Genomic DNA, 72,089 nt, shown 5'->3' with positions numbered 1-72,089 from the left:
GACATTTAGACCTGACTGTACTCTCTGCACTGGGGACCTGGGTGGAGGCCTGGCCTGGCCTGGCCTCTGTCTGGGAAACTCCATGCCTGCGTCTGAGCGTCAGTGCTCAGGGGTCTGGGCTCTGGGGCTGGGTGGGCTTCTCTGGGAACCGTGCTCTCCTCTGAGTGGGCTTTCTTGGCCCTCCTGGGGGTCAGTGCTGTGGTCGGGCTCCTAGTCTCTCCCCCGCCAGGTTCACCTCCCTGGGGCTCCTGGAGACCCCTCAGGTGGGCTATCTGATAATCATTCCAACGTTCCAGTACATTCAAGGTTGAGTAGGGAGGCAGGTTCACCTGGTGAATTCGTTCCAGGGCACAAGGATTGGCCAAAAAGTCAACGGGCAGCAGGTGAGGTTGCTGCTGTGATCTCTTCCAGTCGACTCTCTCCTCTAAAGAGAACGGAGCTGCCCCTCGTCTTTCAGCCCAGCTCTCCTGTTTTCTCAGCACCTCAGCGGGACAAGAAAGACAGCCTGCCAGAACCAAAGTAGAGTGTTCACCTCTAGCACGAGCTTTCAAACCAGCTAAAAAAATCACACAGAATGAAAGTACAAACAGGAGGGGCCTGACTGCTTAGGGAAAATTGTGGGGAGAGGAGACAGTCACTACACTTCTTTCTAGGATCCTAGAGGGTCTTAGAGATCTGGCTTGTTTACATATTGGGGGCCCTCTGACCACAGCCATGGTTTCCTTGTCCTGACTGAGGGGACATGTGACCCCAGGTGGGGGGACCATGTGAGTCTCACCCCATCTGCATGGGGCAGGATCATGTGTATGGGGAGACCACACACACACAAAGCTAATAAAAAGGGAAGAATACATGAGAGCTTCACTTGTGTGCGGGGAATAATACTTTATGATATTCACTTTATAAAGGCCTGTGCCTGTTTGCCTCTTTACCCCTGCGAGGTTCACCCTCCGTGGGGCTCCTGGGGCTCCCTCAGGTGGCCACCTGGTAATTACTCCAATTTTTCAGCACATTCAGGTTGAGTAGGGAGGCAGGTTCACCTGGTAAATTGATTGCAGGGCACATGGATCAGCAAAAAGCCAATGGGCAGCAGGTGAGGTTGCTGCTATGATTTCCCTCTAGTCGACCGTCCCTCCTGAGCAGAAAGCAGACCTAGCCCTCGTCTCCCAGCCCTCTGGTGTGTTTTCTCAATGCCTCGGTGGAACAAGAAAGGATGGAGCCTGCCAGAACCACGGTAGTGTGTTCAACATTATCATGACAGCTGTAAAAACAGTTACTATCACACAGAACCAAAGGGAGGAGACGAGGACTTCTCTGGGAAAAACATCGGGAGAGGAGATCGACCCCACACTTCTTTCTACCATCCTAGCAGTTTACAGGAACCCACTCATTTCCACCTTAGGATCCCAGCAGAGACCTGCTGTCCTAACCAAGGGTCGTGCGACCCCAGATGCAGGGTCTGGGGAGGTGGTGTCATCTTGGAGACTGTGGAAGTGTGTCCCCAGGTGCGGGCTTTGGGGATTGTGTGGGTCTCACCCCATCCACTTGGGTCAGGATCCTGTGTACACGGAGACCACATGTCTGCTCTTTACCTGCAGTGTGTCCTGTCCCCTCGGAGATTCCCAACACTGAATTGAGGGTGTTTCCCTGATTAACCTGTGGTTCTTTTCCTTCTCTTCATCTTGTCGCATTCACATGAGGTCAGGCGGGTTGCTGCTCTGTGTTCTGCTGAGTGAAAACCTTTGGTGGTGTCATATTAATATCAGCATATCCCGTACCTAATCATAGGGGTCACCACTGTCTGGTGTCTCCTGGACCAAGTTCAGGTAATTTAATTTGTAATTTAATTATTTTATATTGCAGCCTAGTTGATTTCCAGTGTTTTGTTTGTTTTAGGTACAGAAGGAATGAGGCTAAAGCTGAAACTTCTCATGCGAAGAGTTGACTCATTGGAAAAGACTCTGATGCTGGGAGGGATAGAGGGCAGGAGGAGAAGAGGACAACAGAGGATGAGATGGCTGGATGGCATCACGGACTCAATGGACGTGAGTCTGAGTGAACTCCGGGAGTTGGTGATGGACAGGGAGGCCTGGCGTGCTGTGATTCATGGGGTCGCAAAGAGTCGGACATGACTGAGCGACTGAACTGACTAACTGAACTTCATTCAGTTATACGTAGACATCTATCCTTTTACTGTTTTTCCCCTCATATAAGATATTACCATCTTTTTCAGTAGAGTTGCCTGTTCTATTCCATAGGTCCTTTTTCATTACCAACTTGTTACATATCGGTGTGTATACTTTCATTCCAAACTCTTAATTTATCCCTCCCTCTAACCTTGTTTTGATAATCGTAATTTGGTTTTCTCAGTCTATGAGTCTGTTTCTGTTTTGTTCATTAGTTTATTGGTATGAATTTAAAGATCCCACCTGTCTGTGATATCTTAGGGTAGTAGCCTTTCTCCCTGACTTACCTTACTTAGGGTGATAATTTCTTGGTACATCTGTGCTGCTGCCAATATCATTACTTTTTCTGTTTTTTTGACTGAGTAGTGTTCCAGTTTGTAGATGTACCACACAGTCTTCATTTTTCTGTCCCTGGACATTTTGGTGGGTTCCATGTCTTGGCTGTTGTGAATGGTGCTACCTTGGAAACTGGGGTGCACATGTCATTTCAAATGATGAATTTCTCCAGATCTAAGCCTGGAAAGGGACTGCAGGATCATATGATACCTCTCTGTTTAGTGTTTCCGGGAACCTCCGGGCTGTTTTCCGGAGTGGCTTTGCCATTTACATTCCCACCGAGACTGTAGGAGGATTCCCTTTTCTGCACATCCTCTGCAGTATTTATTCTTTGTAGACCTTTTCAATGATGGCCATTGTGACCAGTGTGACGTGATACCTCATTGTAGTTTGATTGGCATTGATTTAATAATTACTAATGTGGATATCTTCCCATGTGCTTTTATTATTTTATGCCTTATGAGTACAATTTACCTCTTGAAACTTGGCCCTGTTTGGAATTCTTTTCTAACTTTCCCCAGGACATTTCCTGAGAGGTGTCATTTCCAGCCTGTCTGACGTGTGACTATTAAGGGCCCTTTAGCACCTGCTTATGGCTTCCCAGGTGGCTCAGTGGTAAAATATGCGCCTGCAATGCAGGAGACATGGGTTCAGTCCCTGGGTCAGGAAGAACCCATGGAGCAGGAAGTGGCAACCCACTCCAGGATTCTTGCCTGGGAAATCCCGTGGACAGAGTAGCCTGATGGGCTACAGACCATGGGGTCACAAAGAGTTGGACACAGCTGAGTGACTAAACAACAACAGCAGCACCTGTTTTAAGGTGTATATATTGATCCAAACCAGCTAATTACTCCCTGCAACCCCCACCTTTCCCTTTTGGCAACCATAACTTTCTTTCCTAAGTCTGTGAATCTGTTTCCCTTTTGTAATGAAGTTCATTTGTATCCATTTTTAGACTCCACCAGAAGGGATATTCTATGATGTCTCTCTTTGCCTGTCTCACTTCACTTAGTATGATCATCTCTGGTTTCTTCCCTGTAACTGCAAACAGCATGTTTCATCCTTATACATGTCTGAGTAATACTGCACTGGGTATATGTGCCCCATTTCCTGTATCCATCCATCTGTCCTAGCATACTTAAGTTGCTTCCTTGTCCTGGCTATTGTACCTAGTGTGGCCATGATCTTTGCGGTGCAGATGTGTCTTTAAATTTTGATTTTCTCCATATCTAAGCCTCGGTATGAAATTGCTGCATCGCTTGGTACTTCTATATTTAGTTTTTTAAGACCCTCCATAATGTATTCCCTAGTGGGTGTACCATTTTATATTCCTACCACCAGGGTAGGAGGGTTTCCTTCTCTTCATACCCTCTACAGAATTTATTGCTGTAGGTTTTTTGATATGGCCATTCTGATCAGTGTTAAGTGACACCTCGTTGTACATTTGACTTGTTTTTCTCTAAGAACTCGTGATGCTGAGCATCTTTTTATGTGCTTTATGGCCGTCTCTATGACCTCTCTAGAGAAATGTGCATTTTGATCTTTGGGCATTTTTAATTGAGTTTTTTGTTGTTGTTTATTCTGGGCTGTACTTGTGATTTGTATGTATTTGTTTCAGATGTACAGGAACTTGGTTCAGTAATATTAATACATAATATATATCTATTCTTGTTTGGGTTCTTTTTTCATATAGGTGACTAGAGTGTGTTCAATAAACTTCCCTATGCTATTTCGTAGGTACTTGATGATCGTCTATTTGATGTATATTAATGTGTATATGTTAATTCCAATTCATTAAATTATCCCACCTGCATCTGGAGGACAACAGGTCACTTCAGATCCATCGTGGAGGCACACGGCCTGCTACATGCTCCCAGCTCTCTCAGCACCAGAACACTCCAGCCTTGGGACCCAAGCCAATCAGGCTCCAGGGATGTGACACCAGCCTTCTTTTAAAAAAATTTTGACCCTTTCCTACTTAAAGGTTTTTCTTTTTCTTAAATTTTTTTCTAATTAATTAATTTTAGTTGGAGAATAAGTACTTTACAATATTGTGATGGTTTTTGCCATACATCAACATGAATCTGAGTTGTCCCCGAGTACCAACTGGGTGCCCGCCTTCATGCATCGAACTTGTGCTGGTGGTCTGTTTTACATGTGCTAATGTACATGTATCAAGGCTATTCTCTCTCTCCAATCATCCCACACTTGCCTTCTCCCACTAAGTCCCAAAGTCTATTCTTTACATCGGTGTCTCTGATTAGAGTCAGCATTTCTTTTTTGTTTTTTTTTTTTTTCTGTTTTTTCCAATCATCTGAACTGGAGTATGTAGGTGAATTACTATCTTGTGGGTGTTTTTTTCCCTTCTACCACAACTTGTTTCATTTCTATTAATACATAAATGTGTATATATTTTCCCATATAGGTTATTAGAGTGCAGAATAAGTTTACTTGTATTATACAATGGGTCCTGGTCATTTATTTTATAAACAGTATTGGGCATATATTAGTCTGAAGTTATTCATTACTCCATACCCCACATCTTTATATCTTTGTGACTGGAAATTTCTAAGTCTATGAGGCAGTGTCTCCAGGCAAGAAATTAATTTTTATGCATCTTTAGATTCCACCTAGGAGCAATATCATAGGATACTCGTCTCTCCCTGCCTGCCTTCCCATGGCTGAACGTGGCATTATTTCCTACTTCTTTATTATTGAGAAATATTGTATTATGTATATGTACCCCATTGTCTGTATCCATTCATCTGTTCTTCTACAATTAACTTGATTCCCTGTCTTAGCTGTTGTATGGAGTGGGGCCAAAATCGCAGGGTTACCCATCTCTTTTAAAATTTTGGTTGTTTCCACCTAGCTTTCTCAATGCTATCCCAGTCCAGACATGAGACACAGCCTGCTCAGGCTCCAGGGATGGGATAGCAGCCCAAGAGAGGGAGGTTGCAGGGAATAAAGTAGGCATCTCTTTTTTCCTTTTCCTCATGACGATCCTATGTTGGAATATAGTCAGTTTGTAGTTTTGTGCTTACTGTCAGTGTAAAACACTTGGTTCAGTATTGACATATACATAGAGGATGTCTGTTCTTCTTTGGATTCTTTTTCCATGGAATTTGCAGAAGGTTGAGTGAAGTTCCATGTGCTTATATGTACCACATCTTCTTTAAGCTTTAATCTGTCAGTGCACATTTTGATGGTTGTGTGTCTCGGCTATTTTAAGTAGCGCTGCAGTGAACATTGGGGTGTGTGTGTCATTTTGAATGGTGGTTTTATCAGGATACCAGGCCCAGGTGTGGGAATGTCAGATCCTAGGCATAGTTCTCTTGAAAGTGTTCTGTTTTTGGCATGTGATGACTGTCCCTTTCTAGTGACTATTGCCAATGTCCCTTCCCACCAATGATGTAGGGAGGTTCCCTCTCCTCCTGGCCCTCTCCCCCATTTATTGTTTGTGGACTTCTGAGGGTGGTCATTTTGACTGGGATTTGATTTCTTGTTGTTGTTTTGATTGGCATTCCTCCTGTAATAATTCGGGATGCTTAGCATCTTGTGAATGTATGTTCTTTTACTTTTTTTTTTCTTCTTCATGGTTGTGTGGAAAATATACCTGTTGCAGTTGACGTTTTGATAGTGGATTATGTTTGTAATTTACTTCTGGAATATTCTCCCTAGGACCTTTCCTGAGGGTAACTGTCATTAACAGCCCCTGAGGTCTTGTGAATTGGAGGTGCCAGTAAGCACAGGTCTGGCTTGGCTCAGGTGGTAAAGAATCCGCCTGCAATGCAGGAGACCCAGGTTCAGTCCCTGGGTTGGGAAGGTCCCCTGGAGAAGGGAATGGCAACCTACTCCACCATTCTTGCCTGGAGAATCCCACGTTCAGGGTAAACTAGTGGGTAAGCACAGGTGGTCACGTTATAGTTACAGAAAATGTCCACATGGTGGCAGCAGTTTTCATTCCCAACTCTGGTCCTTGGGGCAACTAGAACCTAAGGACGAGTTGGTTTCCTAGGCTGTGAACTGGAGTGGAATGTGCCTGAGCAAACTCCCAAGGGCCTGTGTCTCACTACTTGTTCCCCCTAAAGCTTCACCCCTTTCCTCAGAGTCTTCCCAACCAGGGCCCCAGCACCCTGCTGAGGTGCTAGGAGGCTGCAGTCTCAAGAAGGAGGCTTAAGCTGTGAACCCCAGCCCCAGGAAAACTGAAAGCTAGGTGGCATTTCCAAGGTCCTTGAGGCCAGACGGTCGTCACATTGTTTGGGTGCGCTAAGGACTATGGTCCCTGTCAGAGCAAACCAGAAGGCACAAGTTTAAGAGGCGGCTCAATTAAGGGCACCCTGTCTGGTGGTTTCAACCCCACCCCAGTCCAGTCTTGGACCAAAGCCTGCTCAGGCTGCAGCAATGGGATAGCAGCCAGGACCAGAAAAGTTGACAGGAATAAACTAGGCAAGGTTTTTCTTTTTCCATCCTTTTCCTGAATTTCATGCCTATGGCATGCTAGAGCATAGCTGATGTGCAATGTTGAGCCTGTTGTCAGTATCCAGCTACCTGAATGAGTAATGTATGTAAAGCATATGTATTCTTTTTCAGATTCATCTGCTGTAAAAGTTATTGCAGAAGGTAGAGTAAGTTCTTTGTGCTGAATATCAGGTCCTTGTGGAGTATCTATTACCTATACACATTTCTGTGGATATGGTAGAGATATGGATTTCTGTGGAAGGAAAAAAAGGGAAGGAGATAATCCTTGTGGATTATCTATTACAGATATACATTTCTATGTATATGTTAGTCCGGACTTCCTAATTCATCTTTGGCCCTTTGGGTTTTTTAAGTTGTAATTGAATTCCTTTGTATCTCTTTTTTTCTTTTGCCTAGAAGGGATATCACTTGCTATAGTCTTCCTCTGTCTGTCTGACTTCACTTAGTGTTTGATCCTCCAAGATATATCCCTGTGGCTACCAGTGGCAAAATTTCATGATTTCAGTAGTAGTTTTTCGTGGTTGAGTAATAGTTCATTTTCATCATTCTTTTTTAAGCTTTAATCTGAAGGTGAACATTTTGCTGGGTCTGTGTTCAGGATATTTTAGTGCTGAAGTGAATGTTGGGGTGCATATGACTTCTTGAAAGATGGTTTTCTTGGGATATAGGTAAATGTATGGGAATGTCAGATGGTAGGCTTAGCTCGCATTTATTGTTTGTAGACTTTTGAGGATGGACAATCCGGTGAGATTTGGTTTCTTGTCATTTTGGTTGGCATTCCTCCTGCTATAATTAAGGATGCTCAGCATCTTGTCCTGCGGCAGTGAGTTTTTTTTTTTTTTTCTCCTTCATCATTGTGAAGAAAATTTACCTCTTGTAGTTGATTTTTTTAAAGTTAGTTGGATTTATAATTTTTTTCTGCCCCAGGACCTTTCGCGAAGGCATGTGGTGTGCCATTTGCTCAGTTGTGTCTGACACTTTGTGACCCCATGGACTGTAGCCTGCCAGGCTCCTCTGTCCATAGAATTCCCCAGGCAAGAATACTGGAGTGGGTTGCCATTCCCTTCTCCAGGGGATCTTCCCTACCCAGGGATTGAACCCAGGTCTCCTGCATTGCAGGCAGATTCTTTACCATCTGAGCCACCAGGGAAGCCTTCCTGAGGCAGCTGTCATTAACAGCCCCCGAGGTCTGTTAATGGAAACAGTAAGCACAGGTGGCCAAGTTGCAGTTACAGAAAGTGTCCAAAAGGTGGCAGCACTTTTCCACACCCAACTCAGACAACCAGAGCCTAAGTTTGGGCTTTGCTAGGCTGTGAATTAGAGTGGAATGTGCCTGAACATGGAACAACAGACTGGTTCCACATAGGAAAAGGAGTACGTCAAGGCTGTATATTGTCACCCTGCTTATTTAACTTCTATGCAGAGTACATCATGAGAAACACTGGGCTGGAAGAAGCACAGGCTGGAATCAAGATTGCCGGGAGAAATATCAATAACCTCAGATATGCAGATGACACCACCCTTATGGCAGAAAGTGAAGAGGAACTAAAAAGCCTCTTGATGAAATTGAAAGAGGAGAGTGAAAAAGTTGGCTTAAAGCTCAACATTCAGAAAATGAAGATCATGGCATCTGGTCCCATCACTTCATGGCAACTAGATGGGGATACAGTAGCTGACTTCATTTGGGGGGGCTCCAAAATCACCGCAGATGGTGATTGCAGCCATGAAATTAAAAGACTCTTACTCCTTGGAAGGAAAGTTATGACCAACCTAGACAGCATATTGAAAAGCAGAGACATTACTTTGTCAACAAAGGTCCGTCTAGTCAAGGCTACGGTTTTTCCAGTGGTCATGGATGGATGTGAGAGTTGGACTATAAAGAAAGCTGAGCACCAAAGAATTGACGCTTTTGAACTGTGGTGTTGCAGAAGACTCTTGAGAGTCCCTTGGACTGCAAGGAGATCCAACCAGTCCATCCTAAAGGAGATCAGTCCTGGCTGTTCATTGAAAGGACTGATGTTGAAGCTGAAACTCCAATACTTTGGCCACCTGATGCAAAGAGTTGACTCATCTGAAAAGACCCTGATGCTGGGAAAGATTGAGGGCAGGAGGAGAAGGGGACGACAGAGGATGAGATGGCTGGATGGCATCACCAACTCAATGGACATGAGTTTGGGTAAACTCTGGGAGCTGGTGATGGACAGGGAGGCTGGTGTGCTGCAGTTCATGGGGTTGCAAAGAGTCGGAGATGACTGAGCAACTGAACTGTGCTTGAACAAGGGCTTAGTCTCAATACTTCTTCCCCCTCAAGCTTCACTCCTTTCCTACAGACTAATCCCAGCCTGGACCACAGCACCCTGAGGAGCTGCGTAGGAGACAGCACTCTCCGGAAAGAGACTAACCTGGGGACCCCAGCACCAGGAGACGTGAAAGCTAGGTGACTTTTCCAAGGTCATTGAGGCCAAAGTGTCAGGACACCATCAATTGTGTGCCCTAGGGACTGTGGTCCCTGCCACATCAAACCTGAAAGTACAGATTTCAGAGGGGCCTTAATGAAGAGCAACCAGCCTGGTCGATTTGACCCCACCACAGTCCAGCCATGAAGACAACCTGCTGAGGCTCCAGGAATGGGATGGAAGCCGAAGTCAGGTGAATATTTCACATATGAAAATAGAATTTTCTGTATATCCTATATGAATGCATGAGTGCAAATTTAATGAATGAAAATACAAATTTCTACATTTCATATATGAAAATATATGTGCATACTTAATGTAAACATATAATTTTTTATTTATATGAAAATATGATACCTGCATGAATTTTCATGTATCAAAAGATGAGTGCACATTTCATGGATAAAAAGAATTTTTGATATTTCATATATGAAGAAATGGGTACATGTATTACAAATGAAATTATACTCTTCTATATTTTTTATATGAAAACATGGGTGCATAGTTATGGGTGAAAGGGAATTTTCCATGTTTCATATATAAAAACATGGGTATTTCAAAGATGAAAATAGGATTTTCTATACTTCATATGTAAATCATGGGTGCATATTTCAAGGATGAAAATAGAACTTTCTTGATGTCATGTATGAAAATATGGTGAGTATTTCATGGATGGAGATTGAATTTTTATTGTTTCATATATGTAAACATGGGTGCATAGTTCACAGATGAATATCGAATTTTCTATATTACATATATGAAAACATGGATGCATATTTCATATATGAAAACAACATTTTTGATAGTTCATATATGAAGCTATGGGTGCATATTTCATATGAAAATAGAATTTTTATATTTCATATATGAAGCTACAGGTACATATTTCATATGAAAATAGAAGTTTTTATATTTCATATATGACACTGTGGGTGCATATTTCATATATGAACATAGAATTTCCCATATTTCTCATATGAAAATATGGGTGCATGTCATACATAGAAATAGAATTTTTTAATTTCATAGATGAAAATATAAATGCATATTTCATATATGAAAATATTTTCTGTATTTCACAGATGAAAATATAAGTGCATATTTCATATATGAATAGAGAATTTTCTATATTTCACAAATATAAATATAAGTGCATATTTCAATGTGAAAGGGAATTTTTCTGTATTTCATAAATGAAAAGATAGGTACAAATTTCATGCATGAAAGTAGAATTTTCTATATTTTGTATAGGATAGTATAAGCCCAAATGTGGTAATGTCAGATCCTAGGCTTAGTGTCTTGATAGCTTTTATTCGGGCATGCCGTCATTGTCCTTTATTGTGGTGGTTGTCAGTGTACCTTCCCATCAACAGTGTGGGAGCTTTCCCTTTACTCCCAACTCATTCCTGCATTTATTGTTTGTAGACGTGAGTATGGCCATTCTGACTGGTGGGATTTGATTTTTCTTTGTCATTTTCATTGGCATTCCTCCTGTAATGATTAGGGATGCTGATCATCCTGTCCTAGGTGGAGGTATGGGGTTTGTTGGGTTTTTTTACCCTTTATGGGTGTGAGGAAAATAGACCTGTGGCAGCTGGCTTCCTGAAAGTCGTTTGTGTTTGGAATTTATCTTGCAGTACCCAGTACAAGACATTTCCTGAGTGCAGCCATCAAGAACCGTCCCCCAGCCCTGATGAATTAGAGGTGCCAGTAAGCACTGGTGGTCAGTTGTAGTTACAGGAAATATCCACAAGGCGGCAGCACTTTTGATGCCCACCTCTGGTTCTTGGGGCAAGCAGAGGCTTCGGGAAAGTCGGGGTCTCCGCCCATAAAACAGACTGGAATGTGCCTGAGCAACCACTGAAGGGTTTGTGTCTCACTGCTTTTTCCTCTTAAAGCATCACACACACATCCATCTTATAGCATCACTTTTTCCACCTTAGCCCTCTTGATAGCTTTTTTGTGAACAGAGACTGTCCACATACTGGCTGTAGTCAGTGTATATTTCCACCTACAGCTTAGGGGATTCTTTTCCTTCCATGCTGTCTCCCATAGTTCTAGTTTGTCAAGTTTTGACAGTGGCCTTTGTGAGTGGTGGGATCTGATTTCTCATTGTCGTTTTGATTGGCATTCCTGCAGCCATTAAGGATGCTGAGCATCTTGTCCTGTGGTGGAAGTTTGATTTTGTTTTGTGTTTGTTTTTTCTTTAAAGGGTGTGAAGACAATTTACCTTTGGCAGTTGGCTTCCTGACAGTTGGCTGGTTTGGGAATATATTTCTCCAACACCTGCTCCATGGCATTTCCTGAGAGCAGCTATCATTAAGAGAACCACAGTCCTTGTGAATTGAGGTGCCTGTGTGTGCCCATGATCAAGTTGTAGTTACAGAATATGTCCACAAGGCGACAGCACTTTCGCCTGCCCAGCATTGGTTCCTAGGGCAACCAGATCCTTAGGGTCCGTTGGCTTCCTGGGCTGTGAAATAGAGTGGAGTGTGCCTGAGCAAGAAGGAAAGGGCTTGAGAGTCACTACTTTTTCCCTCTAAAGCCTCACACAAGCTAATGTCCAGACTAATGTTTTCCAGGTCCAGAGCACAGTGCTGAGGGCACTTAGGTGCCTAGAAGGCTGCCCTCTCAGTAAAGAGGCTTGAGCTGGGAACCCCAGCACCAGGAGAGGTCGAGGCTAGCTGAATCTTGTCTTCTAATTCCCGGAGGCCTTCATGCCATGTGGGACTCTGGTCCCAGCCAGAACATAACAGATAGTAGTTCTTTAAAAATGGTTCAACAAAGGTCACCGTGCCAGGCTGTGTCCACCCCTCCCCAGTCCAAAGTGGGACCCAAGCTTGCTCAGCCTCCAGGGATGGGATAGCATCCCAAGTCAGGGAGGTCATTTATAATAGAGGAGGCCCTGCTTTCCTTTCCTTTAACATCTTGCCAATATTACATCACAGCATAGCCGAGTTACAATATTGTGGTTGTTGTCAGCGTACAGGTGCTTAATTCAGGTATTTCGTATCTATGGGGTATCTCTATTGTGTGTTTGGACTTTGTACAATAGCAAGTTGAGTGGAGTGCTTACCATCAGGTCCTTGTGAATACCCTCTATTTCCTGCAGCAAAAACATGAGCTCAGGTTCTCCTGCATGAAATACAGAATTCTCTGTATTGCCTTTTCCCTACATCTTCATCAGCAGCTAATTGTCTGTCGAGTTTCTGACGATAGCCATTCTGCCTTCTGTGAGGTGATACCTTTCTGGGGTTTCAATTTGCTTTTCTAATATTTAGCTATGTTGACCCCTTTTCATGTGATTTGTTTTCAAGGAAGAGTTCAACTAACCTCTCCAGATTGGCTTCTTCAAACTCAGACCTGTTTTAAATTTTTTCTGATGACCACCCCTAGGACATTTATGGAGATCAGCTGTTTTTTACCTTCAGACCCTCTGACTTTGAGAGTACTCAATGCCCAGCACAGCTTTTCGAGTTGTTGTATGGAAAATGGCCTCGAGATGGCAGCTATATTCAGCCCCACACATTTTATTTCCATGTAATTTCCATGTTATTTTATTTTAGAAAAGAGATGATTTCTGAATTTATATGTTTCAGGTGTACAGGAAATTGATTCATTAGTGTTTAGGCATCTACCTATTCTCTTTCAAGTTCTTGCTCCCATCTAGGTGATTACAGTGTGTTGAGTAAACTTCCTCTACTATTCAGTAGGTCATTTTCAATCATCTGTTTGATACATATGTTTGTCTACATTAATTCAAATCTCTTAATCCATTTTGCCTGTGTCTAAGGTTGGGGACTTGTGCAGAGGGCAAAGGGACTCCAGGAACATCGTGGGGTCACATTGCCTGCCACATCCTCCCAGGATCCTGAGCCCCACAACAATCCAGCCGTGGGCCCCCAAGCCTGCCCAGTCTCCAGAGATGTGAAACCAGCCAAGGTAACTATGGGATGAGGGGAATAGAGTCAGCATATGTTTCTATATTTTTTGTGTTTATCCAGTTATTTAAACTTGATATATGGGTTAATTACAGCATGGTGGGTGTCTTTTTTTTAATTCACAGCAACTTGATTCACTCATATATAGATGTATATTTGTTGTATTTTGTGTTCTTTTCCTGTATAGATTATTACAGAGAGTGGAGTATCATTCCTTTTGTGGGTCCTTGTGATTTATTTTCTAAATAGTAGTGTGCATATGTTAGTTCAAGTAGCTCTTTTCTATGGGTCCAATATGTTTCTTCTCTGCTAACAATAACTTCTTTTTTTTCTAAGTCTGTGAACTGTATATCTTTGCTCAAGGAGCTCACATGTTTCCATTGTTAGATTCCACCTAGAAGTGATATCATTATATTTGTTGCTCACTGTCTCTCTTACTTCAGTTGCTATGATCATCTCTACCTTCTTCCCTGTGCCTGAAGACCCCATTGTTTCACTGCTTTTTATGGCTGAGTACTATAGCATTGTGTGTGTGTATCCCATTTTCTTTGTTAATTTCTGTGTCCTTCCACACTTAGGTTGCAGCAGTGTCTTTGCTATGGAAACCAGTCCGGCCGGGATGGCATGTGTACCCTTGTCTTTGAAAATGTTGCTTCTCCCTGACTGTATGCCCAGGCATGTGACTGCTGTTTCTGAACACAATTCTATTTTTAGTTTTAAGGAACCTCCATATTGTTTTTTGCTAGTGGATGAACCATGAACATTTTTAATAATCTCCAGATTAATTTCTAGACAGGATCTTTATTTTTAAAACTTTCCCATTTCAATTTTACTGATGTTTCTTCTTGATTGTTTTCTGTGTCTGTAGCTATTATTTCTTTTCAAATTGAAGTACAGTTGATTAATATTACTAAGTTTACTGAACATAGCGATTCAGTATTTTAATGGAATACACTCCACTTAAGGATATTACAAAATCGTGGCTTTATTTTCATCTGCTGCATACTATATCCTATTCGTTTACTTACGTTATTCATAGTGTCTTTATCTCTCAACCTCTACCCCAGTCTGGCAGTTCCCACAAACAAACCCCCACAGGTATCCGTTCATGTCTATATTTGTGATTCTCCTGTTTTGTTGTTGCTGTTGTTCAGTCGTTCAGCCATATCTGACCCTTTGCGATCCCATGGACGGCAGCATGCCAGACTTCCCTGTCCTTCACCATCTCCTGGAGTTTGCCACCCAACCATCTCATCCTCTGTCCTTCCCTTCTCCTCCTGCCTTCAATCTTTCTCAGCATCAGGGTCTTTTCCGATGAGTTGTCTCTCTGCATCAGCTGCCCAATGTATTAGAGCTTCGGTAACAGTCCTTCCAATGAGTATTCAGGGTTGATCTCCTTTAGGATGGACTGGTTGGATCTCCTTGCAGTCCAAGGGACTCTCAAGAGTCTTCTCCAGCACCACAGGTCAAAGGCATCAATTCTTCAGTGCTCAGCCTTTTTTATTGTCTAGTTCTCATATCCATACATGATTACTGGAAAAACCATAGCTTTGACTATACAGACCTTTGTAGGTAAAGTAATGTCTGCTTTTTAATACGCTGTCTAGGTTTGTCATTGTTTTTCTTCCAAGGAGCAAGCGACTTTTAATTTCATGGTTGCAGTCACCATCCACAGTGATTTTGGTGCCCAAGGAAATAAAATCTGTTACTGTTTCCATTGTTTCCCCATCTGTTTGCCATGAAGTGATGGAACCAGATACCAAGATCTTCGTTTTTTGAATGTTGATTTTTTTCACTCTCCTCTTTCACCCTCATCAAGAGGCTCTTTAGTTCCTCTTCACTTTCTACCATAAGGGTGGTGTCATCTTCATATCTGAGGTTATTGATATTTCTCCTGGCATTTTGCATGATGTACTCGGCATAAAAGTTAAATAAGCAGGGTGACAATAAACAGCCTTGACGTACTCATTTCCCAATTTTGAACCAATCCATTGTTGCATCTCTGATTCTAACTGTTGCTTCTTGACCTGCATACAGGTTTCTCAGGAGGCAGGTAAGGTGCTTTGATATTCCCATCTCTTTCAAAGAATTTTCCACAGTTTGTTGTGACCCATACAATCAAAGGCTTTAATGCTTTGAAAGTTTTTAATTCTTGAAAGTTTTTCACTTTATGAAAGTTTTTAATTTTATTATTTAAAAATATATACCTGTATTTTACATATGACATATATACCTCTTTATATATGAGACATGTACCTATATTGTCATATAAGGGATATATACTGATATTTTCACAATACATATATACTTATATTGCCGTATATGAAATCTATACCTCTAGTTCCATATATGAAATATATATTGAATACTACTGAGCTAAATAGCAAATGAAAATTGGAAAGTTTTAAAAATGGATTCCATCAAGAAACTGATTTTGAGATTTTTAAAAGTCACATTAAGTAGTTTTACTCTTTTATGCTTTACAAAGAACTTATCGGTGAAGTCAAGGCAATTAATCTAAATACAGGATAATTTTCTTATTTTTACTTAAGATGCTTCTGTCAATGTTCTCTGACAAAACATTTTATTTTCATTATTTCTAATGCCTACATATTGATTTAAGTTTACAATGCCCTATAAATAGAAGTCATTTAGCAATCTAGTTTCAAATTAAGACTTTTGTATGTATAAAGATGTAAGCCTGTGTACTTAATTAGAAGGATTATCTTAAGTCTCTAAAAGCATTACTCAAAAGGCACAATGATTTTCATCATGGTCCATGGACTGGTATTTGCAAATCTACTAAATCAGAAGCTCTGGAACTGCCATCTGATAATTTTAGTTAATAAGCCCTCCAGGTGATTCTGAAGCACTGAAGTTTTAGAACTATAGCCCTCAAAGTCCCAGCAAAACTCACATTTTACCAAGCCCAAGTTGTACAAATTAGTATCATTATAAGTTACAGTAAAATTGTCATTCTTTTGGTTAAAGAACAATAGCAAATGAGTGCATTCTGCAAATATATATGTATATTTTCATATATGAAATACACACCTAGGTTTTCATATATGAAATATATGCTGAACACTAATCAGTCATAAAAAAGATTAAAATAATGGCATTTTCAGCAATGTAATCCTAGAGATTATCCTAAGTGATATAAGTCAGAAAGACAAAGGGAAATACCATATGATATCACTTATACGTGAAATCTAAAGTATAACACCAATGAACTTACCTGTGAAATGGAAACAGACTCACAGATATAGAGAATTAGTGTTTACCAGTGGGGATAGGTGGTGGGAGGGGCAAGATAGGTAGGGGATTAACAGATAGAAACTACTTTGTATAAAATCAATATGCTATAAGGATATATTATACAGCACAAGGAAATATAGTCTTTATTTGTAATACCTTTAAATGGAGCATAATCCATAAAAATAGTGAATCACTATGTTGTATACTCCAAACTAATATAGTATTGTAAATAAACTATACTTCAACTTAAAAAATTGTTGATGGCTATCTACACAATAAAGTAATCAAAAAGAATAAAAAATGAGCAAAATAAAAATGTGAAATTTTTAAAAATAGAAGGTTCCATCAAGAAACTAATTTGGATGAGAATTTTTAAAAATCACATAAAGTAGCTTCACTCTTGTCATTTTTGCTTTCCAAGAACTCATTAGTCAAGTCAAACCAACTAATCTAACCAGCATTAAACCTTACCAAGCTAAGGGCACTAAGCACATTTTGTGTCACCACATTTTTCCAAGATGCCTCTAGTTGGCAGAGGTTTTTTTAACTTTAACCTTTCTTATCACTATTTGTAGCTATTTCAGAACAGTATTGTTTTGGTAGCAATATCATGTGGTCTAACAGGTCCTAAGATCACATTGCCAAGGGTTTTCTTTTTAAATGAGCAATTTAAAAAAGAGTCATGCTGTACTTCATCTTGTCAATGTTAAATTCTCATTGGAGAGGAAGTCACTTGTGAAGCTGTTAGCCCCAAAGCCTTCTATTCTCAACCCAAGGTGCTCCTGTCTTGCATTATTAGGAATCTGAGAACTGCAAAGTGAAGAGATTATCATATTGAAGCAGCTGGGAAGTGACCAGTTTGAAATGGTCTCTCTTGGCAGGTGGCAGGGGCAGTATGATGTTCTGTTAAGATGATCAAGGAGGGCTCCATGCCAGATGATTTCTTCCAGGAGGCCCAGACCACAGATAGGTTTCTTCTGGGGAATCGTGGTTTAGCCCTCACCATGAGAGGACATTCATGATAACAGGTCTGTGTGTAACATCTGTAGGGCCTGAATCAAGAATCCACATATCATAGAATATATAATGGAATACTACTCAGTCATAAAAATGAAATAATGCCATTTCAGCAACATGATTGGATGTAGAGATTAACACATTAAGTGAACACACAGAAACACAAATATCATAGGATATCACTTATGTGTGGACTCTAAACTATGATGCACATGAATTTCTTGACGAAACAGTTTCAGACAGAAAACAAACAACCTTTCCAAAGGGGAAAGAGATGGGGGATTAATTAGGAATTTGGTATTAACAGATAGATAGATACTACTGTATATAAAATAGATAAGTCCCACCTGTATAGCACAGGGAGCTATATTCAATATTTGGAATCACCTAATAACCTGAAAGCATGTATGTGGGTATGTTTTTATATACATGTATTATATATGTTTATATATAATAAACATAATGTATATTATATACTATATACATTAACTGAATCCCTTTGGTATATGCCTGGAACTAACACAGCAATATGAAACAACTATTCTTCAATTTAAAATGTACCCATTTTTAATAGAAAAAATAGTCTACATATCACTGATACAAATATTTGAAGTTTAAATCAGTTTAAAACACCATTACAAAACGTACATCTTTAAAACTGCTTAAAGATGCATAACTGAGCTCATCGCCTTGAGTAACATGGTAACTCATGTCCCTGTAGTTAGACTAAGAAGAAAGGAAATAACTAAATATGTAATAAATCCTTATCTGTGAAAAAATTATCAAGTTGACATGTTAAACTTAATTTAGTTTACACATCTGAAAAGTAAAGAATTTATCCTATAATGCTCCTCATTGTTAATTATTTGAGAACTACAAATCAAAACTTCAATGAGGTACTACCTCACACTGGTAGGATGGCTATCATTTAAAAAATCTTCAAATAACAAGAGTTGCAGAGGGTGTGGAAAAAAGGGAACCCTCTGACACTGTTGGTGGGAATGTAAATTGGTGCAGTCACTCTAGAGAACAGTATGGCAGTTCCTCAAAAAACTAAAAATAGAGTTAGCACGTGATCCAGCAATCCCACTTCTAGCCATACATCCAGACAAAGCTATAGTTCAAAAAGATGCGTGCAGTATTCTAAAGAATGTGTGCATACCAGCTCCAGATCTGACAAGCCTTACTCTCACACCTGAGAGATGAAATTTGTTTTCACATATTGTCTACTATATTTAGATTCTTGGTTCATACTCCATGTAACCCCTTAGTGTCATAATTAAGCCCAATTTGAATTTTAGCTTTAATTTTCAGATGTGGTTTCCCTCCAGCAGCGTAGGAGTGCACTCCCTTTTCTCCAGGTCCTGTTTCCCTGGTATGACATTTCAGACCTCAAAAACTCTTACCTGCTGATATGAATATCAGTTTCATTTTAGCTTAGTTTGAACAGAAAAGCTAACTATCAGGGGCCTATCTTTTCTGTTTTCTTCATGGAGAAAAATGACACTATTAGAAAAAGTACCTGCAGCTCATGTACTCTTTGAGTCACTAATTGTTTGCAGGAATTTTATATATTAAGTGTGACCCTCATAGCTCAGTTGGTAAAGAATCGTCTGCAATGCAGGAGACCCAGGTTCGATTCCTGAGTTGGGAAGATCCTCTCAAGAAGGAAATGGCAACCCACTCCAGTATTCTTGCCTGGAAAGTCCCACGGACAAAGGAGCTTGTCTGGTTACAGTCCATGGGGTCACAAGAGTCAGACGGGACTTAGTGACTAAACCACCACTAAACCACTGTCATACAGCTAATTACAATTTTGTGGGTGGTTTGTTTTTTCCCTTTCCTTCGATCACAGCTTGTTTCACTTTTACATAGATGTATAAATGATTTATTGCGGTTTTTTTCTTTCTAGGTTATGACAGAGCATGCAGTAAGTTTCCTTGTGTTACACAGTGGGTCCTGGTCACTTACTTTATCAATAGTGAAAGTGAAAGTGAAGTCGCTCAGTTGTGTCCGACTCTTTGCGACCCCATGGACTGTAACCTATCAGGCTCCTCTGTCCATGGGATTTTCCAGGCAATAGCACTGGAGTGGATTGCCATTTTCTTCTCCAGAGGATCTTCCCGACCCAGGGATCGAACCCAGGTCTCCCACATTGTAGACAGACGCTTTACCGTCTGAGCCAAATAGTAGTGTGTATATATTAGTCTGAAGTAGCTCATTTCTCCATGCCCTCCATCTTTATATCTTGGTGACCGAAAGTTTCCTTTCTCAGTCTGTGAGGCCGTGTCTCAGGGAGTAAGCTCATTTGTATCCATCTTCAGTTTATACCTAGAAGTGATACCATAGGTTACTTGTCTGTCCTGTCTCCCTTGCTTCACTTGGGATGATTCTCTCTACTTTCTTTCCTGAAGCTGGACTTGGCATTATTCATGAATCAGCTATACTTATTCATGGTTGGAAATACTGCATTGTGTACATGTGCCCCATTCTTTGTTTCCATTCATGTGCTTCTATAATTAGCTTGCTTTCCTGTCTTGGTTGTTGTACCTAGTGGGGCGAAAATCGTAGGGTCACCCATCTCTATTAAAATTTTCATTGTCATAACCCAGCTGCCTGCACCGCAGCCTGCTCAGGCTCCCAGAATAGGAGGGCAGCCCAAGTCAGGGAGGTCAGAGGGAGTAAAATAGCCATTGCTTTTCTTTCCCTTTTCTTTAATCTCATGCTGATGTTCTGTTGAAGTTTAGTCAACTTGCAGTTTTGTGCTTCTCAGTGTCCAGCCAACTGATTACGTTATGAAATATATATACAGCATATTTTTACTTTTTTATCTTTTGATATAGTTTATTGAACAAGGTCGAGTTGAGTTCTTGGTGCTGAATATCAGATCATTGTGGAATATCTATTACAGCTACAGATTTCTATGTATATTGGAGAAAATATGTCTGTGAATATGTGCATGGAAGGAAGACAGAAGGAAGGCAGGAGATAATCCTTGGGAATTTTCTAAATCAGATGCACATTTGTGTTTGAATCTCAGTCTCTTTTTGTGTTGTAAATTACTTCCCCTGTATCTTTCTTTTATTTTGCTGAGAAGGGACATCGTCTGCTATTTTCTTTGCTGTTGCTGACTTCACTTAGTGTATGATCCTCCAAGGTCCCTCCTTGTGGGAAAAATTGGTGTAAATTTGTAATTTCAGTGGTGTCTTTTTATGTCTGAGTAATAGCCCATTGTATATATGTACCACATTTCTTTAAGATTTCACTTGTCAATGAACTTCTTGGGTCTATATCTTGAGTATTGGAAGTAGCACTGCAGTGAACATTGGGATGCACGTGTCATTTTGAATGGTGTTTTTCATAATACAGGCCCAGGTGCGGGTATTAAAATCTTAGATTTAGCTCTCTTGAAATTTTTTGTTTCTGCCTGTTGACGCTGTCCTTTCTAGGGCCTGTTACCAATGTCCCTTCCCACATAGTGTTTAGGGGGGTTCTGTCATCTCCAGCTCTCTCTCCCATTAACTGTTTTCAGATGGGATTTGATTTCTTGTTGTCATTTTGATTGGAATTCCTCCTGTTATAATTAGGAATGCTGAGCATCTTGTCCTGTGGCTGTTTGTGGGTTTTTTTTTTTTTTTTTCTTTTCTTTTGGCTTAAATGGCGTGAGGAAAATTTACCTGTTGCAATTAGTTTCTTGAAAGTTGAGTATGGAATTTATTTGTGCAATACTGGCCACAGGACCTTTCCTGATGGCAGCTGTCATTAATGGCGCCCCAAGACCTATCAATAACCTCAGATATGCAGATGACACCACTCTTATGGCAGAAAGGGAAGAGGAACTAAAAAGCCTCTTGATGAAAGTGAAAGAGGAGAGTGAAAAAGTTGGCTTAAAGCTCAACATTCAGAAAACGAAGATCATGGCATCCGGTCCCATCACTTCATGGGAAATAGATGGGGAGACAGTGGAAACAGTGTCAGACTTTATTTTGGGGGGGCTCCAAAATCACTGCAGATGGTGACAGCAGCCATGAAATTAAAAGATGCTTGCTCCTTGGAAGAAAAGTTATGACCAACCTAGATAGCATATTCAAAAGCAGAGACATTACTTTGTCGACTAAAGTCCGTCTAGTCAAGGCTATGGTCTTTCCAGTAGTCATGTATGGATGTGAGAGTTGGACCGTGAAGAAGGCTGAGTGCCGAAGAATTGATGCTTTTGAACTGTGGTGTTGGAGAAGACTCTTGAGAGTCCCTTGGACTGCAAGGAGATCCAACCAGTCCATTCTAAAGGAGATCAGCCCTGGAATTTCTTTGGAAGGACTAATGTTGAAGCTGAAACTCCAATACTTTGGCCACCTGATGCGAAGAGTTGACTCATTGGAAAAGACTCTGATGCTGGGAGGGATTGGGGGCAGGAGGAGAAGGGGACGACAGGATGAGATGGCTGGATGGCATCACGGACTTGATGGACGTGAGTCTGAGTGAACTCCGGGAGATGGTGATGGACAGGGAGGCCTGGCGTGCTGCGATTCATGGGGTCGCAAAGAGTCGGACACGACTGAGCAACTGATCTGAACTGAACTTAAATGAAGACCTTGTGAATTGGAGTGGAGATACCAGTAAAAGCCTGTGGTCAAGTTGCAGTTATAGGAAATGACCACAAGGCGGCAGCACTTCTTCATACCCTACTCTGGTGGAAGCAACCTTAGAAGTAGTTGGCTTCCTGGGCTGTGACTTCGAGTGGAAAGTACCCTAACAAACACCCAAGGGCTTAAGTCTTACTATTTCTTTCCCCTAAAGCTTTTCCCCTCCCCTCCAGACTCATGCCTACCTGGGGCACTGCTCCCTGCTGAGGTGCCTAGGAGGCTGCGCTCTCAGGAAGGAGGCTTCAGCTGGGTCCCAGCACCAGATCCCTGGATACTTGGTGACTTTACCCTGGTCCTCGAGGCCAAGGGTCAGGCCACCATAGTTGAGGCACACTAGGGATTCTGGGTCCAGCCAGAGAAAACCCAACAGTACAGGTTTAAGAGGAGTCTCAATGCAGGGCACCCTGCGCGGCTGTGTCGGCAGGGTGCCCACCCTAGTCCAGCCCTGGGACTCAAGCCTACTCAGGTTCCAGAGATCAGAGAGCATCCCAAGTTAGGGAGGTTGGAGGGAATATACTAAGTCTTACTTTTCTTTCCTTTAATCTCTAGCTGATGGCATGTTGAAGTGTAGCTGATTTGGAGTTTTGTGCTTGTACTCAGTGTACAATGGACTGATTCAGTTATGCACGTGCTGTGCTCAGTCGTGTCTGGCTCTTTGCGGCCAATGGACTGCATACAGCATATTTGTACTTTAAAAAAATGTTTTGTCATAGAGGTTATTGAACAAGGTGGAGTAAATTTCTCAGTGCTGAACATCAGACCCTTGTGGAGTATCTATTAGAAATACAGATTTTTTGTACATGTGCAAAAAAAGGAGATAGTCCTTTTTGATTATCTATTACAACTACAGATTTCTATCTGTATGTTAGAGATAAAGATTTCTTTGTATATGTGCATGGAAGGAAAGCAGAAAGAAAAGGTAGGAGGAAGGCAGGAGATAATCTTTGTGAATTACCTAGTGAAGATTTCTGTGGGTATGTTAGAGATAGATTTTAGTGCTTATGTGGAAGGAAAGAAGGAAGAAGATAATTCTTGTGTATTATGTATTACAGATACTGATTTCTGTGTATATATTAGTACCGACCTCCTAATTCACACCTGGCCCTTTCCTATTTTTTTCTGAAAGCTTTGTGTTGAATCTTAGTGTCTCTTGTTGTATGGTAAATTACTTCCCCTGTATGTCTTTTTTTTTTTTTTTTTGGAGAAGGGACACCATCTGCTATGTTTTTTCTATGTTGCTGACTACACTAAATATCCTCTAACAGCCATCCTTGTCTGGACCAATGGCATAATTTCATAATTTCATGGTGGTTTTTCATGTCTGAGTAAAAGCCTAATGTATATGTGTGCCATATTTCTTTAAGATTTAATCTTTCAGTGGAACGTTTCTTTGGTCTGTGTCTTGGCTATTAGAAGTAGCACTGCAGTGAATGTTGGGGTGTGTGTGTCATTTGATGGATGGATTTTTGAATGATGGATTTTTGTAATACAGGCTCAGGTGTCGGTCTTAATATCTTAGACTTAGCTCTCTTGAAATTTTTCTTGGTTGCCTGTGGAGGCTGTCCTTTCTAGGGGCTGTTGCCAATGTCCATTCCCATGGAGCATGTAGGGGTTTCCATCATCTCCCAGCTCTCTTCCCCCATTTACTATTTGCGTACAGTCAAGGTGGCCATTCTGTCAGATGGTATTTGATTACTTGTGATTTTGATTAGGGTTCCTATGGTAATCATTAGGGATGGTGAGTATCTTGTCCTGGGACATTTGGGGTCTTTTATTTTTTGTTTTTCCTTAAATGGTGTGAGGAAATTTTGTCTGTTCCAGTTGGTTTCCTGACAGTCGGTTGTGTTTGGAATTTATTTCTACAATACTGGCCGCAGGTCTTTTGATGCCCTCTTAAGGGCATCCGTCATTAAGAGTCACACAGTCTTATGAACTGGAGGTGCTAGGAAGCAAGCGTCTGTCTGCAATGAGGAAGACCTGGGTTCGATCCCTGGGTTGGGATGATCCCCTGGAGAAGGGAAAGGATACGCACTCCAGTATTTGGGCCTGGAGAATTCCATGAACTTTATAGCGGAAGGAGTTCGAAAGAGTCAGGTAGGACTGAGCGACTTTCACTTTCAGGAAGCAAGCCTGGTCAACATATAGTTACAGGAATTGTCCACAAGGGGGCAGCACTTCTTCAGGCTCAATTGTGATTCCATGCAACCAGAGCCTTGAAGAAAGTCGCCTTCCTTTTGGGTGAATTAGAGTGGACTGTGCCTGAGCAAACACCCAAAGGCTTAAGTCTCACTATTCCTTCCCCCAAAACTCCATTCCTCCCCTCCAGACTCATCCCACTGCTCCCTGCTGAGGGACCTGGAAGGCTGCCCTCTCAGGAAGGAGGCTTCAGCTGGGTACCCGAGCACCAGGGGCCCTGGATACTTGGTGACTTTACCCTATATCCTTGAGGCCAGAAGGTCAGGCACCATTGTTGGGGTGCAGTAGGGATTCTGGTTCTAGCCAAGGCAAACCAGGTAAAACAGTTTTAAGAGACATCTCAATGAAGGGCCCAGTCTAGCCATGGGACTCAACACCACCCAGGTTCCTGGGATCGGATACTGTCCCAAATTAGAGAAGTTAGAGGGAGTCAACTAGGCTTTACTTTTTGTTTCTTTTCTTTACTCTCATGCTGATGCTATTTTGAAGTATAGCTGATTTGCCCTTTTGTGCTTGTCCTCAGTGTATGATGGACTGATTTAGTTATGACATATACATACAGTGTATTTCCACATTTTTTTACTCTTTTGCCATAGAGGTTATTGAACAAGGTTGAGTAAAGTTCTCTGTGTTGAACATCAGTTTCCTCTGGAATATCTATTAGAGATACAGATTTTTTTGTACATGTGTAAGTAACAAAGGAAGGAGATACTATTGTTGGTTTATCTATTACATATACAGATTTAGATATATGTGTTAGAGATAAGTGTTTCTGCATATATGTGTATGGTAGGAAGGAAAGAAGTCAAGAGATAAACCTTGTACAAAACTCATACACATACATATTTGTGTGGGTATGTTATGGATACAAAATTTAGTGCCTATGTGGAAGGAGAGTGAAAAAGCTGGCTTAAAACTCAACATTCAAAAAAACAAAGATCGTGGCATCTAGTCCCATCACTTCATGGCAAATAAGTGGGGAAACAATGGAAACAGTGACAGACTTATTTTCTTAGGCCCCAAAATCACTACAGATGGTGACTACACCCATGAAATTAAAAGACTATTGCTCCTTGGAAGAAAAACTATAACAAACCTGGGCAGCATATTAAAAAGCAGAGACAATACTTTGCTGACAAAGGTCCATCTAGTCAAAGCTATGGTTTTTCCAGGAGTCATATATGGATGTGACAGTTGGACCATAAAGAAAGCTGAGCACCAAAGAATTGATGCTTTTGAACTGTGGTGTTGGAGAAGACTCTTGAGAATCCCTTGGACTGCAAGGAGATCAAACCAGTCAATCCTAAAGGAAATCAGTCCTGAATGTTCATTGGAAGGACTGATGCTGAAGCTGAAGCTCCAATAATTTGACCACCTGATGCAAAGAACTGACTCTCTATTAAAGACCCTGATGCTGGGAAAGATTGAAGGTGGGAGGAGAAGGGGATGACAGAGGATGAGATGGTTGGATGGCATCACCAACTCAATGGACATGAGTTTAAGCAAGCTCCAGGAGTTGATGATTGACAGGAAGGCATGGCGTGCTGCAGTCCATGGAGTCGCAAAGAGTCAGACATGACTGAGCGACTGAACTGACATGAAAGGGAAGAAGGAAGGAGATAATCTTTCCAGATTATCTGTTACAACTACAGATTTCTGTGTATACGTTAGTACTGACCTCTTAATTCATCCCTGGATCTTTCGTTTTGGGGTTTGTTTTTTTTTTAATACTTTGTGTTTGAATCTCAGAGTCTCTTTTTATATTGTAAATTACTTCCTATGTATCTCTCTTTTTAAAATTTTGCCTAGAAGGGACATCATCTGCTATTTTCTTCCTCCATTGCTGACTTTGCTTAATTTATGATCCTCCAAGGTTTCTCCTTGTAGGAACCATTGGCATAATTTCATGGCAGTTTTTCAAGTCTGAGTAATAGTCCATTGTATATATGTACCATATTTCTTTAAGATTTAGTCTTTCAATGGAATGTTTCTTTGGTCTGTGACTTGCCTGTTGGAAGTAGCACTGAAGTGAACGTTGGGGTGCAAGTGTCATTTGAATGATGGTTTTTCATAACACAGGCCCAGGTGTGGGTATTGAAATCCTAGGCTTAGTTCTTTTGAAATTTTTCATTGTTGCCTGTGGAGGCTGTCCTTTCTAGGGGCTGTTGCCAATGTCCATTCCCATGGAGCATGTAGGAGGATTCCATCATCTCCCAGCTCTTTCCCTCATTTACTGTTTGCATATAGTCAGGATAACCATTCTCTCAGATGGAATTTGATTTCTTGTTGTCGTTTTGATTGGTATTCCTTCTGTAATAAATAGTATGCTGAGCATCTTGTCCCATGATCATTCAGTAGTTTTTCTTTCTTTTTTCCTTAAAGAGTGTGAGGAAAATTGACCCTTGAAATTGGCTTCTTGAAAGTCGGTTGTGTTTGGAGTTTATGTCTGCAATACCTACCGTAGGACGTTTTCTGACTGCAGCTATCATTAACAGCCCGTTGCGCCTCGTGAATTGGAGATGCCAGTAAGCACCTGCGGTCAAGTTGTAGTTATAGAAAATGTCCACAAGGCGGCAGTACTTCTTCGTGCCCAACTCTGGTTCCATCTGCAACCAGAGCCTTAGGGAAAGTAAGTAGGTTTCCTGTTGGGTGAATTAGAGTGGAATGTGCCTGAGCAAACACTCAAGGGCCTGTATCTCACTACTACTTCCTCCTAAAGCTTCACCCCTCCTCTCCAGACTCATCAGTACCTGGGGAACGGCTCCCTAATGCGTGCCTGGGAGGCTGCCCTCTCAGGAAGGAGGCTTCAGCTGGGGATCCAGCACCAGGGCCCTGGGTACTTGGTGACTTTACCCTGGTCCTCAAGGCCAGAGGGTTGGGCCACCATCTTTGGGGTGCACTAGGGATTCTGGTCCCAGTCAGTTCAAACCAGACAGTACAGGTTTAAGAGGAGTCTCTACGAAGGGCACTCTGCCAGGCTGTCTTGACCCCACCTCAGTCCAGCCCTGGGGAATAAACCAGGCATTACTTTTCTTTCCTTTAAACTCATGCTGATGCTATGCTGAAGTATATTCGATTTGCAGTTTTGTTTGTCCTAAGTGTACAATGGACTGATTCAGTTATGACGTATATGTACAGCATATTTGTACTTTTAAAAAATCCTTTCACCATAGAGGTTATTGAACAAGGTCGATTAAGGTTCTCTGCTGAACATCAGGTGCTTGTGGAACATTAAATTAAAGCATTTTTTGTTCATGTGCAAGGAATAAAGGAGATAATCCTTGTGGATTATCTATTCAGCAACAGATTTTTATGTATATGTTAGAGAAGTATTTTTGTGTACATGTGCATGGAAGGAAGGATGGAAGGCAGGAGATAATTCTTGCGGATTACCTAATACAGATATTGATTTCTCTGGATATGTTAGAGACAAAGATGACTGTGTATATGTGGAAGGAAGGAGGTAATTATTTTGAATTATCTATTACAGATAGAGATTTCTCTGTATATGTTAGAGATACAAATTTCTGTATATATTTGGAAGGAAGGAAAGAGATAATCCTTTTGGATTAGCTATTACAGATACAGATTTCTGTGTATGTGTTTTGGAGCACTGGCCTCCTAATTCATTATTTTACTGTCACTTTTTCTTGGAACCTTCTGATTGTGTTTGAATTCTGAGTCACTTACTGTGTTATACATATGTTCCTTTGTATCTCTTTTTCTTATTTTTCCTAAAAGTGGCATTATATGGTATTTTCTTTCTCTGTCCGGTTGACTTCACTTAGCCTATAGTCATCCAAATTATGATAGCTGCATAATTAAATAATTTCAGCAGCCATTTTTCATGGCTGAATAAGAGCCCACTGTATATATGTTCCACATCTTCTCTAACCTTTAACCTTTCAAAAGACGTCTTGCTGGTTCTGTATCTTGACTATTGTAAGTAGTGCTGCAGTGAGCACTGGGGTACATGTGAAATTTTGAATGATGGTTTTCTCAGTACTCTTGCCTGGAAAATCCCATGGACGGAGGAGCCTGGTAGGCTGCAGTCCATGGGGTCGCTAAGAGTCGGTCACGACTGAGCGACTTCACTTTCTCAGGATATAGGCCCAGGTATGGGTATGTCATGGCTGAACTCTCTTGAAATTTTATTTTCTGGCCTATGGAGGCTGTCCTTTCTATGGCTGTTGTCAATGTTCATTCCTACCGACCATTTAAGGGATTTCCCTCTTCTCCCATCTCTCTCCCACATTTAATATTTGTAGACTTGTGAGGATGGCCATTCTGGTAGGATGTGATTTCTTGTTGTCATTTTGATTGGCATTCCTCCTGTAATATTTAGGGATGTAGAGCTTCTTGTCCTGTGGCCATTTGTTTTTTTGTTTGTGTTTTTTCTTTTCATTAAAGGGTGTGAGGAAAATTTACCTGTTACAGTTGGCTTCTTGAAAGTCAGTTGTATTTGGAATTTATTTCTGCAATACCCCGCCCCAGGATCTTTCTAGTGGGCAGCTGTCATTAATAGCCCCACAAGCCTTGTAAATTGGAGGTGCTAGTAAGCACCAGTGCTCAATTTGTAGTTATAGGAGATGTCCACAAGGTGGCAGCACTTTTCCATGGTCCATTCTGGTTCCTTTGGCAGTCTGATCCTTAAGGAAAGTCAGCTTCCTGTGCTGTGAATTAGAGTGGAATACGCCTGAGTAAACCTCCAAGGCCTTGTGTCTCACTACTACTTCCCCCTAAAGCTGCACACCTCCCTTCCAGACCCATCCAATCCTGGGCCGGGGCACCTGGTGAGGTGCCTAGGAGGCTGCACTCTCAGGAAGGAGGCTTGAATTGGGATCCCCAGCACCAACAGACTTGGAGTCTAGGTCACTTTTCCAGGGTTTGAGCCCAGATGGTTAGGCAGCCATTCTTTGGTTGAACTAGGGACTCTGGTCCCAGCCAGAGCAAACCAGACAGTACTCAATTAAGGACACCCTGCTCAGCTGTTTGACCCCACTACAGGGCAGTCATGGGTTCGAAGGCTGCTCAGATTCCAGGGATGGGATAGCAGCCCAAGTCAGGCAGATGGGAGGAAATTAACTAGGCTTTGACTTTCTTTCCTTTTCTTTAATCTAATGCCAATGCTATATGGGAATATAGTTGATTTGTAATTTTTTGCTTGTCGTCAGTATACAACCACCTGATTCTGTTATGACGTATGATTATATAAAGCATATCCGTTCTTTTTTTTGGATTGTTTTGCCCTAAATGTTATTGCAGAATTTCAAGCAAAGTTCCCTGTGCTGAACATCAGATATTTGTGGAGTATCTGTTAGATATACAGATTTCTGTGTAAATGTGGATGGAATGAAGGAAGGAGGTAATCCTTGCAAACTGTCTATTAACAGATATAGATTTCTGTGTATATGTAAGAGATGCAGATTTTGTGTTTATGTGGGAGGGAGAAGCAAGGAAGGAGATACTCCTTGTGGATTATCTATTGAAGATACTGATTTATGTGCATATGAGGAAGGAAGGAGGTAATCCTTGTGGATTTTCTATTATAGATACAGATTTCTGTGCTTATGTTAGAGATAGATTTCTTCGTATGTATGGAAGAAAGGAATGACGGCAGGAGATACTCCCTGTGGATTATCTATTACAGATAAATATAGCTATGTAGATGTTAGTCACGAATTTCTAATTCATCCCTGGCCCTTCACTTTTCTGTGGAGGGGCGGGGAACACTGTGTGAATTCTCAGAGCCTGCTTTTGTGTTGTGAGTTGCTTTGTGTCTCTTTTATCATCTTGCATAGAAGAGAGACAGTGTACTATTGTTTTCCCTTGACTGGCTGACTTGGTTATTGTTAGACCTTCTTCATCATCCATCCCTGTGGCAACCAGGGGCATAGTTTCATAATTTCAGTGGCAGTTTTTCAGGGCTGAGTAATAGTCCATTGTATACATGTATTGCATCTTCCTTAAGCTTTAATCTGTCAGTGGGCATTTTCCTGGGTCTGTGTTTTGTTCTTGTAAATAGAGCTGCAGTGAATATTGCATGATGGTTTTTTGAATGATGGTTTTTCAGATATAAGCCCAGGTGTGGGTATGTCAGAATTTATGCTTTTTTTTTTTTTAAGATCTTTTTCTAGCATGTGGACTCTGTACTTCTAGGGCTGCTGGTAATTTCCATTCCCACTGTGTAGGGTAGATTCCATCACTACCTGACTCTTTCCCACTGTTGCAGGCTTGGAGGATGCCATTCTGATAGGTAGGATTTGATTTCTTATTGTCATTTTGATTGGTATTTATCCTGTAACAATTAGGGATGATGAGCATATTGTCCTGTGGCAGTTTGGGTGTTTGTTTTTCTTTTTTTTTTCTTAAAGGATGTGAGAAAAATGTACCTTTTCCAATTTTCTTCCTGACAGTCGATTGTGTTTGAAATTTATTTCTGCAATATCCACTGCAGGACCATTTCTGAGGGTATGCATGAGTGGATGCTAAGTCACTTCAGTTGTGTCTGACTTTTTGCGACCCTTTGGACCATAGCCCACCAGTCTCCTCTGTCCATGGGATTCACAGGCAAGAATACTGGAGTGGGTTATCATGCCCTCCTCCAGGGGATCTTCCTGACCCAGGGATCGAACCAGCACCTTTATGTCTCCTGCATTGGCAGGCAGTTCTTTACCATTTTTGCCACCTAGGTAGCCCCAGTAGAATCGTAAAAAGTCATTAACAATTCACCTAGTCATATAGAAAGAGGTTGAGCTGTGTCACCAGGGCAAACTGTTAAACTTCAAATGGAATGGTCAGACTGAAGCCTGAGATGTGGGAAGTATCCATTGACATGGTGTTCTCACCACGTGCCCTCTTGGCGATGACTGTATTGGCTCAAGGCACAGCTTTTATTGGGTAGTGGACCTTGGTCCCACAACAAGCCTTCCCTTTGAAGGGAGCAGTGCATATCTTTAAAACTGCTCAAAGATGCAAAACAGAGCGCATCGCCTTGAGTAACATGATATTGTATGTTCCTATAGTTAGACTAAGAAGAAAGGAAATAACTAAATATTTAATAAATCCTTATCTGTGAAAAAATTGTGAAGTTGAGATGTTAAGCCTAATTTACTTTATACATCTGAAAATAATCATCCTATAATGCTCCTCATTGTTAATTGTTAGAGAAATGCATATGAAAACTTCAATGAGATACTACCTCAAACTGGTCAGAAAGGCCATCATTTAAAAATCTCCAAATAACAAGTGTTGCAGAGGGTGTGGAGAAAAGGGAACCCTCCTACTCTGTTGGTGGGAATGTAAATTGGTGCAGTCACTGTAGAGAACAGTATGGCAGTTCCTCAAAAAACTAAAGAGAGAGTTAGCACATGATCCAGCAATCCCACTTCTAGCCATACATCCAGACAAAGCAATAATTTGAAAAGACACATGCAGTATTCTAAAAGAATTTGTGCATAGCAGCTGCAGATCTGACAAGAAACCCTACTCTCATGGCTGAGATATGAAATTTGTTTTCACATATTGTCTACTATTTTTAGACTCTTGGTTCATACTCCATATAACCACATACTGTCATGATTAAATCCAATTTGAATTTTAGTTTTACTTTTCAGATGTGATTTCCCTCCAGCAGCATAGGAGCCCTCCCTTTTCTCCAGGTCCTATTTCCCTGGTATGACATTTCAGACCTCAAAAACTGTTACTTGTTGAGAAAAATATCAATTTCATTCTAGTTCAGTTTGAACAGAGAAGCAAAACATCATGGGGCCCATTTTTTCTGTTTTATTCATGATCATGGGCCTATTTTTTCTGTTTTCTTCACAGAGAAAAATGATACTGTTAGAAGAAAAAGTACCAGTAGCTGATGTGCTCTTTGAGTCACTAATTGCAGGAATTTTTTTTTTCAAGTGTGACCTTTCATTCATCTAGCAACAGATAACAGAATTAGAAGAAAGTAATTTGAAACAATGGCTTGCATCTACCTAGAAATTCTGAACAAAAGAAACAAATGGAAACTCCAAAATCGAGATGCCAAACTTTTAAGAATATTTTAGGTTTTCAAGTAATTAGTATGCTTGCAATTACAACAATATATTTTAATTCTGATAAAGACTAAACTTTTCCAGAAGGTTTCCAGTTTGATCACCTCCTGCTGGAAACTTGGGATGCAGGAACCAGGCCTATTCCCATCTATCTTTACAGGACACTGGGCTGCACTCATCTCCCCTGGATCCTGACCATCATGTGGCCAGAGAAATTGGTAACATTGTTGTTTTGACTGTTGAAATGTTTAATGAGGCAGATCCTTTCAGTTTCCTGACGTGGGTGAAGTGTGGAGCCCAGTGATGATTTCTTCTTCAAGAAATGTACATCCTAGCTCCCAAAGGAGGGTGAGCCCCCGGTCCAGCAATGAGAGACCCTGCATGTGTGTGACCTGTGTCTCCTGGGAGACCAGCCCTAAACTCATCTGAACCTGACCAAGTTCTGTCTACATGGTAGATTTAGACCTCTCCAAGTCGAGTCTACACTGATTATGTTTAGACGAGACCGTGTGCTTTCTGCAGTGAGGACATTTAGCCCTGACCTTGTACTCTCTGCATTGGGACATGGGGACCCGGGTGCAGGCCTGGCCTGGCCTCTGTCTGGGAAACTCCATGCCTGTGTCTGAGCGTCAGCGCTCAGGTATCTGGGCTCGGGGCCTGGGGTGGGCTTCTCTGGGAACCGTGCTCTCCTCTGAGTGGGCTTCCCTGGCCCTCCTGGGGGTCAGTACTGCAGTCGGGCTCCTAGTCTGTCCCCTGCCAGGTTCATCTCCCTGGGGCTCCTGGAGACCCCTCAGGTGGGCTACCTGCTAATCATTCCAATATTCCAGCACATTCAGGTTGAGTAGGGAAGCTGGTTCACCTGATGAATTGATTGCAGGGCACAGGGATCAGGTAAAAAGTCAATGGGCAGCAGGTGAGGTTGCTGCCATGATCTCCTTCCAGTCAACTCTCTCCTCAGCAGAGAGCAGACCTGCCCCTCGTCTCCCAGCCCTGCGTCTGGCGTGTTTTCTCAACACCTCAGTGGAACAAGAAAGGACTGAGCCTGCCAGAACCAAGGTAGTGTGTTCAACATCATCATGACAGCTGTAATGGGCTTAACAGTTAACATTACAGCAGAACCAAAGGAGGGGCGGTGGTGAAAAAAAAAAAAAAAAGGACTTCTCTGGGACACGTGTAGGGAGAGGAGACCAAGCCTACACTTATTTCTATCATCCCAGCAGTTACAGGAACCCATTGGTTTCCACCTCTGGGAGCCGACCAGCAGAAACACGGTGTCCTAACCAAGGGTCGTGGGCCCAGGTGCAGGGTCTGGGGATTGTGTGGGTCTCACCCCTTCCACATGGGTCAGGATCCTGTGTCCGCAGAGACCACATAACCGTTCTTTACCTGCAGTGTGTCCTGTCTCCTCTGAGATTCTCAATGTCTGAGTTGAGGGTGTTGCCTGATTAATCTGTGCTCCTTTATCTACTCTTTAACCTTGGCATTCACATGAGGTCAGGCATCTTTGGGCGGGTTGCTGCTCTGTGTTCTGCTGAGTGAAAACCTTTGGTGGTGTCATATCGATATCATAGCATAGCACATAGCTTATCACAGACACTGCTGTCTGGTGTCCCCTAGATCGAGCTCAAGTAATTCAATTTGTAATTTGTTATTTTATATTGGAGCAGAGTTGATTTCTGGTGTTTGTTTGTCTTAGGTGCATATGTTAGACACATATCTGTCCTTTTATCAGTTTGGCCTCATAGGATATTACCATTTTTTTCAGTAGAGTTCCCTGTTCTGTTCTATAGGTCCTTTTTCATTATCAACTTGATATATATTAGTGTGTATATTTTCACACCAAACTCGTAATTTATCCCTGCCTTCTTAGTTTTGATAACCATAATTTGTTTTCTCAGTCTATGAGTCTGTTTCTGTTTTGTTCATTAGTTCATTGGTGTGAATTTACAGATCCCACCTGTCCGTGATGTCTTAGGATATTTGTCTTTTTGCCTGACTTACCTTACTTAGTATGATAATTTCTTGGTACATCTATGCTGCTGCCAAAATCTTTATTTTTTCTGTTTTTTGACTGAGTAGTATTCCAGTTTATAGCTGTACCACGTAGTCTTCATTTTTCTGTCACTGGACATTTTGGTGGATTCTATGTCTTGGCTGTTGTAAATGGTGCTACCTTGAAAACTGGAGTGCACGTGTCATTTCAAATGAATTTCTCCTGATCTAAGCCTGGGAAGGGACTGCAGGATCATATGATACCTCTCTGTTTAGTTTTTCAGGGAACTTTCGGGCTGTTTTCCGGAGTGGCTTCACCATTTACATTCCCACCGAGACTGTAGGAGGATTCCCTTTTCTGCACATCCTCTGCAGTATTATTCTTTGTAGACCTTTTCAATGATGGACATTGTGACCAGTGTGAGGTGATACCTCATTGTAGTTTGATTGGCATTGATTTAATAATTACTGATGTGGAGTATCTTTCCGTGTGCTTTTATTATTTTCTACCTCATGAGTACAGTTTACCTCTTGAAACTGACTTCTTGAAACTTGGCCCTGTCTGGAATTTTTTTCTCCTAGCTTACCCCAGGACATTTCTTGAGAGGTTTCATTTACAGCCCTGTCTGACTTGTGACTATTAAGAGCCCTTCAGCACCTGTTTTATGGCTTCCTGCTGGCTCAGTGGTAAAGAATGCGCCTGCAACGCAGGAGACTTGCAAGAGACGTTGGTTCAATCCCTGGGTCGGGAAGATCCCCTGGGGAAGGAAATGGCAACCCACTCCAGTATTCTGGGAAATCCCATGGACAGAGTGGCCTGATGGGCTGCAGACCATGGGGTCGCAAAAGAGTTGGACACAGCTGAGTGACTAAACAACAGCAGCAGTACCTGTTTTAAGGTGTATATATTGATCTGAACCAGCTAATTACTCCCTGCCCCCTCCTTTCCCTTTTGGCAACCATAACTTTCTTTCCTAAGTCTGTGAATCTGTTTCCCTTTTGTAATGAAGTTCATTTGTATCCATTTTTAGACTCCACCAGAAGGGATATTCTATGATGTCTCTCTTCCCCTGTCTGTCTCACTTCGCTTAGTATGATCATCTCTGGTTTCTTCCCTGTAACTGCATGTTTCATCCTCATATATGTCTGAGTAGTACTGCTCTGGGTATATGTGCCCCATTTCCTGTATCCTTTCATCTGTCCTAGTATACTTAAGTTGCTTCCTTGTCTTGGCTATTGTACCTAGTGCTGTCATGGTCTTTGGGGTGCAAGTGTGTTTTTAAATTTTGGTTTTCTCTGCATCTAATCCTAGATATGAAATTGCTGCATCGCTTGGTACTTCTATGTTTAATTTTTTAAGACCTTCCATAATGTATTCCCTAGTGGATGTACCATATTATATTCCTACCAACAGTGTACGAGAGTTTCCTTCTCTTCACATCCTCTGCAGAATTTACTGCTGTAGGTTTTTGAATATGGCCATTCTGATCAGTGTTGGGTGACACCTTGCTGAACATTTGATTTGTTTTTCTCTAAGAACTATTGATGCTGAGCAACTTTTTATGTGCTTTATGGCCATCTCTATGACCTCTCTGGAGAAATGTGCATTTAGATCTTTTGGCAATTTTTTATTGAGATTTTTTATTGTTGTTTATGCTGAGCTGTACTAGTGATTTGTATGTGTTTGTTTCAGGTGTACAGGAACTCGGTTCAGTTATATTAATACATAATATTCAATTTTTGTTAGAGTGATCATTCTGACTGATGGGATTTGATTTCTCATTGTCATTTTGATTGGCATTCCACCTGTAATAATTAGGGATGCTGAGCATCTTGTCCTGTGAAGGTATGGTTTTTTGTTGTTTTTCCTCTTTATCGTTGTGAGGAAGCTATACCTATTGGACTTAACTTTTTGATAATGGGTTGTGCTTCTAATTTATTTATGGAATATTCTCCCTAGGACCTTTCCTGAGGGAAACTGTCACTGATAGCCCCCAAGGTTTTGTGAATTGGAGGTATCAGTAAGCACAGTTCAGGCTTCCCTGGTGACTCAGATGGTGAAGAATCTGCCTGCAATGTAGAGGACCTGGGTTCAGTCCCTGGGTTGGGAAGATTCCCTGGAGAAAGGAATGGCAACCCACTCCAGTATTCTTGTCTGGGAAATCCCATGTTCAGAGTAGCCTGGCAGATAAGCACAGGTGGTCAAGTTGTAGTTACAGAAAATATCCACACAGTGGCAACAGATTTTCATTCCCAACTCTGGTTCTTGGGACAACTAGGATCTAAGAAAAAGTTGGCTTCCTAGGCTGTGAACTGGAGTGGAATGTGCCTAAGCAAACTCCCAAGGGCTTGTGTCTCACTACTTGTTTCCCCTAAAACTTCAACCCTTTTCTCCAGACTCATCCCAGCCGGGGACATCCCTGCTGAGGTGCTAGGAGGCTGCAGTCTCAAGAAGGAGGCTTAAGCTGTGAACTCCAGCACCAGGAGAACTGAAATCTAGGTGGCATTTCCAAGGTCCTTGAGGCCAGATGGTCGTCACAACATCCTTTGGGTGCACTAGGGACTATGGTCCCTGTCAGAGCAAACCAGAAGGTGTAAGTTTAAGAGGGGGCTCAATTAAGGGCACCCTGTCTGGTGGTTTCAACCCCACCCCAGTGCAGCCTTTGGACCAAAGCCTGCTCAGGCTGCAGCAATGGGATAGCAGCCAGGGTCAGGAAGTCGGCAGGAATAAACTAGACAAGGCTTTTATTTTTTTATTCTTTTTTTAAATTTCATGCCTGTGGTACGCTGGAGTACAGTCACTGTGTGCAGTGCTGGGCCTGTTGTCAGTATCCAGCCACCTGATTGAGTTATGACATGTACGTCAAGCACGTGCATTCTTTTTGGATTCATCTGCTGTAGAAGTTATTGCAGAAGGTGGAGCAAAGTTCCCTGTGCTGAATACCATGTCCTTGTGGAGTATCTGTTACATACACAGAGTTCTGTGGATATGGTAGAGATACAGATTCCTGTGGAAGGAAGATATAGATTTTTGTGTAAGGGGATAATCCTTGTGGGCTATCTACTACAGATACACATTTCTGTGTTTATGTTAATTCTGACTTCCTAATTCATCCCTGGCCCTTTGGTTTTATTTAGTTACTTGTTTGTTATTGGAATTCTTTGTTTGTGTTGCATTCTCAGAGTCTCTTTTTATGTTGGATTCCTTCGTATCTCTTTTTATGTTGCCTAGAAGGGACATCGCAGTCTTCCTCTGGCTGGCTGACTTCACTTAGCGTATGATCCTCCAAGATCTACCCCTGTGGCTGCCAGTGGCGTAATTTCACGATGTCAGTAGTAGTTCTTCATGGCTGAGTGATAGCTCATTTTCGGCATATACCACATCATTCTTTTTAAACTTTAATCTGAAGGTGGACATTTTGCTGGGTCTGTGTTCAGCTGCTTTAACTAGTGCTGAAGTGAACATTGGGGAGCACGTGGCTTCTTGAAAGATGGTTTTCTTGGGACACAGGCCCAGGTGTGGGAATGTCAGATGGTAGCCTTAGCTCACATTTATTGTTTGCAGACTTGTGAGGGTGGCCAATCTGGTGAGATTTGGTTTCTCATTGTCATTTTGGTTGTCATTTTTCCTGTAATAATTAGGGATGCTCAGCATCTTGTCCTGTGACAGTAAGTTTTTTTCTATTTTTGTAGTTGATTTTTTGAAAGTCAGTCGGGTTTGTAATTTTCTGCAATACTCACCCCAGGACCTTTCCTGAAAGCAGCTGTCGTTAACAGCCCCCGAGGTCTGGTGAATCGGAGGTAATGGTAAGCGCAGGTGGTCAAGTTGTAGTTACAGAAAATGTCCACAAGGCGGCAGCACTTTCCCCACACCCAAATGATTCCTCAGGCAACCAGAGCCTAAGGAAGTGTTGGCTTCCTAGGCTGTAAATTAGAGTGGAATGTGCCTGAACAAACACCCAAACTTAGTCTCAATACTTCTTCCCCCTAAAGCTTCACCCCTTTCCTGCAGACTAATCCCAACCTGACCACAGCACCCTGATGAGATGCCTAGGAGGCTGCACTCTCAGGAAGAAGGCATGACCTGGGGACCCCAGCACCAGAAGATGTGGAAGCTAGGTGACTTCTCCAAGGTCATTGAGGCCAAAGTGTCAGGACACCATCGATTGTGTGCCCTAGGGGCTGTGGTCCCTGCCATATCAAACCAGAAAGTACAGATTTAAGAGGGGCCTTAATGAAGACCTACCAGCCTGGTCGATTGAACATCACCACAGTCCAGCCATGAAGACAACCTGCTGAGGCTCCGGGAATGGGACGGAAGCCCAAGTCAGGCGAATATTTCATATCTGAGGGCGAGACTGGGGGTTGGATGGCATCTACTATTCATATAGAGAATGAGATGGTTGGATGGCATCACCAACTTAATGGACACGAGTTTGAGCAAGCTCCAGGAGATGGGGAAGTACGGGGAAACCCAGTCCATAGGGTTGCAAAGGGTCAGACATGACTAAGCAACTAAACAACAATATATCCTATATGAACACATAGGTGAAAATTTAATGAATGAAAATTCACTTTTCTGTATTTCATATATGAAAAACGTGCATATTTCATGTATGAAAATAGAATTTTCTGTATTTCTTATACCAAAGTATGCATGACTTTTCATGTATAAAAATATGGGTGTGTATTTCATGGGTGAAAATGGAATTTTCAAAATTTTATATATGAAAACATGAAAATAGAATTTTCTGTATTTCATGTATAAGTCATCAGTGCATATTTCAAGGATAAAAATAGAACTTCATGTCATGTATGAAAACATGGGTACATATTTCATATGAAAATAGAATTTTTGATATTTCATATATGAAGCTTTGGGTGCATATTTTATATAAAAAGATTTTTTATACTTCATATACGACACTATGGGTACATGTTTCATATATGAACATAGAATTTTCCATATTTCTCATATGAAAATATGGGTGTATGTCATACATAGAAATAGAATTTTTTGTATTTCATAGATGAAAATATAGATGCATTTTCCATATATGAAAGCATTTTTCACATTTCACACAGTAAAATATATGTGTATATTTAATATATGAAAAGAATTTTCTATATTTCACAGACATACATATAGGTCCATATTTCATATATGAATAGAGAATTTCCTATATCATAGGTGAAAATATAGGTGCATATTTCATATGCAAAACAAAATTTTATATATTTCATAAATGAAAAGATAGGTGAAAATTTCATTTATGAAAATAGAATTTTCTATATATCATAGCTGAAAATAGTTGCATATTTCATATATGAAAGTAGAATTTTCTATATTTCTATAAGCCCAGCTGTGATAATGTCAGATCCTAGGCTTAGTGTCTTGATAGCTTTTATTCAGGCATGCCAACATTGTCCTTTATTGTGGTTGTTGCCAATGTACGTTCCCACTGACAGTGTAGGAGTTTTCTCCTTACTCCACACTCACTCCTGCATTTATTGTTTGTACACTTGAGGATGGCCATTCTGACTGGCGGGATTTGATTTCCCTTTGTCAGTTTGATTGGCTTTCCTCCTGTAATGATTAGGGATGCTGAGCATCCTGTCCTAGGTGGAGATATGGGTTTGTTGGGTTGTTTTACCCTTTAAGGGTGTGAGGAAAATAGACCTGTGGCAGCTGGCTTCCTGAAAGTTGTTTTGTGTTTGGGTCTTAATCTTACAGTACCCGCCACAGGACATTTCCTGAGGGCAGCCGTCAAGAGCAGCAGCCCAGCGCTTGTGAATTAGAGGTGCCAGTAAGCACGGGCGATCAGTTGTAGTTACAGGAAATGTCCACAAGGCGGCAGCACTTTTTGATGCCCTCCTCTGGTTCTTGGGGCAAGCAGAGGCTTTGGGAAGTCAGCTTCCTGTGCTGTGAAAAACAGAGAAATGTGCCTTAACGACCACTGAAGGGCTTGTGTCTCACTGCTTTTTCCTCCTAAAGCATCACACACACACCCTTCTTGATAGCATCACTTTTGCCACTTTAGCCCTCTTAATAGCTTTTTTGTGAACGTTCAGACTGTCCATATACTGGTTGTAGTCAGTGTATATTTCCACCTACAGCTTAGGGAATTCTTTTCCTTCCATGCTGTCTCCCGTATTTATAGTTTGTCAAATTTTGACAATGGCCATTGTGATTGGTGGAATCTGATTTCCCACTGTCGTTTTGATTGGCATTCCTGCAGCCATTAGGGATGCTGAGCATCTTGTCTTGCAGTGAGGTTTGATTTTGTTTTGTTTTTTATTTAGAGGGTGTGAGGACAATTTACCTTTGGCAGTTGGCTTCCTGAAAGTTGGCTGGTTTGGGGATATATTTTTCGAATACCTGCCCCGTGGCATTTCCTGAGGGCAGCTATCATGAACAGAACCACAACCCTTGTGAATTGAGGTGCCTATGTGTGCCCCTGATCAAGTTGTAGTTACAGAAAACGTCCATAAGAAGGCAGCATTTTTGCCTGCCCAACATTGGTACCTGGGGCAACCAGATCCTTAGGGCCAGCTGGCTTCCTGGGCTGTGAAATAGAGTGGAATGTGACTGAGCAAGCAGGAAAGGGCTTGAGACTCACGACTTCAGCCCCTGAAGGCCTCACACAAGCTAATGTACAGACTAATGCCTTCCAGGTCCAGAGCATACTGCTGAGGGTGCTTAGGTGCCTAGAAGGCTGCCCTCTCAGGAAGGAGGCTTGAGCTGGGAACCCCAGTGCCAGGAAAGGTCGAGGTTAGCTGAATCTTGCCTTCAAATTCCTAGAGGCCTTCATGCCATGTAGGACTCTGGTCCCAGCCAGAACATAGCAGACAGTGGGCCTTTAAAAATGGTTCAACAAAGGGCACCATGCCAGGCTGTGTCAACCTCACCCCAGTCTGGGAGTGGGACCCCAGCCTGCTCAGCCTCCAGGGATGGGATTGCATCCCAAGTCAGGGAGGCAGATGAGAGAGCAGGCACTCCGTTTCTTTCCTGTGCTTCAACCTCTTGCCGATGCTTCGTTGCAGAATAGTTGATTTGCAGTGTTGTGACTGTTGTCAGTGTACAGCTGCCTGACTCAGTATTACATATCTGTGGGGTATCTCTGTTTAGTTTTTTTTTTTTTTACCTTTGTCGTAGAAGTTCAAGCAAAGTGCTGAGCATCAGGTCCTTGTGGAATATCTATCTCAGATACACTTCTGTGATACGAAAAAGGAAGGTAGTAGATCATTTTTGTGAATTCTCTCTTAGAGATAACAATTTCTTTGTATAGGTTAGAGATATGGACCTGTGTATATGTGGAAGGAAGGAAAATAGGAAGAAAGAGGGTAATCCTTGTGGATTATCTATTATAGATACAGATTTCTTGTCTGTGTATGTACCTACCTCCTAATTCATTCCAAACCCTTCAATTTTTTTTTTTTGTTTCTGGAACCCTTTGTTTGACTTTGAATTCTCAGAGTCCCTCTTTGGGTTGTAAATTTGTTGCCTTCTATGTCTTTTTATTTTTCCTGGAAGATATCTCATATACCATCATCTTCCTTTGCCTGACTGACTTCCCTTGGTGCGTGATCCTTCCAGGCCCATCCCTGTGGCTACCAGTGTCATAATTCCCTAATTTCAGTGGCAGTTTTTTAGGAGTGAGAAATAGTCTACCGTATATATGTATGACATCTTGCTTAAGCTTTAATCTCGGTGGAGATTTTGCTGGTTGTGTGTCTCGGCTATTGGAAGTAGTCCTGCAGTGTTTGACGGGGTTCATGTGCCTTTTGACTGATGGTTTGCTCGGCATATAGGCCCAAGTGTGAGAACGTGAGATCCTAGGTTTAGCCTAGGTGATTACAGTATTCAGTAAACTTCCATCTGCTATTCAGTAGGTATTTTCCCAATCATCTATTTGATACATATGTGTGTCTATGTTAATTCAAATCTCTTGATTTACTTCACCTCTATCTAGAGACTGAGAACTTCTGCAGAGGGCAAGAGGCACTCCAGGAACATCGCGGGATCACCGGGCTGCCACATCCTCCCAGGACCCTGAGCCCCCACAGCAATCCAGCCGTGGGCCCCCAAGCCTGCCCAATCTCCAGAAATGTGATACCAGCCAAGGTGACTATGGGATGAGGGGAACACCATCTTCGTATGTTTATATATTTATTCTGTTTATCCAGTTATTTGAACTTGAGCATATAGGTGAATTACAATTCAGTGGGTGTTTTTTTTTAATTCATAGCAACTTGATTCACTCATACATAGGTGTGTACATGTTGCATTTTGGATTCTATTCCTGTATAGGTTATCACAGACAGTGGAGCATCATTCCTTTTGTTACCCAGTGGGTCCTTGTGATTTATTTTCTAAATAGTAGTGTGCATATGTTAGTTCAAGTAGCTCTTTTCTATGGGCCCAATACATTTCTTCTCTGCTAACAGTAAGTTCTTTTTTCTAAGTCTATGAACTGTGTATCTTTGCTCAAGGAGCTCATACTTATCCATTGTTAGATTCCACCTAGAAGTGATATCATATTACATTTGTTGCTCACTGTCTTTCTTCAGCTGCTATGATCGTCTCTACCTTCTTCCCTGTGCCTGAAGATGCCATTGTTTCATTGATCTTTATTGGCTAAGTCATATAGCATTGTATGTGTATATCCCATTTTCTTTGTTCATTTCTGTGTCCTTCCACACTTAGGTTGCAGCAGTGTCTTTGCTATGGAAACCAGTCCGGCCGGGATGGCATGGGTACCCTTGTCTCTGAAAACGTCACTTCTCCCTGACTGTATGCCCAGGCACGTGACTGCTGTTTCTGAATGCACTTCTATTTTTAGTTTTAAGAAACCTCCATGTTGTTTTTTTCTAGTGGATGAACCATGGACATTTTTAATAATCTCCAGATTAATTTCTAGGTGGGATCTTTATTTTTAAAACTTCCCCATTTGAATTTTGCTAATGTTTCTTCTTGAATATGTTTTGTGTTTGAAGCTATCCATCCATTATTTCTTTTCAAATTGAACTACAGTTTATTGATACTACTATATTTGCTTTGGGTTACAATATAGTGATTCGGTATTTTAGTGGAATATACTCCATTTAAAGATCTTGCAAAGTCATGGCTGTATTTTCCTCTGCTGCACACTGTATGCTATTAGTTTACTTACATTATTTATAGCGTTTTTATCTTTTAACCTCTATCCCAGTCTGGCAACTCCCGTAGACAAATTCCCACAGGCATCCCTTAGTTTCTATATTTGTGAGTCTCTTTCTGTTTTGTAGATAAGTGCATCTGTGTCATAATTTAGATTCAACATATATATTATTTCATATGGTAGTTGCCTGTGTCTTTCCGAGAAATTTGGCTTAGTATGAGAATATGTAGTTTCATTTTCCTCAAAATAGCATTATTTCAATAAGAATTTTCCATATTCATACAGGAAATATGGTTGCAGATTTTCCATACAGGAAAACATGGATGGAGATATTCCTGCATGGAATTTGGAGTTTTCCATATTTCCTACAAGGAAATCTGGGCACACATTTTCCTGCCTGGAATTTGGAGTTTTCCATATTTCATACAGGAAAATCTGGGCACATATAAAAATATAGGAAATATATTTTTAGAATGAACTCCTTTTCAATCATTCTCTAAAGAAAATAGTAAAAAAAAAAAATTTATCTTATAATGGTACTAATTATCAAAATGTGGGCTTGGTAAAATGTGTGTTTATCCTTGCCTTCTGGCCATATTTGTTTCATTGGTAAATTAATTAGACTGCTTTGAGTAATTAGTTCTTTCTGAAGCAACGATTAAAAGGGTCAATCTAGCTTCTGTCATTTTTAGTAATCTCATTCAAATTAATTTCTTGATTGGATCTTCTATTGTTAAGAATTTCCCACTTTCAATTTGCAGCTTTTTTCTTCTTAATTTCTTTTGTGTTTGTAGCTATCCATCAAGTATTTTTTTTAATTTAAATCAGTCAATTAACATAACTCTATTTGTTTGCAGTTACAACATAATGATTCAATATTTTTATGGCATAAACTCCATTTGTGCATGCGTGCATGCCTGGAAACGTGTATACATATGCTACTGTTTAGTCTTCAGTCATGTCTGACTCTTTGTGATGCTATGGTCTGTAGCCCACCAGGCTCCTCTGTCCATGGGATTCTGCAGGCAAGAATACTGGAGTGGATTGCAATGCCCTCCTCCATGGGATTGTCCTGACCCAGGGATTGAACCCACATCTCTTACGTCTCCTGCATTGGCAAGTGGGTTCTTTACCACTAACACTACCTGGGAAGCCCTAAACTCTATGTAAATATTACAAAATTCTGAGCTGTTTACTGGTTTTGGAGATGAATTCCTTGTGGGTATCTGGGTTTGCACATATTGCATTCCATTCTGGATTGCTTTTGCTGGGCACCTGCTTTCAAATTGAAGTAGGTCACATTTTCCTATTTTTGGCTTCTTTTTCATTGCTCTGTGAGATGGATTAAAAAAGACCTTGCAATTTTTATCATCACGTGTCCTGCCTATGTTTTCCTTAAGACTCTCACAGAATCTCTCCTGAACTTTAGATCTCTATTATTTGAAGTTAATCTCATGTGTTGTGTTAAAGAGAAGTAGTCTAACCTCATTCTCATTTTCTTTATTTTAATAAGCCTTGCTCTCCCTTCACAGTGTCTGTTACCAGTTTATATTCTCGGCATCAGGGGAGGAACATTCCGTTTTCTCCACACCTTCATCAGCACTGATTGTTGAGTTTCCGACAATGCCATTCAGCCTTCTGTGAGGTGATACCTTCCTGGGGTTTCAATTTGTATCTCTATATATTTAGCGACATTGACCTCTTTTCAGGTGATTTGCTTTCAAGGGTGAGTCCAGATCACCTCTCAAGATTGGCTTCTGGTAACTCGGCCCTGTTTTGAGTCCTTTTCCGATGACCACCACTAGGATGCTTGCTGAGATCATCTGTTTCATATTTGTTGCTCACTGTCTCTCTTGCTTCACTTGCTATGATCATCTCTACCTTCTTCCCTGTGCCTGAAGATGCCGTTGTTTCATTGATCTTTATTGGCTGAGTCATATAGCACTGTGTGTGTATATCCCATTTTCTTTATTCATTTCTGTGTCCTTCCACACTTAGGTTGCAGCAGTGTCTTTGCTATGGAAACCAGTCCGGCCGGGATGGCATGGGTACCCTTGTCTCTGAAAACGTCGCTTCTCCCTGACTGTATGCCCAGGCACGTGACTGCTGTTTCTGAATGCACTTCTATTTTTAGTTTCGAGGAACCTCCATGTTGTTTATTTCTAGTGGATGAACCGTGGACATTTTTAATAATCTCCAGATTAATTTCTAGGTGGGATCTTTATTTTTAAAACTTTCCCATTTGAATTTTGCTAATGTTTCTTCTTGAATATGTTTTGTGTTTGAAGCTATCCATCCATTATTTCTTTTCAAATTGAACTACAGTTGATTGATACTACTATATTTGCTTTGGGTTACAGCATAGTGACTCGGTATTTTAGTGGAATATACTCCATTTAAAGATCTTGCAAAGTCATGGCTGTATTCCCTCTGCTGCACACTGTATGCTATTAGTTTACTTACATTGTTATTGCGCTTTTATCTCTTAATCTCTACCCCAGTCTGGCAACTCTCGCAGACAAATCCCCACAGGCATCCATTAGTTTCTATACTTGTGAGTCTCTTTCTGTTTCATAGATAAGTGCATCTGTGTCATAATTTAGATTCAACATATATATTATTTCATATGGTAGTTGCCTGTGTCTTTCTGAGAAACTTGGCTTAGTATATGGCTTAGAATATGTAGTTTCATATTCCTCAAAATAGCGATTTTATTTCAATCGGAATTTTCCATATTCCATACAGGAAATATGGACACAGATTTTCCTGAAGGATATATAGAAGTTGCCAGTATTTCATACATGAAAATATGGTCACAGATTTTCCCTCAGAAAATATGAAAGTTGCATGCCTCATTAAGGAAAACATGAGTGGAGTTTTCCATATTTCCTACAGGAAAATCTGGGCACATATGAAAATATGGGAAATACATTTTTAGAATGAACTTATTTTGAATCATTCTCTAAAGAAAATAGTCAAAAAAATTTTATATCTTATAATGGTTCTAATTATCACAATGTGGGCTTGGTAAAATGTGGGTTTATCCTTGCCTTCCGGGCCATCTTTATCATGTTGGTAAATTAATTGGATTGCTTTGAATAATTAGTTCTTTCTGAAGCAACAATTAAAATGGTCAATCTAGCTTCTGTGATTTTTAGTAATCTCACTTAAATTAATTTCTTGATTGGATTTCTGTTAAGAATTTTCCACTGTCATTTTGCTACTTTTTTCTTCTTGATTTTCTTTCATGTTTGTAGCTATCCATCAAGTATTTTTTTAATTGAAATACAGTCAATTAATATAACTCTATTTGTTTTTTGATACAACATAATGAGTCAATATTTTATTGAATATTTAATTATTTTGAATATTCAATTATTTTATTGTTCAAATGAACAGTATTCATTTGTGCATGTGTGTGTGCCTGGAAACGTGTGTATACATATAGTGTCTTTTAGTCGTTCAGTCATATCCGACTTTTTGTGACACTGTGGACTGTAGCCCGCCAGGCTCTTCTGTCCCTGGGATTCTCCAGGCAAGAATACTAGAGTGGATTGCCATGCCCTCTTCCATGGGATCGTCCCGACCAAGGGATCAAAACCACATCTTACACCTCCTGCATTGGCAGGTGGGTTCTTTACCATTAATACCACCTGGCAAGTCCTAAACTCTATTTAAATATTGCAAAATTATGAGCTGTTTGTTGGTTGCAGAGATGAATTCCTTGTGGGTATCTGGGTTTGCACATATTTCTTCCCATTCTGGATTGCTTTTGTCTTTCCTTAAGGTTTCCTTTGCTGGGCACCTGCTTTTAAATTGAAGTAGGTCATGTTTTCCTATTTTCAGTGTCTTTTTCATTGCTCTGTGAGATGGATTAAAAAAGACCTTACAGTTTTTATCATTTCATGTCCTGCCTATGTTTTCCTTAAGGCTCTCACAGAATCTCTCCTGAACTTTAGATCTCTATTATTTGAAGTTAATCTCATGTGTTGTGTTAAAGAGAAGTATTCTAACCTCATTCTCATTTTCTTTATTTTAATAAGCCTCGCTCTCCCTTCACAGTGTCTGTTACCAGTTTATATTCTCGGCATCAGGGGAGGAACATTCCCTTTTCTCCACACCTTCATCAGCATTGATTGTTTGTTGAGTTTCCAACAATGCCATTCAGCCTTCTGTGAGGTGATACCTTCCTGGGGTTTCAATTTGTATCTCTAATATTTAGCAACTTTGACCTCTTTTCAGGTGATTTGCTTTCAAGGGTGAGTCCAGATCACCTCTCAAGATTGGCTTCTGGTAACTCGGCCCTGTTTTGAGTCCTTTTCCGATGACCACCACTAGGATGCTTGCTGAGATCATCTGTTTCATATCTGTCACTCCCTGTCTCTCTCACTTCACTTGCTATGATCATCTCTACCTTCTTCCCTGTGCCTGAAGATGACATTGTTTCATTCTTCCTTCTGATTAATATACCATTGTGTGTGTATATCCCATTTTCTTTATTCATCTCTGTGTCCTTCCACACTTAGGTTGCAGCAATGTCCTTGCTATGGAAACCGGTCTGGCAGGGATGGCATGGGTACCCTTGTCTTTGAAAATGTTGCTTCTCCCTGACTCTATGCCCAGGCATGTGACTGCTGTTTCCTAAGGCACTTCTGTGTTTCATTTTTTCAAGATTCTCCATGTTGTTCATTCTCGTGGATGAACCAATGGACATTTTTAGTAATCTCATCCAAATTAATTTCTTGATGGGAATTTCTGTTTCTAAAATTTCCCATTTTTATTTTGGTAACCTTCATTCTTGATTATGTTTTGTGTTTATAGTTATCAATCCACTGTTTCTTTTTCCACTGAAGTATGGGATACAACATAGTGATTCAGTATTTTAATGGAATATTCTCCATTTAAAGATATTACAAAATCATGGCTATATTTCTCTCTGCTACATACTATATCCTATTATTTTATTACATTTCAGATAGTGATTTTATCTCTTAACCTCTACCCCAGTCTGGCAACCATTAGCTCCTGGGTTTGTGAGTCTCTCTCTGTTTCATGTGTGTGTGTGCGTGTTAGTTGCTTAGTTGTGTCTGACTCTTTGTGACCCCATAGACTGTAGCCTACCAGGCTCCTCCATCCATGGAATTTTCTAGGCAAGAGTACTGGAGTGGGTTTCCATTTCCTTCTCCATCTCTATTTCATAGGTAGGTTCATTTGTCTCGTATTTTAGATTCTACACAAGTGTGATTTTTTAATGGCCGTTTTCTGTGTGTTTCTGGCAACCTTGCCTTAGTATGAGAATATGTAGATTCATTTTCCTGAAAATAGTATAATTTCAATCAGAATTTTCCATATTTCCTACAGGAAATTATGGGCAGAGATTTTCCTATATGGAATATGAAATTTGCCATATTCCACAGAGGAAATTATGGGCATAGATTTTCCTGCATGAAGTATGAAATTTTCCTGCATGAAATATGAAATTTTCTATATTTCATGCAGGAAAATATTGGCACATATAAAATATGGAAATTACATCTTCAGAGTAAACTCCTTTTGATTCATTCTTTAAAGAAAATCATCAAAATTTTTTGGTATTTTTTAATGGTATTATCACAATGTCATAAAATGTGTCTGGTAAAATGTTTTCACCTGCTTTCTTGTCCATATTTATCTTGTTATCCTGTTGGTAGATTAATTGGCCTCATTTGACTAATTAGTTCTTTTTGAAATATAGATTAAAGCAGTAAATCTAGTTTGTTTTTTTAAAATAATCTCATGCAAGGAAACTTCTCAATCAGATCTTCTGTTGTAAGAAATAGCCTATTTTCATTTTGCTTTTCTTCATTTTGTTTTCTCTTCTTGATTTTCTATTGTGTTTGTAGCTATACATTAAGTATATGTTTTCAAATTGCAGTGCAGTGTTTAACATAGCCACATGGTTTTCTCAGGATATAAGCTTTTCTCAAATCCTAGGCTTAGTACCCCTTGATAGTTTTTTCCAGTCATTCAAAGTGCATTATACTGGCTGATGCCATTGTATTTTCCCACCAACAGCTTAGGATGATTCTTTTTCCTCCAGGCTCTCTCCCTAATTTATTTTTTGTAGACTTGTGATGATGGCCATTGTGAGTGGTGAAATTTGATTTCCCATTGTCATTTTGATTGACATTCCTCCAGCATTTAGGGAATATTAGCATCACGTCCTGTGGTGGAGATTTGCATTTGTTTTGTTTGAGGATTTTTTTTTTTTTTTTTTTTTTTTTTGGCTTAAAGGGTATGAACACAATTTACCTTTGGCAATTGGTTTCCTGAAAGTCAGCTGTGTTTCAACTTTTTCTCCAGTAATCTGTCCTGGACATTTCCTCAGGGCAGTTGTCATTCCACATTCCAGGCTCTGCCACACACCAGTCCAGGAGTCGGACAGAAGCCTGGTCAGCCTCCAGGGATGGGATAGCATCCCAAGTCAGGGAGGTTGGGGATCATAGAGTAGGAACTGAAACTCTTTCATTTTCTTTAACATTTTCCAGACACTATCTTGCAATATAGTCAATTTGAAGTGTTGTGATTTTTATCAGTATACAGCTCACTGATCAGATATTTAATCATCATGTGGTATCTCTATTCTTTTATTTTGGCCACAGAATGTCAAGCAGAATGCTGAGCATCAGGTCCTCATGGATTATGTATCCCAGATACACGTTTTGTGTACACAAAGAAGGAAGACACTTAAATTTTGAGGTATGTCTCTTAGAGATTTCTGGGTATAGGTTGGAGATACAGATTCCTGTGTACATGTAGAATGAAGGAAGGATGAGGATAATCCTCATGGATTATCTATTACAACATTTCTTGTCTGTGTAGGTACGGAACTTCTAATTCATTCAAGGCCCTTTACTTACTTTTCTTGAAGACTTTGTTTGACTTTGGATTCTCAGTCTTTTTGGATTGTAAATATGTTGCCTCATATGTTTGTATTTGTTTTGCTTGGAATGTACCTCATATACCATAGGCTTTCTCTGCCTGACTGACTCCCCTTAGTGTATGATCCTTCAAGTTCCATCCCTGTGGCTCCCAGGGTCCTAATTTCCGAATTTCAGCGGTAATTTTTAATGAGTGAGAAATAGTCTGCTGTATATATCTACACTTCTTGTTTAACTTCTTGTTGGAGATTTTGTGGTTTGTGTCTCGGCTACTGGAAGTCGTGCTGGAGGTTTGTTGTGGTGCTTGTGCCTTTTGATCGATGGTTTTCTCAGGATACAGGCCAAAGTGGGGGAATGTTGCATCCTCAGCTTAGTAGAACTTGATTTTTTTTTTCAGGCATTTGGAGACTGGCCATGATACTGGCTGCTGCTGATGTATATTCCCACTGAGAGCTTAGGGCGATTCTTTGTCCCCCAGACTCCATCCCATATTAATTGTTGGCCATTGGGAGTAGTAGGATTTAATTTCCCATCATCTTTTCGATTGGCATTTCTGCAGCAATTAGGAATGTTGAGCATCTTGTATGGTCGGGGAGGTTTGGGTTTGTATTGTCTTTTTTTTTCCTTAAAGGGTGTGAGGACAATTAAGCTTTGGTTCAGCTTCCTGAAAGTTGGCTGTGTTTGGAATTTATTTCTCTGGTGCCGGTCGCAGGACATTTCCTGAGGGTGGCTGTCATTCGCAGAACCCCAGGCCTTGGGAACTGAGGTGCCTGTGAGCAAGAGTGATCAAGTTGTAGTTCCAGGAAATGTTCACAAAATGGCAGCACTTTTTCAGACCCACCTTGGTTCCTGGGGGCAACCAGAGCCTTAGGGCAAGTTGGCTTCCAGGGCTGTGAGATGGAGTGGAATGTGCCTGAGCAAACAGGAAAGGGCGAGTCTCACTACTTTTTCCCCCTAAAGCCTCACAAACACTGTGTCCAGACTAATCCCTTCAGGGTCCGCAGTATACTGCTGAGGGTGCTTAGGTGCTAGGAGGCTGCACTCTCAGGAAGGAGGCTTGGACTGGGATCCCCAGCACCAGGGGAGGTTGCTGCTGCTGCTAAGTCACTTCAGTTGTGTCTGACTCTGTGCGACCCCATAGACGGCAGCCCACCAGGCTCCCCCGTCCCTGGGATTCTCTAGGCAAGAACACTGGAGTGGGTTGCCATTTCCTTCTCCAATGCATGAGAGTGAAAAGTGAAAGTGAAGTCGCTCAGTCATATCCGACTCTTTGCAACCCCATGGACTGCAGCCTACCAGGCTCCTCCATCCATGGGATTTTCCAGGCAAGAGTTCTGGAGTGGGGTGCCATTGCCTTCTCCGAGGGGAAGTTGAGGCTAGCTGAATTTTGCCTTGAAATTCCTCAGGACCTAGATGCCATGTGGACTCTTGTCCTAGCCAGACAGGGCACACAGTAGACCTTTCAAAAGGGTTCAGTGAAGGATTCCCTGCCAGGCTGTATCGACCCCACCCTGATTCAGCAGTGGGACCCAAGCCTGCTCAGCCTCCAGGGATGGGATAGCATCCCAAGTCAGGGAGGTTGGGGGGTCATAGAGTAGGAACTGCTATTCTTTCTTTTTCTTTAACATTTTCTAGATGCTACCTTGCAGTATAGTCAATTTGAAGTGTTGTGATTTTTGTCAGTATACAGCTCCCGATTAGGTATTTAATCATCATGTTGTATCTCTATTCTTTTTTGATTTTTGCCATGGAATGTCAAGCAGAGTGCTGAGCATCAGGTCCTCGTGGATTATGTATCCCAGATACACTTTTTTGTGTATACAAAGAAGAAGATAGTTAATTTTTGAGGTATATCTGAGAGATTTCTGTGTATAGGTTAGAGATAAAGATTTCTGTGTATATGTAGAATGAAGGAAGGATGAAGATAATCCTCATGGATTATCTGTTACACGCATTTCTTGTCTGTGTAGGTACGGAACTTCTAATTCATTCAAGGCCCTTCATTTATTTATTTATTTTCTTCTTGAACACTTTGGATTCTGAGTCTCTTTTTGAATTGTAAGTATGTTGCTTTGTATGTTTATATTTGGAACATACCTCATGTACCATAGTTTTCTTCTGCCTGCCTGACTTTCCTTTGTGTAGGATCCTTCAAGGTCCATCCCTGTGGCTCCCAGTGTCCTAATTCCCCAATTTCCATGAGAAATGGCCTACCAGATACATGCACGGCATCATGTTAAGCTTTGACTTCTCACTGGGGATTCTGATGGCTGTGTGTCTCGGCTACTGGGAGTGGCGCTGCAGTGCTCCTTGGGGTGCCTGTGCCTTTTGATCAGGTGTTCTCTCAGGATCTAGGCCCAGGCGTGGGAATGTCAGATCCTACACTTAACCTCTTTGGAGAGTTCTTTCCAGGCGTTCGAGACTGTCCATTTTCCAGGCTGTTGCCATCGTATTTATCCACAGAGACCTTTAGGGGCCTTCCTTTTCCTCCAGGCTCTCTCCTGAATTTATTGCTTGTAGATTTGTGGTGATCGTGATTGTGACACTTGATTTACCGCTGTCATTTTGACTGACATTCCTTCAGCAATTAGGGATCCTTAGCACCTTGTTCTGCTGTGGAGGTTTGGTTTTTTTTTTTTTCCTTAATGGGTGTCAGGACAACTTGCATCTGACAATTGGGTTCCTGAAAGTTGGGTGTGTTTGGAAACTATTTTTCCAGTATTGTCCCAGAACATTTTCTCAGGGCATCTGTCATTAACATAACCCCAGTCCTTGTGACGGAGAAGGCAATGGCACCCCAATCCAGTACTCTTGCCTGGAAAATCCCATGGATGGAGGAGCCTGGTAGGCTGCAGTCCATGGGGTCGCTAAGAGTTGGACATGACTGAGCGACTTCACTTTCACTTTTCACTTTCATGCATTGGAGAAGGAAATGGCCACCCACTCCAGTGTTCTTGCCTGGAGAATCCCAGGGACGGCGGAGCCTGGTGGGCTGACATCTATGGGGTTGCACAGAGTCGGACACGACTGAAGTGATTTAGCAGCAGCAGTCCTTGTGAACTGAGGTGCCAGTGAACTCTGGAGATAAAATAGTACTTACTGAAATTGTCCGAAAGATGACAGCACTATTCAGGCCTCCTTTTGGTTCCTGGAGTAACCAAAGCCTTAGAGAAAGTTGGTTTCCTGGGAAGAGAAATAGAGTGGAATGTGTCTGAGCAAACATGAAAGGGCTTGAGTCTCAGGACTTTTTCCTTCTAAAGCATCACACAAACACCCAGTCCAGGCTAATCCCTTCAGGGTCCACAGCACACCGCTGAGGGTGCTTGGGTGCTAGGAGGCTGCACTGTCAGGAATGAGCCTTGAGCTGGGAATCCCAGCATCATGCAAGGACTAGGCTTGCTGAGCCCTGCCTGCAATTGCTTGAGGCCTTGATGCCACTCACAACCCTGACCCCAGCCAGAATGTAGGAGACAGTAGATATTTCAGTAGGGTTCAACACAGGCCACTGGGCCAGGCTGTGTCGACCACCTCCAGAGCCAAAGTGGGACCCAAGCCTGCTCAGCCTCCAGCGATGGGATAGCATCCTGTGTCAGGGAGGCTGGAGATCATAGAAAAGGCACTGGTTTACTTACCTTTCTTTAACATCTTGTCGGTGCTACAGCACAGCATTGTCGATTTGCCACATTGTGACCACTGTCAGTGGACATCACGGGGTTTAGGTGTCACATATCTATGGGGTATGTCTATGGTTGTTTGGATTTTTGCCATAGAATAATGAGCAGAGCGCTGAGCATAGGGGCCTTTGAAATTATCCATCTCAGATACACTTTTCTGTGGCTACAAAGAAGGAAGATAGTTAACTTTTGTGTTATCTCTTCAAGAAAGAGATTTCTGTGTATAGGTTCACGATACATATTTCTGTGTATACATGGAAGGAAGAAGGAAGGAAGAGAATCATCCTTGTGGATTATCTTCTGCAGATATACCTTTCCTGTCTGTGTAGGTACAGACCTCCTATTTCATTCACAACCCTTCAGTTGGGCTCGATAAAGGACAGGAATGGTCTGGACCTAACAGAAGCAGAAGATATTAAGAAGAGGTGGCAAGAACAGACAGAAGAACTGTACAAAAAAGATCTTCACGACCCAGATAATCACAATGGTGTGATCACTCACCTAGAGCCGTACATCCTGGAATGTGAAGTCAAGAGGGCCTTAGAAAGCATAACTACGAACAAAGCTAGTGGAGGTGATGGAATTCCAGTTGAGCTATTTCAAATCCTGAAAGATGATGCTGTGAAAGTGCTGCACTCAATATGCCAGCAGATTTGGAAAACTCACAATGGCCACAGACTAGAAAAGGTCCGTTTTCATTCCAATCTCAAAGAAAAGCAATGCCAAAGAAGGCTCAAACTACCGCACAATTGCACTCATTTCTAGCAGCACAAGCTAGTAAAGTAATGCTCAAAATTCTCCAAGCCAGGCTTCAGCAATACGTGAACCATGAAATTCCAGATGTTCAAGCTGGTTTTAGAAAAGGCAGAAGAACCAGAGATCAAATTGCCGACATCCGCTGGATCATGGAAAAAGCAAGAGAATTCCAGAAAAACATCTACTTCTGCTTTATTGACTATGCCAAAGCCTTTGACTGTGTGAATCACAATAAACTGTGGAAAATTCTGAAAGAGATGGGAATACCAGACCACCTGACAGGTCTCTTGAGAAACCTGTATGCAGATCAAGAAGCAACAGTTAGAACTGGACATGGAACAACAGACTGGTTCCAAATAGGAAAAAGAGTACATCAAGGCTGTATACTGTCACCCTGCCTATTTAACTTATATGCAGAGGAGATCATGAGAAATGCTGGGCTGGATGGAAGCGCAAGTGGGAATCAAGATTTCCGGGAAAAATATCGATAACCTCAGATATGCAGATGACACCACCCTTATGGCAGAAAGTGAAGAGGAACTAAAAGGCCTCTTGATGAAAGTGAAGGAGGAGAGTGAAAAAGTTGGCTTAAAGCTCAACATTCAGAAAACGAAGATCATGGCATCTGGTCCCATCACTTCATGGCAAATAGATGGAGAAACAGTGGAAACAGTGTCAGACTTTATTTTTGGGGGCTCCAAAATCACTGCAGATGGTGACTGCAGCCATGAAATTAAAAGACGCTCACTCCTTGGAAGGAAAGTTATGACCAACCTAGACAGCATATTAAAAAGCAGAGACACTACTTTTCCAACAAAGGTCCATCTAGTCAAGGCTGTGATTTTTCCAGTGGTCATATATGGATGTGAGAGTTGGACTGTGAAGAAAGCTGAGTGCTGAAGAATTGATGCTTCTGAACTGTGGTGTTGGAGAAGACTCTTGAGAGTCCCTTGGACTGCAAGGAGATCCAACCAGTCCATCCTAAAGGAGATCAGTCCTGGGTGTTCATTGCAAGGACTGATGTTGAAGCTGAAACTTCAATAATTTGGCCACTTCATGCAAAAAGTTGACTCATTGGAAAAGACCCTAATGCTGGGAGGGATTGGGGGCAGGAGGAAAAGGGGATGACAGAGGATGAGATGGTTGGATGGCATCACCAACTCGATGGACATGAGTTTGGGTAAACTCTGGGAGTTGGTGATGGACAGGGAGGCCTGGCGTGCTGCGATTCATGGGGTTGCAAAGAGTCGGACACAACTGAGTAACTGAACTGACTGATGTTTGACTTTGAATCCTCAGAGTCTCTTTTTGGGTTGCAAATTTGTTGACTTGCATGTCTATTTTTATTTTGCTTGGAATGTACCTCATATACCATGGTCTTCCTCTGCCTGATTCCCCTTAGTGTATGATCCTTCAAGGTCTATCCCTGTGGCTCCCAGTGTCCTAATTCCCTAATTTCAGTGGTGATTTTTAATGAGAAATAGTCTGCTGTATATATACACTTCTTATTTAAGCTTTAACTTCTCATTGGAGATTTTGGTGGTTGTGCGTCTCGGCTACTGGAAGTCATGCTGGAGGTCTGTTGTGGTGCTTGTGCCTTTTGATCGATGGCTTTCTCAGGATACAGGCCAAGGTGGGGGGATGTTGGATTCTCGGCTTAGCAGGACTTGATCGTTTTGTTTCTGGCATTCAGAGACTGGCATGATACTGGCCGCTGCCAATGTATATTCCCACCGAGAGTTTAGGGTGACTTTTTTCTCCCTCAGATTCCATCCCATTATTGTTGCAGATGTATGACATTGGCCATTGTGAGTGGTGGGATTTGATTTCCCATTATCTTTTCGATTGGCATTTCTGCAGCAATTAGGAATGCTGAGCATCTTGTTTGGTGGGGGGTTTGAGTTTGTGTTTTCTTTTTCTTTTTTTTCCTTAAAGGATATGAGGGCAATTTAGCTTTGGGCATTGGCTTCCTGAAAGTCAGCTGTGTTTGGGATTTATTTCTCTAGTGCCAGCCATAGGCCGTTTCCGGAGGGCAGCTATTATTGTCCCTTGGGGGTATCTTTCTTTGCAAATATTTCTTCCTAGTTTGAGGGTTGCTCTTCTCCTTCATTTAGGGTTTCCTTTGGTACACAAATGTTTTGTGGTTAATTTGGTCCCATTTTCTGCTTTGTGGTTTATTTTCCGTTATTTTAAGAGGTGGATCCACAAAGAATTTGCTGCCTGTATTTTAAATCATGTCCTGTTTATATTTTTTCCCAATAATTTCATAGCATCTGTCTTTGCATTTAGGTACTTATACTATTTGGGGTTTATTTTGTGTATAGTGTTAAGGAGTTTTCTGATTTCATTCTCCTCATGGTTGAAGGAACCCTCTCAGAGTCCCTCATAAAGACTTACCAATTTCCATCCCAAGCATGGGTGGAGGAGTGTTCCTTTTATCTCCACACCCTCTCCAGCACTTATTGTTTGTACAGATTTTGACAGTGGTCATTCTGAGTGGTGTGATGTGATACCTTGGTGTAGTTTAGATTTGCTTTTCTCTAATGTTTAGCAATGTTGACATCATTTTGTTAAGATTTTCTTTAAAAGGGTGTGAGTTAAATTTACGTCATAAAATTGGCTTCTTTAATGCCTGCCTTGTTTTGGATTCTTTTTCGATGATAACCCCTAGGACCTTTCCTTAGGGCAGCTATTTTTTATTACCCTCTGGGATCCTTGTGAATACTGACTGCCCAGCAGAACTCTCCATAGTGTTCTTACAGAAAATGGCCACACGGTGGCAGCACTACATCATGCCACACTTTTATTTTCCCGCATTTCCTTGTTATCTCCTATTGCAATAGAGTGGATTTCAGATATTGTGTATGTTTCACGTGTACAAGAACTCTATTCAATTATACATAGACATTTATCTATTCAGTCTAGCGTTCTTTTCTGCATATTGAACACACTGTAATCAACCATAAACTTCTCTGTGCTATTCAATAGGTACTTTTTATCAACTACTCGATGTATATTAATGTGTATATGTTAATTCTAGTCTCTCAATTTATCCCAAATGTACCTGGATGTTGGGGGCTCTCCAGACAGTCCCCAACCAGGTCCTTTTAGGAGGCACACTGCCAGCTACATGCTCCCAGCTTCCTCAGCCCCAGGACACTCCAGCCTTGGGAACCAAACCAATCAATTGGGCTCCAGGGATGTGACACCAGCCCAACTCAGGATGTCCTGAGGGGAACAGAGTTAGAATGTCTTTTTTGTTCTGTTTTCGTCCCATCATTTGAACTGGAGTATACAGTGAAGTACAATCTTCTGGGTGTTTTGTTTTTTCCTTTTCCTTCTATTACAACTTGTTTCATTTCTACACAGATGTATATATGATTTGTTGGGGTTTTTTCTTTCTAGGTTATGACAGAGCATGCAGTAAGTTTCCTTGTGTTACACAGTGGGTCCTGGTCACTTATTTTATCAACAGTACTGTATACTCCATGCTCCACACCTTTGTATCTTGGTGACCAAAAGTTTCCTTTCTAAGTCGTCTTGGGCAATAGGCTCATTTGTATCCAACTTCAGTTTATACCTAGAAGTGATATCATAGTGTCAGGGGAGTGTAATCTCCTCAGTTCTGTCTCGTCTCAACAAAAAATTGAAGCGATGGATGTTAAAGCCCTCAACATGAGACAGCTCTGAGACAGACCATGTTACAGCTCTTGGACAGATCAGTGTTACAGCTCTGTGTTACTGCTCACTTTTATTTAGAAAATAACCAGAAAATACATCCTCGAGGCGTGGGGGCATGCCGACCCAAAAACGCAAAAAGAGAGCACCCTGGCCCTTTGGCTCCTCTTTTTCTATGTTTTTTCCTCCCCCGGGCCTGCCCTATGTAAACTGGGCTGGCCAGGAGTGCTGTTTGTCCCACCTGAGGTCCTCACTCCGGTCCTCGGGCCTTCCTTTCTTCTATTTTCGTGGGCTTTTCCCTTCCTTGTCTTTTAGCCACCGCCATTCTGGACTCCTGTCTCCTATTCTGCCTGCCTAACAATAGGATACTTGCCTGTCCTTGTCTCCCTTACTTCACTTGGGATGATTCTCTCTACTTTCTTTCCTGAAGCTGGACTTGGCATTGTTTCTTACTTAGCATGGTCGGAAATATTGCATTGTGTACATGTGCCCCATCCTGTTTCCATTCATGTGCTTCTATAATTATCTTGCTTCCCTATCTTGGTTGTTGTACCGCATGAGGTGAAACTCATATGGTTACCTGTCTCTGTTAAAATTTTGGTTGTCATGACCCGGCTGCCTGGACCCCAGTGCAGTCCAGATATGAGACCCAAGCCTGCTCAGGCTCCAGGATTGGGAGAGCAGCCCAAGTCAGGGAGGCTGGAAGGAATAAAATAGCCATTACTTTTCTTTCCCTTTCTTTTCTTTAATCTCATGCCAATGCTCTTTTGAAATATAGCCAACTTGCAGTTTTGTGCTTCTCAGTGTACAGCCAACTCATTAAGTTATGAAATATACATACGGCATATTTGTACTCTTTTTATTCTTTTGACATATACTATTGAACAAGGTTGAATAAAATTCTCTGTGCTGAACTTGTAGAGTATCTATTACAGCTACAGATTTCTTTGTATATTGGAGAAAACTATTTCTGTGAATATGTGCATGAAAGGAAGGCAGAGGAAAGAAGGAAGGAGTTAATCCTTCCGGATTATCTAAATCAGATATACCTTTGTGTTTGAATCTCAGAGTCTCTTTTCATGCTGTAATTTGCTTCCCCTGTATCTCTATTTTTCCTAGAAAGGACGTCATCTGCTACTCACTGTTGTTTACTTCACTTAGTGCATGATCCTTGAAGGTCTATCCTTGTGGGAAAAATTGGCATAATTTTATAATTTCAGGGGTGGTTTTTTATGTCTGCGTAATACCCCATTGTATATACATACCATATTTCTTGAAGATTTAACCTGTCAATGGACTTCTTCTTGGATCTGTATCTTGAGTATTGGAAGTAGCACTGCAGTGAAGGTTGAGGTGCATATGTGTGTCATTTTGAATGATGTTTTTTTCGTAATATAGGCCAGGTGTGGGTATTAAAATCTTAGGTTTAGCTCTCTTGAAGTTTTTTGTTCTGGCCTGTGGAGGCTGTCCCTTCAAGGGGCTGTTTCCAATGTCTATTCCCTTAGAGCCTGTAGGGGTATTCCATCATCTCCCTGCTTTCTCCCCCCATTAACTGTTTGCAGACAGGATAGCCATTCTGTCAGATGGAATACGATTTCTTGTTGTCATTTTGACTGGCATTCCTCCTGTAATAATTAGGGATGCTGAGCATCTTGTCCTGTGGCCTTTTGAGTTTTGTTTTTTTTCCTTAAAGGGTGTGGGGAAAATTTACCTGTTGCAACTGGCTTCTTGAAAGTTGGCTGTTTCTGGAATTTATATCTGCCAAATTCACTGCAGGACGTTTCTTGAGGGCAGTTGTCATTAACAGCCCCCCAGGCAACCCACTCCAGTACTCTTGCCTGGAAAATCCCATGGACAGAGGAGCCTGGTAGGCTGCAGTCCATGGGGTTGCTAAGAGTCGGACACAACTGAGCGACTTCACTTTCACTTTTCACTCTCATGCATTGGAGAAGGAAATGGCAACCCACTCCAGTGTTCTTGCCTGGAAAATCCTGGGGACAGGGGAGCCTGGTAGGCTGCTGTCTATGGGGTTGCACAGAGTTGGACACGACTGACGCGATGTAGCAGCAGCAGGCCTTGTAAATTGGAGTGGAGATTCCAGTAAGCACCGGTGGTCAGGTTGCAGTTACAGGAAATGACCACAACTCTGGTTGAAGCAACCAGAGCCTTAGGTATAGTTGGCTTCCTGGGCTGTGAATTAGAGTGGAATGTGCCTGAGCAAACACCTAAGGGCTTAAATATCACTACTTCTTCCCCCCAAAGCTTTACCCTTCCCCTCCAGACTCATGTCTACCTGGGGCACCACTCCCTGCTGAGGTGCCTAGGAGGCTGCACCCTCAGGAAGGAGCCTTCAGCTAGGGTCTCAGTGCCAGCCCTGGATACTTGGTGACTTTACCCTGGTCCTCGAGGCCAGAGGGTCGGGCCGCCATCATTGGGGTGCACTAGGGATTCTGGTCCCAGCCAGAGAAAACTCAACAGTAAAGGTTTAACAGAGGTCTCAATGCAGGGCCTGCCTGGCTGTGTCAGCCCCACCCTAGTCCAGCTCTGGGACTCAAGCCTACTCAGGTTCCACAGATCAGACAGCATCCCAAGCCAGGGAGGTTGGAGGGAATAAACTAGGTATTACTTTTCTTTCCTTTAATCACAAGCTGATGGTATATTGAAGTATAGTTGACTTGCAGTTTTGTGCTCATCCTCAGTGTACAATGGACTGATTCAATTATGACATATACATGTAGCATCTTTGTACTTAAAACCATAAAGGTTATTGAACAAGGTGGAGTAAATTTCTCAGTGCTGAAAATCAAATCCTTGTGGAGTATCTATTAGAGATACAGATATTTTGTACATGTGCAAGAAATGAAGGAAAGAGATAGTCTTTTTGGATTATCTATTACAGCTACAGATTTCTATGTGCATGTTAGAGATAAAGATTTCTTTGTATATGAGCATGGAAGGGAAGAAGAAAGAAAAGAAAGGAGGAGGAAGACAGGAGATAATCCTTGTGAATCACCTAGTAAAGATTTCTGAGGGTATGTTAGAGATACAGATTTCAGTGCACATGTGGAAGGCAGGAAGGAAAGAGAGAACTCTTGTGGATTATGTATTACAGATACTGATTTCTGTCTATACATTAATACTGACCTCCTAATTCATATCTGGCCCATTCCTTTCGGTTGTTTTTTTTTTTCCAAAAGCTTTGTGTTTGAAAGTTAGGGTCTTCTGTGTGGTGAATTACTTCCCCTGTATGTCTTCTTTTTGTGGAGAAGGGCCATCATCTGTTATGTTTTTTTCTATGTTGCTGACTGCACTACATATATGATCCTCTAACATCCATCCTTGTTTGGACCAGTGACATAATTTCATGGAAGTTTTCATGTCTGAGTAAAATCCTAAGGTATATATGTACCACATTTCTTTAATTTTTCAATGGAACGTTTCTTTGGTCTGTCTTGCCTATTGAAAGTAGCATTGCAGTGAACGTTGAAGTACATGTGTCATTTTAATGGTGGTTTTTTTGTAATGTAGGCTCAAGTGTGGGTATTAAAACCCTAGACTTCGCTCTCTTGAAATTTTTCATTGTCGTCTGTGGAGGCTGACCTTTCTAGGGGCTGTTGCCAATATCCATTCCCATGGAGCATGTAGGAGGTTCCATTATTTCCTGGCTCTCTTCCCCATTTACTGTTTGCATACAGTCAGGGTGGCTATTCTGTCAGAGGATATTTGATTACTTGTCGTTTTGATTGGGATTCCTATATTAATCATAGGATGATTGAGTGTCTTGTCCTGGGCCATTTGGGGTCTTTTATTTTACTTTTGTTTTTTGAAGGGTGTGAGAAAAATTTTATCTGTTCCAATTGGCTGCTTTACAGTAGGTTGTGTTTGGAATTTATTTCTACAATACTGGCCGCAGGACTTTTCCTGAGGCCCCACAAGTCTTGTGAGTTGGAGGTGCTAGGAAGCAAGCATGGTCAACATGTAGTTACAGGTACTGTCCACAAGGCGGCAGCACTTATTCATGCTCAACTGTGATTCGACTTGCAACCAGAGCCTTAGGGAAAGTTGGCTTTCTGGGCTCTGAATTAGAGTGGAATGTGCCTGAGCAACCAAGGGTTTAAGTCTCACTATTTCTTCCTTCAAAGCTCCACCCCTACCCTCCAGACTCATCCGAACCTGGGGCACCGCTCCCTGCGGAGGGGGCCTAGGAGGCTACACACTCAGGAAGGAGGCTTCAGCTGGGGACGCCAGCACCAGGGGACTTGATGACTTCACTTGGTCCCCAGGCCTGATTGTCAAGCCACCGTCTTTTGGGTGCACTCTGGATTCTGGTCACAGTCAGGGAAAACCAGGCGAAACAGGTTTAAGAGGTGTCTCATGAAGGGCACTCTGCTGGGCCCATTCCAGCCATGGGACTCAACACTACCCACATTCCAGGGATCGGATGCTATCCCAAATTATGAAGGTCAGTGGGTGTAAACTAGGCTTTACTTTTCATTCCTGTTCTTTTCTTTACTCTCATGCTGATGCTATTTTGAAGTATAGCTGATTTGCCTTTTTGTGCTTGTCCCCAGTGTCCAATGGACTGATTTAGTTATGACATATACATAGAGCATAATTGTACTTTTTTAGATTCTTTTGCCATAGAGGTTATTGAACAAGGTTGAGTAAAGTTCTCCGTGCTGAACACCAGTTCCCTGTGGAATATCTATTAGAGACACACATTGTTTTATACATGTGCAAAGAACCAAGGAAGGAAAGAGTCCTTGTGGATTATCCATTATAGCTACAGATGTCTATGTATATGTTAGAGATATGCATATATTCCTGCATATATGTGTATGGTAGGAAGGAAAGAGGCCGAACATAAACCTTGTAGATTACCTAATACAGACACATATTTCTGTGGGTATGTTAGAGATACAGACTTTAGTGCTTATGCAGAAGGAATGAAGGAGATAATTTTTCCAGATTATCTATTACAACTACAGATTTCTGTCTGTATGTTAGTACCGACCTCCTGATTCATCCCTGGCCCGTTCTTTATTTTTTTAATTCTTTGTGTTTGAATCTCAGAGTCTCCTTTTATATTGTAAAATACTTCCTGTGGATCTCTTTTTTTAAAATTTTACCTAGAAGGACATCATCTGCTATTTTCTTCCTCTGTTGCTGATTCTGCGTAGTTTATGATCCTCCTAGGTTCTTCCTCACAGGAACCATTGGCATAATTTCATGGGGTTTTTTTGAGTCTGAGTAATAGCCCATTGTATATACGTACAATATTTCTTGAAGATTTAATCTGTTGATGGAACATTTCTTTGGTCTGTGTCTTGGCTGTTAGAAGTAGCCCTGCGGTGAATGTTGGGGTGCATGTGTCATTTGAATGATAGATTTTCATAATATAGGCCCAGGTGTGGGTATTAAAATCCTAGGCTTAGCGCTCTCGAAATTTTTCATTGTTGCCTATAGAAGCTGTCCTTTCTAGAGCCTGTTGCCAATATCTGTTCATTCCCATGGAGTGTGAAATAGGATTCCATCATCTCTCAGCTCTATCCCCCATTTGCTGTTTGCATACAGTTAGAATACCATTCTCTCAGATGGAATTTGATTGCTTGTTGTCATTTTAATTGGTATTCCTCCTGTAATAAATAGGGATGTTGAATATCTTGTCCCATGACCATTTGGTGTTTTTTTCCTTTTTTTTTTCCTTAAAGGGTGTAAGGAAAATTTACCTGTCACAGTTGGCTTCTTGAAAGTCGGTTGTGTTTGGAATTTATGTCTGCAGTATCTACCGGAGGGCCTTTTCTGACGGCAGCTATCATTAACAGCCCTTTGCACCTTGTGAATTGGAGATGCCAGTAAGCACCTGTGGCCAAGTTGTAGTTATAGAAAATGTCCACAAGGCGGCAGTACTTCTTCGTGCCCAACTCTGGTTCCATGTGCAAGCAGAGTCAGGAAAAGGCGGCTTCCTGGACAGTAAATTAAGAGTGGAATGTGCCTGAGCAAACACCCAAGGGCCTGTGTCTTACTACTACTTCCCCCTGAAACTTCACCCCTCCCCTCCAGACTCATGCTTACCTGGGGCACTGCTCCCTGCTGAGGTAGGTGCCTAGGAGACTGAACTCTCAGGAACAAGGCTTGAATTGGGGACCCCAGCACCAGCACCAATAGACGTGGAATCTGGATTACTTTTCCAGGTTTTGAGGCCACATGGTCGACCATCCTTTTGTTTTACTAGGGACTCTGGTCCCAGTCAGAGCAAACCAGACAGTACTCAATTAAGGACACCCTGCCCACCTGTTTGACACTTCAAGGCAGTCATGGGTTCCAAGGCTGCTCAGACTCCAGGGATGAGGTAGCAGCCCGTCAGGGAGATGGAAGGAAATTAACTAGGCTTTGACTTCCTTTGCTTTTCTTTAATGCCAATGCTATATGGGAATATAGTTGATTTGTCATTTTCTGCTTGTCATCAGTATACAACTGCCTGATTCTGTTATGACATATGAATACATACAGCATATCTGTTCTTTTTTGGATTGTTTTGCCCTAGACGTTATTGCAGAATTTCGAGCAAGGTTTCCTGTGCTGAACATCCGGTGTTTGTGGAGTATCTGTTAGATATACAGATTTCTGTGTAAATGTGGATGGAATGAAGGAAGGAGATAATCCTTGCAAACTGTCTATTAACAGATATAGATTTCTGTGTATATGTTAGAGATGCAGATTTTGTGTTTATGTGGGAGGGAGAAGCAAGGAAGGAGATACTCCTTATGGATTATCTATTGAAGATACTGGTTTATGTGCATATGAGGAAGGAAGGAGGTAATCCTTGTGGATTTTCTATTACAGATACAGATTTCTATATATGTTAGAGATACAGATTTCTTTGTATATGTGGAAGGAAGGAATGGAGGAGGGAAGGTAGGAGATACTGCTTGTGGATTATCTATTAAAGATACATATTCCTGTGTATATGTTTGTCCCGAATTACTAATTCATCCCTGGCCCTTCATTTTTTTGGGGGAGAGGTCACTTTCTGTTTGAGTGCTCAGAGTCTCTTTTTGTGTTGTAAGTTAGTTCCTTTGCATCTCTTTTTTCATTTTGCATAGAAGGGAGACAGTATACTATTGTCTTTCCTTGACTGGCTGACTTGGTTAGTGTAAGATTCTTCAAGGTTCATCCCTGTGGCAACCTGGGGCATAGTTTCATAATTTCAGTGGCAGTTTTTCATAGTCCATAGTCCATTTTATCCATGTACTGCATCTTCTTTAAGCTTTAATCTGTCAGTGGACATTTTCTGGGTTTGTGTTTTGCTGTTTTAAGTAGGGCTGCAGTGAATGTTGGGGTGCATGTGTCTTTTTGAATGGTGGTATTTTGTATATAAGCCCATATGAGGGTATGTCAGATTCAAGGCTTAGTTTTTCTGAAGATCTTTTTCTAGCATGTGGAGGCTGTACTTTCTAGGGCTGTCGGCAATCTCCATTCCCACTGATTGTGTCGGGTAGGTTCCATCACTAGCCAGCTCTCTCCCACATGTATTGTTGCAGACTTGTGAGGATGGCCATTCTGACAGGTTGGATTTGATTTCTTGCTGTCATTTTGATTGGCATTTCTCCTGTAATATTAGGGATGCAGAGCATATTGCCTGTGGCAGTGGGGGGTTTTTATTCTTAAGGGAATGAGGAAAATTGACCTTGTGCCATTGGCTTCTCGAAAGTTGGTTGTGTTTGCAATTTATTTCTGCAGTATTCACTGCAGGACCTTTCCTGAGGGTGAGAGTGTCTGAGTGCTAAGTCGCTTCAATCATGTCCAACTCTTTGTGACCCTATGAACCATAGCCCACCAGTCTCCTCTGTCCATGGGATTCTCCAGGCAAGAATACTGGAGTGGGTTGCCATGCCCTCCTCCAAGGGATCTTCCTGACCCAGGGACTGAACCAGCATCTTTATGTCTCCTGCATTGGCAGGCAGTTCTTTACCACTAGAGCCACCTGTGAAGCCCCAGTAGAATCATAAAAAGTCATTAACAACTCACCTAGTCATACAGAAGGAGGTCAAGCTGTATCACCAGGGCAAACTGTTAAACCTCAAATGGAATGGTCACACTGAGGCCTGAGATGTGGGAAGGGTCAGTAGACATGGTGGTCTCACCATGTGCCCCCTTGGCAGTGACTATATTTTCTCAAGGAACAGCTTTTATTGGATGGTGGAACTTGGCCCCACCAAAACTAAGCCTTCCCTTTGAAGGGAGCAGTGCACATCTTTAAAACTGCTCAGAGACGCAAAACTGAGCCCATCGCCTTAAGTAACATGATAATGCATGTCCCTATCATCTATCATTAGACTAGAAAAGAAATAACTATTTAATCCTTATCTGTAAGAAAACTGTCAAACTGAGATGTCAAACCTATTTTACATCTGAAAATTAAAGAATCATCCTATAATGCTCCTCATTGTTAATTATTTGAGAACTTCAAATAAAAACTTCAATGAGGTACCACCTCAAAATGGTCAGAAAGGCAATCATTTAAAAATCTCCAAATAACAAGTGTTGCAGAGGGTGTGGAGAAAAGGGAACCCTCCTACACTGTTGGTGGGAATGTAAATTGGTGCAGTCACTGTAGAGAACAGTATGGCGGTTCCTCAAAAAAACTAAAAATAGTTACCATATGATCCAGCAATCCCACTTCTAGCCAAACATCCAGACAAAGCTATAATTTGAAAAGATACATGAAGTATGTGCATTGGCGGTTCCTCAAAAAAACTAAAAATAGTTACCATATGATCCAGCAATCCCACTTCTAGCCATACATCCAGACAAAGCTATAATTTGAAAAGATACATGAAGTATGTGCATACCAGCTGCGGATCTGACAAGAAACCTTACTCTCACATCCTCGATATCAAATTTGTTTTCACATATTGTCTGCCATATTTAGTCTCTTGGTTCATACTCCATGTAACCACATACTGTCATAATTAAATCCAATTTTAATTTTAGCCTTATTTTTAGGATGTGGTTTCTCTCCAGCAGCATAGAAAGATTCCATTTTCTCCAGGACAGCACTTCTTCATGCCCAACTCTGGTTCCACCTGCAACCAGAACCTTAGGGGAGTCGGCTTCCTGGGTACTGTATACGTGCATGAGGGAGATGAAACAGGCAGGCAGGCAGAGGAGAATCCTTGTGGATTAGCTAATAGAGATGCATATTCTGTGGGTATGTTAGAGATACTGGAGAAGGAAATGGCACCCCACTCCAGTAGTCTTTCTTGGGAAATCCCATGGGCAGGGGAGCCTGGTGGGCTACAGTCCATGGGGTCACAAAGTGTCAGACATGACTAGCGACCAAACAACAACAAGCATGCTAGAGATACAGATTTTAGTGCATACATGAAGGAAGGAAGGAGATAATCTTTGTGGTTTATCTATTACAGGTACAGATTTCTGTGTATGGTTAGTAGCAACTTCCTGATTCATCCCTGGTAGTGTCCTGTTATTTAATTTTGGCTGGGAGGAATCCTTTGTGTTATAATGTCAGACTCTCTTTTTGTGTTGTACATTACTTCCCCTGTACCTCTTCATTATTTTGCCTTGGAGGGACATCATCTGTCACTTTCTTCATCCATTGCTGGCTTCGCTTAGTGTATGATGCTCCAAAGTGCATCCTGTGGGGATCATTGGCCTGATTTCATAATTTCAGTGGCGGTTTTTCAGGTCTGAGTAATAGCCCATTAATATACCACATTTCTTTAAGATTTCATCTGTGGATGAACCTCTTCTCATGTCTGTCTCTTGGCATCTGGAGGTCCCACTGCAGTGAACGTTGGGGTACATGAATCATTCTCAGTGATGGTTTCTCGTAACAGAGGCCCAAGTGTGGATTTTAAATTCCTAGGCTTAGCTCTCTTGAAATTTTTAGTTCTGGCCTGCAGAGGCAATCTTTTTCTAGGGGCTGTTGCCAGTGTCCATTCCCACGGCACTTGGTGGGGGTTTCCATCATCTCCCTGCTCTCTCCACCATTTACCGCTGGCTGACAGTCAGGATGGTCGTTCTGTCAGATGCGATTTGATTTCCATTCCTCTTGTCATAATTACGGTTGCTGAGCATCTTGTCTTCTGGCTGATTGGATTTTTTTTTCCTTAAAGGGTATGAGGAGAATTTACCTGTTGCCACTGGCTTGTTGAAAGTTGGCTGTCTTTGGAATTTATTTCTGCAAAACCTGCTGAAAGACCTTTCTTGAGGGCAGCCGTTGCTAAGGGCACCAGAGGCCTTGTGAATTGAAAGTGCAGATAGAACCAGAGTCACGTTGTAGTTAAAGGAAATGTCCACAGGCGGCAGCACTTCTTCATGCCCAACTCCAGTTCCACCTGCAACCAGAACCTTAGGAGAGTAGGCTTCCTGGGCCATGAGTTAGAGTGGAATATGACTGAGCGAACACCCAAGGGCTTATGCCTCACTACTTCTTACTCATAAAGCTTTACCCCTCCCCTGAAGACTCATGCCTACCTGGGGCACCACTCCCTGGGGAGGTGCCTAGGAAGCTGCACCCTCAGGAAGGATGCTTCAGCTGGCATCCCCAATGCCCAGACTCTGGATACTCAGTGACTTTACCCTGTATCCTCGAGGCCAGAGGGTCAGGCCACCATTGCTTGGGTACACTAGGGATTCTAGTTCTAGCCATAAAAAAACAGACAGGACAGGTTTAAGAGGCGTGTCTATGAAGGGCACCCTGCTGGGCCATCTAGATCCCACCACAGGCCAGCCCTGGGACTCAAGTTTCCTAATGGTTCAGGGATGGGATAAGAGCCCAAGTCTCAGAGGTCAGAGGGAATAAAGTAGGCATTACTCTTGTTTTCCTTTCCTTTTTCTTAGCCTCATGCCGATGCTATGCTGAAGTCTAGTCGATTTGCAGTTTTGTGCTTGTCCTCAGTGTACAATGAACTGATTCAGTTATGACAGATATATTCAGCATATGTGTAGTTGTTTTTCTTCCATGGAGTTTATTGAACAAGGTCCAGTAAAGTTCTCTATTCTGATCATCAGGTCCCTGTGGACTATTAGAGATACAGATTGTTTGTACATAAGGAAGGAAGGCCAGAGATAAGCCTTGTGGATTAGCTCATACAGTAGCAGATTTCTGGATGTATGTTGGATATGCAGTTTCAGTGCCTGTGTGAAAGGATGGGAGGAGGAGATAATCCTTGTGGATTATCTATTACAGAGATTTCCATGGATACATTAGTACTGACCTCCTAATCCACCCCTGGCTCTTTCCCTTTTTATTCCCCCCTCTGTGGAATTCTGGGTTTGTGTTTGCATCTCAGAGTGTCTATGTTGTAAATGACTTCCTCTGTCTTTTTTTCAATTTCTCCTCCCACGACATCTGCTATTTTCTTCCCTTGTAGCTAATTTCTCTTAGAATACACTCCACCAAGGTCTATCCCTGTGGGGACCGTTGGCCTAATTTCATAATTTCAGTGTTGGTTTTTCAACTCCATTTTAATAATAATATATATTATATATGTACTACATTTAAGATTTTATCTGTCATTGGCCCTTATCTTGGGCGATTAGAGGTACCACTGCAGTGAACGCTGGGGTGCATTTTTCATTTTGAAACATGGTTTTTCGTAATATAGGCCCAGGTGTGGGTATTAGAATTCTAGGTTTAGCTGTCTTGAAATTTTTTCTTCTTGCCTGTGGAGGCTGTCCCTTCAAGGGGTTGTTGCCCATGTCTGTTCCCAGGGAACATGAAAACAGGTTCCTTCATTTTGTTGCAGAGAGAAAGCCAATTCTGACTCCATGTTGAAAACTTGACTTGCTTTTCGTTCTTTAATTATTATAATTGTACTCGGTGGCTTGTCTGGAGGCCCCTATCCTCCTGCTTGACTATAAACTCCAGTGTCTTTGTTCCGCTCAGGGAGAGATACTTTGTCCCTGCCCTCCTGGAGGTAGAAGAGAGTAGCACCCCTTCTGAAGGCTTTTCATTCCCTTTTCAAGACTGAAGGCCTTCTCACTGTACTTCCTCACTGCATCTCCCTCTCCTTCTGCCTTTTGACTTTACTCATTGCTCTTTCTCGCTGAGCTATAAAACAACCTGGCATTTAATTTGAGGCACTAGCCTGCCATCCTTTCCATCTGCTGGCTTCCCAATTAAAATCCCTTCCTTGCCTCAACACATCTCTGGGATTCATTGGCCTATATCATGCGGTGAGCAGAACGAGCTTGGACTCAGGAACAATTTGCCTTAGCCAGCCAGGAGCCTTGCTGCTTGTGGCTAGCCGGACCCGATCAGGCAATACTGGGGCAAGACCCTAGCAGCGACTGGCACCATTTGTTGTCCTGAAGTGCCACTGGCTAACCCCAACACTTGGCAGTTGAGACAAGGAACCAAAAAACTTCTAGAGTCCAGGGACTCAACTTCATTTGTAGGGTAAGTATATGCAATTTGATAGCTGGTTCAGCTAGTACAATGTTTTGTGTGTCCTTTTGTGATTAGAGCCGATAGGCTCAATTTTGGAGGGTAAGTCACTCTGGTGTGCACACGGGAACATATTTTTCCTTCAATCTGGTCTTTTCCTTAATGGGATATGCAAATTTTGTTGGTACCTATTTGCAGAGAGGAGGTGTTGTTGGACTCTACTCTTAACCAGTTAATTGGGAACTAGTCCTCATGGGGCATGCCCACCCTAGTTGCAGTTAGCTCAATTGTAGGGTAAATGGGTTTCCCTTGTGGCTCAGCTGGTAAAGAGTCCTGCAATGTGGGAGACCTGGGTTTGATACCTGGGTTGGAAAGATCCCCTGGAGAAGGGAAAGGCTACCCACTCCAGTATTCTGGCCTGGAGAATTCCATGAAGAGTTTGGAGCAACTTTCACTTCACTTCACAGGGTAAATTTATTTACCTGATTTGGGAACTGGTCTAGTTGCAATGGATTCATTTGGGAGGTAGCTCTTGTAGGGGTGGGTAGCCTAGTTAGAATTAGTTTATTTGCTTTATAGGGTAAATTGATTTACCCAATCTGGGACTGGATGCATCAATGCTGAAATCTGTGTCTTCTGTGTTTGGCGTTATACAGCTGGTAAAAGTAGGAAAATCAGATATGTTAAGATCAGAAGAACAAAGTCCCTGAATGGCTCAGAATTAAACAGTCTGGCTTCATAGTCACCCACGAGCTGAGCATCTGCCTAGAGGCCTCATCTCCACACAAGCCGAGCATCTCTCCAGAGGCCCAATATACACACATGAGCTGAGCATCTGCCTAGAGGTGTTTCGATATACACAAGCTTAACATCTGTTAGAGGCCTCAGAGACACACAGGAGCTGAGCATCTGCCTGAAAGTGTAAGTCGC

Source organism: Budorcas taxicolor, chromosome 21, assembly GCF_023091745.1.
Source record: "Budorcas taxicolor isolate Tak-1 chromosome 21, Takin1.1, whole genome shotgun sequence".
In the NCBI taxonomy this organism is placed as follows: domain Eukaryota; kingdom Metazoa; phylum Chordata; class Mammalia; order Artiodactyla; family Bovidae; genus Budorcas; species Budorcas taxicolor.
The sequence above is the reverse complement of the archived record's forward strand: the minus strand, read 5'-3'. Positions refer to the sequence as shown.